Source organism: Schistocerca americana, chromosome 1 (genome assembly GCF_021461395.2).
Source record: "Schistocerca americana isolate TAMUIC-IGC-003095 chromosome 1, iqSchAmer2.1, whole genome shotgun sequence".
Taxonomy (NCBI): domain Eukaryota; kingdom Metazoa; phylum Arthropoda; class Insecta; order Orthoptera; family Acrididae; genus Schistocerca; species Schistocerca americana.
In genome coordinates, this window is record NC_060119.1 from 205,462,163 (window position 1) to 205,534,251 (window position 72,089).

The window sequence follows — 72,089 nt, forward strand, 5'->3', positions numbered from 1 at the left end:
ACAAGTGGGGGTAACTGAGCCGCTAATTACATACAGAATCTGCGGGGGTTCCTCTCAACATCACTGGCGCTATTCTTATTTCATTCATCTTTTCAGTGGTATGCGGATTAAATTCAGAAATACTCTTGGTTTTTCCTTTGTAAAGTAACGTTTGTGAATCGGGTTAAGTATTTCAGCTTTTGCTTTGCTACCCTCCATTTCAGTGCCTGTCTCATTCGCTATTGACTGGGCACTAACTTTGGTGCCACTAACGGTCTTTTACATATGACCAGAATTTCTTCGGATTTTGTGGATTATCATTTGACAATATTCTGCTACGGTAGTCGTTGAAGGCATTGTCCTATTGACAGCCAAACGCGTTTCGCTGTCTGTACTCCTACGCTTTGTTTTACACCTATCATGCAGTAATCTCTGTTTCTTTAGAAGTTTCTTTACAGTGACTGTATACCATGGAGTCAGATGAGTATTTACACGTGCTTTACACGTGCTTGCCGGAAAAACGACTGCAAACCACTTTCAGCTAGTTCCAATCTAGTCTTCCCACACATTCGTAGCTTTGTTTTGAAAACGCTATTTGGTTCACCAGAAACACTCTAGTTTTGTTCTTTTACTTCCCATCAACCACTACATTGTTATTAAGTATCATTTTCAGTATGTGGATCATACAGTTCACTCTTATTATTACCGACATTCACACTGATTTTCAAATCCTGCTCTCTTATGAAATTCCAATACGAAGATTATCTGCACTAGAGGCAAACAGTAAAAGTCATCACAAAAGGAGAGATGGTTCAGGAACCTTCGATTATGTGTATTCTATTTATATTCGAAACTGAGGAAGCACGTGCGTGCACGAGTGGCTGGCTTATCTTTCAGCATCTGAAGGAATTTCAAACCAATTACAACCACATCAGGCACTAATAGAGTGAATTTTGACTGGGTTACGCTGTATAATACTTTAATTACACTTACTGACTTCGTCGTAAACAAGTTTTGGGATAATCATGTTGCTCGAGTTAAAATCTCCTGATGAACTTATCTCCGTGTCTGCGATTTAAAATTTCGGTCTTTCCAACCTCTGCCTTATGCAAAACACTATTACTTTTTATTCACCCAGACAAATTTCCACAACTATGCCTCATCTCCTGCCGGGCAAATTTATTTCTGTTAAATGTAATACAAAGTTCATGGTTGTTTATTTATTTTAGGCCTAAAAATTACAACATGAGCATTGCTCGCAGGAAAATTACAATGCAACTGAAAATGCTGTTTTTCAGAACGGTGTTTTTGTGTCAGGTTTGTTATTTTGACAGCATGTCATCTACAAAGTAGTCATGAAGAAATTTGTTGATTTTTTAAATAGTTTTCGTGGGTAGTGGTTATGCACGCTACTGTACTTACATTTTTCATCCTGTTGTGTCTCTCTGGGAGATATCTGTTTCTGTTGCTATTACGCACACTTTCTTTCATTGCAAGCTCTTTGCTTTCCATATTTTGAACGGTGGTAGCGAGCACCAAAACTAGAGAAAAATTCCAAAAAAACATGGGCTCAGTATGAGCCGTTAGCACTGTTTCCTCTTCGCTACAGTGAAGCACACCTTTTCTACTGAACACGTACTCCTAACTCTTAAGGTATGCACTTCAGTTCCCCATATTTACTGCAAATTTTTTCTGGTTTCGGTCCATACTACCCAAAATATGGAAAGCAATGAGCCTGCACTAGGAGAGATTTGTTTCACGGTATCGAAGATGAAGAACTGCTCATAGTTGTTAGTGTAAGTATTTTAGAGCCAATGTTGACCGCACTTTTTGCTTCGAACGAGCGTTCATGTAATATCCATGAATATTGAGCATTCCTGCTGGGACACCCTGAATATGCTGTACATACTGAGGCCTGAATTTAAGTTTCCAGCACTTAAAACTTTCTTAGGATTGTAATCAGTGTTCCTGAACATCTCCACCAATGGAAAAACATCGATCAAGTGCCTCATGCCCAGTACCATAGCCACAACATAACCTATCAATTGGTTAAGGATGTTAAAAAAAGGAACAACACCAATCAGGGAAAGCGTGGTTCAATTCCAAGACACTTCGAAAGGAAAGTGAAAGAGGTGTAAATGAAATTTACGGCAGTTTCTTATCTACCAGTAACCTTGGGAGTGAAGCAGTGATTCACTCATTCATAGTGCTCGACTGATCCCATCAAGAGGGAGAACCTAAACGACAGAAGTTTAACATAAAAGTGATGATGTAATTATAAAACATGTTTGCCTACATTCTTTAAAAATTACATGTGTAATGTGTGTTGACTATTGTGTACTTCTTACTTTTATTACCTGTCATTATGTCTCTTAAATATCTAATACTTTCTTATGATGTGCATGGATGTATTCCGAGACTAATGCTCATTAGTTTCCTGCCCTCTTCCACACGTAACGTATCAGGCAGCTATAATTAAAGTGCAGCTACTCACAGGGTTACAGTGTGGGCTGTAATTATCGTTTGGTGACGAAACTTGGTAGGTATTCTAAATCGTTAATGCGGAACTGATATAAGCTGAAAAGAAAAATTAGTTCTAATTTTGGCCACCAGGTGCAAATCAGGCACTGCGACTGCAAGAAAGACGTACAGAAATGTTCCTACATGTCATGGATTAGGAACGGGACGCGTGCGGAGAAGGTCGAACAATGAGAAAGGCATAATGTTTATTTTATTATTAACCACCGCTTACACAGTTTGTTCAATACGAGTGCGGGAGATGTCAAGAGATGCTTTACAGCATCAGATTTGCACCTTCTGGCCAAAACTAGAACTGCTTTTTCCAGCGTTAATTCGTTACGCATTAACGCGTTAGCATATCTACGAAGTTTCGCTGGCATGCGATAACTACAGCCCACGCTGCATCTTCATGAGTAGCTGCACTAATTATAACCACGCAGTACTATCATCTCCCAGCAGCGCTCTGGAAACCAATGTTACTGTGGTCGCAAAACAGCTAAAACCAGCTCCGTTCATGAGGAACTTTCTTGCTTGTCCTGAATAGCAAAAGACATCATTGGTGAAGTCTTCACTTAGCCACGCTGTGCAACTCAATCAGCATACAACAATAGACATAACCTCTGTTGCAAGCAACTGAAATCAACTATATTTACAAAACGAAATTGCAAAGGCCTCATCTCAGCTTCTATATACACGTATTGAATACTATTTCAATAAAGTAAATAACTGTACGCTAAATAGCCGAAATGTAAACTTTGCTATTTCCCTCAACAAATATGTGGTTGTGCACCCCACATGAAGAAAATGATTTACATTTACAAAGTATATAGCTGAGTTCCCAGTGCGCGACTGACTGTACGACAGAATAAGAACTACTCACCTATCTTATCTTTGAAATTACGTCAACTGATTGTTCGCCATTAGCCGGGACCACAACACATGCGGTGAGGCTAGATATTTCTTTTTCAATATTTTTAATCGTTATCAAATAATGCTTGACAGCTGTCGTAATACACTTTAAGTGCGCGTTTTCTTTAACTGTATTTTAAATTATACATGTCGAGCGATTAGGTGGCCATATCATTCGCTCGAATTGTCCAGAAAGTTCTCCAAACCAGATGCGAACAACTGTGGCTCGATGACATCGCGCACTGTCATCCCTAAAATGCCCACCGTTGTTTGGGAACATGAATCCCACGGCTGGTTGCAAATGGTCTTCAAGTAGCCGATCATGACCACTTCCAGTCAACGACCGGGTTAGTTGGACCAGAGGACCCAGCCCATACCATGCAAACAGAGTCCACACCATTACAGAGCCACCACCAGCTTGCACAGTGCCGTGTTGGTACCTTGGGTCCACGGCTTCGTGAGGTCTCCTCCAAGGTGGAACCCTGCAATCAGATATTATCCACTAAAACCGGGACTCATTTGACCAGGCTGCGGTTTCCCAGTCGTGTTGGGTCCAACCGATATGGTCACGAGCCCAGAAGAGGCGCTGCAGGCGATTTCGTGATGTTAGCAAATCAAAAATGGTTCAAATGGCTCTGAGCACTATGGGACTTAACATCTGTGGTCATCAGTCCCCTAGAACTTAGAACTACTTAAACCTAACTAACCTAAGGACATCACACACATCCATGCCCGAGGCAGGATTCGAACCTGCGACCGTAGCGGTCACGCAGTTCCAGACTGAAGCGCCTAGAACCGCACGGCCACACCGGCCGGCAATGTTAGCAAAGGCACTCGCTTCCGTCGTCTGCTGCCAAGCCCATTAGCGCCAAATTTCGCCGTATTGTCATAAAGGATATGTTCATCATACGTTCCACATTGAGTTGCGCAGTTATTTCGCGAATTGTAGCTTGTCTGTTAGCACTGACAACTCTACGCAAACGCCGCTGCTCTCGGTCGTTAAGCGAAGCCCGTCGGCCACTGTCCGTGGGGAGATATAATGCCTGATATTTGTTATTCTCACCACACTCTTGACGCTTTATATCTCAGAATATTGGATTCCGAAATGAAATATCCCATTCATCTAGCTCCAACTACCATTCCGCATTCAAAGCTTATTAATCCCTGTCTTGCGGCCATAATCACGTCCGAAACTTTTTCACATTTATCAGTGAATACAAGCGATAGCTCTGCCAATGTACTGCCCTTTTATACGCTGTGTACGTGATACTACCGCCATCTGTATAACTGCACATCACTACCCCATGACTTTTGTCAGCTGAGTGTATAGTTCACTGACAAATGACGATGATGAATCAGGACCACATCCGAAACCCTCAGTCCACGTCCTCAAGCCTTTAATTGTATATGTAACTGCGGATCTTCAAATATTAGTAACCAGTTTAACTCATTCTGTACACTGGCATTCTGTCAGTAGCCTTGCAGCTGGCCTAAAATTTCGTCTATTGAAGTCGGATCTCATAATTCACATTCTGTAGACTAACGACGCAAAGTTCAATCATTATCATATTTTAATACACGTAGTCTGTCATATTCTAGGTACGTTACAATTTTTTGTTGTAATTACTGAAACAGAGTTTCGTAATTTTTCTGCAGAGTATTTCTTCAGTACTGGAAGTCAAATGAAGTCGTGTTGCAATCGTCACATCTCACATACTTTTAGATACACTCCTGGAAATGGAAAAAAGAACACATTGACACCGGTGTGTCAGACCCACCATACTTGCTCCGGACACTGCGAGAGTGCTGTACAAGCAATGATCACACGCACGGCACAGCGGACACACCAGGAACCGCGGTGTTGACCGTCGAATGGCGCTAGCTGCGCAGCATTTGTGCACCGCCTCCGTCAGTGTTAGCCAGTTTGCCGTGGCATACGGAGCTCCATCGCAGTCTTTAACACTGGTAGCATGCCGCGACAGCGTGGACGTGAACCGTATGTGCAGTTGACGGACTTTGAGCGAGGGCGTATAGTGGGCATGCGGGAGGCCGGGTGGACGTACCGCCGAATTGCTCAACACGTGGGGCGTGAGGTCTCCACAGTACATCGATGTTGTCGCCAGTGGTCGGCGGAAGGTGCACGTGCCCGTCGACCTGGGACCGGGCCGCAGCGACGCACGGATGCACGCCAAGACCGTAGGATCCTACGCAGTGCCGTAGGGGACCGCACCGCCACTTCCCAGCAAATTAGGGACACTATTGCTCCTGGGGTATCGGCGAGGACCATTCGCAACCGTCTCCATGAAGCTGGGCTACGGTCCCGCACACCGTTAGGCCGTCTTCCGCTCACGCCCCAACATCGTGCTGCCCGCCTCCAGTGGTGTCGCGACAGGCGTGAATGGAGGGACGAATGGAGACGTGTCGTCTTCAGCGATGAGAGTCGCTTCTGCCTTGGTGCCAATGATGGTCGTATGCGTGTTTGGCGCCGTGCAGGTGAGCGCCACAATCAGGACTGCATACGACCGAGGCACACAGGGCCAACACCCGGCATCATGGTGTGGGGAGCGATCTCCTACACTGGCCGTACACCACTGGTGATCGTCGAGGGGACACTGAATAGTGTACGGTACATCCAAACCGTCACCGAACCCATCGTTCTACCATTCCTAGACCGGCAAGGGAACTTGCTGTTCCAACAGGACAATGCACATCCGCATGTATCCCGTGCCAGCCAACGTGCTCTAGAAGGTGTAAGTCAACTACCCTGGCCAGCAAGATCTCCGGATCTGTCCCCCATTGAGCATGTTTGGGACTGGATGAAGCGTCGTCTCACGCGGTCTGCACGTCCAGCACGAACGCTGGTCCAACTGAGGCGCCAGGTGGAAATTGCATGGCAAGCCGTTCCACAGGACTACATCCAGCATCTCTACGATCGTCTCCATGGGAGAATAGCAGCCTGCATTGCTGCGAAAGGTGGATATACACTGTACTAGTGCCGACATTGTGCATGCTCTGTTGCCTGTGTCTATGTGCCTGTGGTTCTGTCAGTGTGATCATGTGATGTATCTGACCCCAGGAATGTGTCAATAAAGTTTCCCCTTCCTGGGACAATGAATTCACGGTGTTCTTATTTCAATTTCCAGGAGTGTATTAGTCGTGTTGCTCGTTTCTCAGATGAAGACAAGCACAGAAAAACGGGCTAACCCTGTAACGTAAAAGCTTAGAGTTAAGCGTTGCCATCTGTTGCTGGGTACGAGAGCTATCAAAATTGACACTGATCTCACTCCTAAGTGATATTTAGGAGTGAGACCAATGTCAATTTTGTTAGTTCCCATACCCAGCACCAGATGGCAACATTAATCTCTATGCGAGTAGGACTTAAGACAGCTGCTAGTATACAGGCAGCTGCTGATATGCAGAACGGAGAAAGGATGTGTGTACAATTGTGCTACTTCTAAAACGTGTATACTGTGTTGAGAAACTGATCTATTATCATGAATAGTTAGACAAAGCCCTGATTTATAAAGCTGTGCTCTGCTGTATGACTGTTCGTGGCCTAATATTCAATTTGTAAACGCTGTCTTGACTAAAAGTACGGAAAAGAATCTGTGACAGTAACACACTTTTACCTAAGTCTGAGCCAGGGGAAATGGACATGCTTAACTCATGTAATTGAACATCAAACTGCAGCAATCACTGACAAGATCCTACCAAATTTATGTGGCGTGGATATGTCCATCTTATAGTCAAACACTGTGCAATGAGATAGTTCCTCTTATCGTTAACTGCAAAATTTGTATTCGAAAATGACCTATCACTTATTTATTTAATCGTATGGCTAGGGCCCCCCAGTCGGGCAGGTCGTTCGCCGGGTGCCGGCCTTGCAATCTGACGCCACTTCGACGACCTGCATCGATGATGATGATGACAGCACAACACCCAGTCCCTGGGAGGAGAAAATTCCCCGACCCAGCCGGGAATCCAACCCGAGACCTTAGGATTGACAATCCGTCACGCTGACCATTCAGCTACCGGGGGCGGACACTTATCACTCACACCTAATCAATCAAATTGAATCATAACGTAACTGAAAGACAAAGTTCTGCATGAAACTTGAAAAAAAATAGGGATAGTATCATTGTTATTTGAATAAACACACTGAAAAGTCTGCCACAGCAATCTGCATACCGGAAACAGCATCCAAATGTACCTTTCTGGGTCTTACATTGTACAAGCAGAGGGGGGGGGGGGCGGGGGAGGGGGGGATTTCTTACTAATGACGTGCGCGAGCTGTGTACGATGTAACTGTTTGACTATGCATACTCGTATACTGATTAACCATTGACGATACGAATGGGAAAATGAGGATCTTGGCTACAGGTCACGTACAGAAATTTAATAAGTAGCTCGGGAGAGCAGAAATAACTAGCAGCAATACTAAATACATATTCTACATAAACTACACGAGGTTCTCAGCACATGTGATGTGAGTCGAAGTTGTTGTAAAGCCAAAATTTTGCAAGTTCTCTACACACGTGTTTCAATAAAGTACTGTATTATCTAAAGTGCAAGAGAAGATGACATGACTGAATGCAGTATGCACCGGATTAACTAAATACGACCCAATTCCATAATCAGCTTCCAACTTAAGAAAAACGAGCGATCTCTGAGTTCTTGTAATGTTTCACGCCTGAGTATCAAATCACATTAAAGTTCATTACAAATTATATATCCAGATTGATTTCAAAACACCTAGCATGAAAATATTTGTCACAGAACTGAAATAATCGAAACGTTCCCTGTGAACAATGATGGCGAAATAACTCATCTTACCAAAATCTCCAACACTGCAGCGACGACACCTCTGAACTGCCTCGCGTGGAATCGCAGAACACAGAGCGAACTTCAAATCCTCTCGCGGCTGCGCGGGGTAGCCGTGCGGTCTCAGGCGTCTTGTCACGGTCCGCGCGGCTCCCCCCGTCGCAGGTTCGAGCCTTCCCTCGGGCATGGATGTGTGTGTCGTCCTTAGCGTAAGTTAGATTAAATAGTGTGTAAGCTTAAGGACTGTGTTAGCGGTTTGGTCCCATAAGACCTTACCACAAATTTCCACAAAAAAAAAAAAAAAAAAAAAAAATTCCTCTCGACCACATGGCCCAGTCGACAGCGCACATTCTTGCCGGGCTAAAGAACGACCATACCTCCAACGCCACAAAGAGAGAACTGAAAGAGTCCGCACGACTGATCCATTCTCATTACAGGATGTTTTTGCTGAATACTGCAGATACCGTTTTGCGCTTTAAAGGAAAAAAACCAAAACCGTGCAGTTTAAAAGGCATTTTCACACTATCACTAAACCTATTTTTTGTTCGATTCACAGGAACAACGATTATTGGCAGGCCTCCGTGTGAGCTCGAAACTCTCTGATTCTATCTCCATGGTCTCTTCGCGAGATATATGCAGGGGGGAAAAATAAATTGATCAGATCTTTTAGGAACATATGGTGTAGGAATTTTAACAGTAAATCACACCACGCTGCACAGCGCCTCACTTGTTACGTCTACTACTGGTATTGGTCGAACATCTGTGCAACCATTTCGCACTTGCTAAATGAAACTGACGGAACGCGTTACTCTGATTTGTACCTCTTATGTTTCTTCTACCAATCCTATCTAATACGGATCCCAGAGTGACTAGCAGAATTCAAATATTGGTCGAAAGAGGGTTCCGAAAGGAACCTCCTCCGTGTGTGGATTAACTTTCTGTCGATTTTTCCAGTGGAGCTCAGTCTGCATTCTTCCTTTCCTGCTAATAATTTTGTGTACTAATTCCACTTTAAATCGCTGCCGGCCGGAGTGGCCGAGCGGTTCTAGCCGCTACAGTCTGGAACCGCGCGACTGCTACGGTCGCAGGTTCGAATCCTGCCTCGGGCATGGATGTGTGTGATGTCCTTAGGTTAGTTAGGTTTAAGTAGTTCTAAGTTCTAGGGGACTGATGACCACAGAAGTAAAGTCCCATAGAGCTCAGAGCCATTTGAATTTTTTTAAATCGCTCCGTACTCATGGTCCCAGGTATAGAATGAATGTGTTTATTTCCAGTGATTGTTCTGCAGTCGTGTAATCATCGAATAAATGTTTCTTCCTGCCTACTGTGCACAACTGTAATGATTTTAGCTATAACAGTTATTATCGATCGATTGTAATTTAAAAGTAGACGAAAATCGTAGTATCGACACTGTCCATTAAATTTTAACCACAAAGTTATTGCTGCGTGTTATCTGCAGATACATTCAGTGATGCGGTTATTCACAGTGACGCACGCTCTCATCCGGAGAGTCAATATTACTGCGAATATACATAGATATGCCCGTTAACACCAACATCTAGCAATAGCCGTGATTCATCAGTACAGACGCCCTTATCCACGCTTTTAACATTCATTGTAGGTGCCCCTGTATCGCCGGCCAGAGTGGTCGAGCGGTTCTAGGCGCTACAGTCTGGAACCGCGCGACCGCTACGGTCGCAGGTTCGAATCCTGCCTCGGGCATGGATGTGTGTGATGTCCTTAGGTTCGTTAGGTTTAAGTAGTTCTTAGTTCTAGGGGACTGATGACTTCAGATGTTAACTATTTTGTCCCTGTATCCATGCTGATCTGAGTGTCCTGCGGAGTGTAGTATACAGAGATTCGTAGAAATGTGGGGCGGCAACTTCTGTGTACCAAAGCGAGGAGGTTTTTACCTAGTAGTGCAGACTGTCCCCCCCCTCCCCCCCCGCCCCCCCCCCCCCTCCTGTTGTCCTGCATTGTGGCCCGTCTATCTGCTATTACAGTTCCCGACAGTCTACTGCGACCCCAGCCATTAACACGTTTTTGTCCATGTCAGCTGACTCAGGCGATTTGTCCACAGCAGTTTATTCTGGTTTCACCGAATTTAGATGCAGTACACATAGTCATCAACGATGATCTCGTACGAGGATCCACGTGCTACGAAGTGGCTAAAGCTTGTAGCTGGCGGAGGGCGTCTCACATTCGCTTTTGACTTTTTAAGATATGTCACAAGTAATGAGTGAATAAGGGCTGGCAGGTGCCCTTTGTATGCAACAGTCGTATACGGTCTGTGTAAGTGAATGGATGCTCTTCACAATGAATATTCTGGGAGTGAACTGAAGTCAGGTCATATTTAGAAAAACACTTTACAACAGAAGTGAACTGCCATAATCATCAACGTGATAATTCCCACGAATTTTTCGGGTAAAGCGTTAGCCTCTGTCTCATCCCCCATAAAAACCAATCTGGAATTATTCTTGAAATATGCATAGACATAATTAAAATTAATTATAAATTAATTCCGGTCTTCAATCAGGGACGTTAAACACTAATCTTCTCGTCCTCTTCATCTTCAAGTAACCCTCCCCCCTCCACTTCCCTCAATTACCAAATGGACAATTACTGATGCCTAAGGATATATCTTATCAGTTGATCTCTTCCTTTGTTCAGAAAATGGCTCTGACCACTATGGGACTTAACATTTGAGGTCATCAGTCCCCTAGAACTTAGAACTACTTAAACCTAACCAACCTAAGGACATCACACACATCCATGCCCGAGGCAGGATTCGAACCTGCGACTGTAGAGGTCACGCGGTTCCAGACTGAAGAGCTTAGAACCGCTCGGCCACACTGGCTTTTATTCAGACTGTGCCATTAATTTCTTTTTTGCCCAGTTCAATTCAATATCTGGTCATCTGTTGCACGAACTACTCATCTAATCTTTGGTATTCTTCTGTAGCACCATATTTCAAAAGCTTCTATCCTCTTCTTGTCTGAACGGCAGACCATCCACCTTTTTCTTCCATACGAGGCTGCACTCCAGACCTTCAGAAATTTCATAACACTTAAATTAATATTAAATGTTTAAAAAAACTCTTTTTCAGAAATCCTCTCTATGTCGACCATCATTAGCTATTTACTATCCAAATAGCGAAACTCATCTGTTACCTATAATCTTTCATGTCGTAATGTAATTCCTTCACCATAGCCTCTGATTTGATTCGACTACATACCATTACCCGTATTTTGCTTTTGTGATGTTCATCTCATGAGACACAATCTATTCCATTGAGCTGCTATTCCAAGTCATTTGCTGTCTCTGATAGAATTACAATAACGGTAAACTTCAAAATTTTTTATTTCTTATCCCTGAGCTTAAATTTCCTTTCCAAATTTCTCCTCGTGTTCCTTTACAGCTAACTCAGTGTACAGATTGACTAACGTGGAGATAGGCTACAACCGTACCTCACCCCCTTCTCAACAACGGCTTCCCTTTCATATCTTTCGACTCTGATAGCTGTAGTCTAGTTGTTGTACAAGTTATAAATAACATGTCTCTCGCCGTATTTGATCCCTGCTACCTTGAAAATTTAAGTAATTGCAGTCAAGTTAATAATGTTAAAAGATTTCTCCAAATCTACAAAAGCTATAAACATAGATTTGCGTTTTATCGACCTGTCTTCTACGATAAGTCGTAAGGTCAGTATTGTGTCATGTGTTCCTACATTTCCCCGGAACCTAAAATGATCATCACAGAGATCAGTTCCCACCAGATTTTACACTCTTCTGTAAACAATTCGTGATAATATTTTGCAACCGTGAATCATTAAACTGATGGTTCGGTGGCGTTCACACGTGTCAGTACCTGCCTTCTTTGAAAATGGAATTATTACTATCTTCCAGAAGTCTGAGATTATTTCTCTTGTCTCATATAACTTGCGCACCACATGAAATAATTTTGTCGTGGCTTACTCTCACGAGGTTCTCAATAATTCTGAGGTAATGTCTTTTGCTCCAGGGGCCTTGTTACAATTTACATCTTTCAGTGCTGTGTCAAATTCTTCTCGCAGAACCATATTTCCGTTCTCGTCTTCACCTACTTCGTTTTCTGTTTCTATAACATTGTCCTCAAGCTATTTTCTGTCATACAGACTCTCTCTATATTCTTTCACCTTTCAGCTTCCACTTATGTACTTAGTTCTGTGTTGCCATCAGAACCCTCGATTCTTCGATGTGAGGTCCTCCAGTAATGGAAAACACCGTTTTTTCTCAGTACCCAAACATGTTTCGGCACCACTGTGCCATCATCAGTGGGTTTTCGTTTTTATTTATTCTGTAATGTGAACATTTTAGTTAAATGATTATAAAATTATGTGGATGTTTAGTTCCAACAATAGATCGTTTCTTTTTGTATATACCTTTACTTTTGGTGTGCATGAATTTTCCGGATCACTTGTGTGTTAATTACTACAGGTAGCTTGTCATCTTGTTTTTACAAGTAACTATAACAAGTATTTTGTGGAAAATACTTGTTATAGTTACGTGTGCATCACAACATCTCACCATGATGCGGAGAATGAAAGTGCTTGCCACACGAAAACGTAAGTAAAAACGAATATAGGCGCGAAAACATCCCGACAAACTAAATTACATTCTAGAAGGTAGGTTAACTCCCAGCAAAAAACTTTCCCCTCAACATCGTTTGGTTGTAGATGACAAGCTACCTGTAGTAATTAACACACTAGTGATCCGGAAAGTTCATGCACACCAAATGTAAAGGTATTTACAAAAAGAAACGATCTATTGTTTGAACTAAACACCCACATAATTTCATAATCATTTAACAAAAACGTTCACGTTACAGAATAAATAAAAACGAAAACCCATTGATGATGGCACAGTGGTGCCGAAACATGTTTGGGTACTGAGATAAAACGGTGTTTTGCATAACTGGCGTCTGGAACCGCAAGACCGCTATGGTCGCAGGTTCGAATCCTGCCTCGGGCATGGATGTTTGTGATGTCCTTAGGTTAGTTAGGTTTAACTAGTTCTAAGTTCTAGGGGACTAATGACCTCAGCAGTTGAGTCCCATAGTACTCAGAGCCATTTTTTTTGCATAACTGGCGGACCTCACATCCAACAATTTTAACTGCAAACACGGCCAACACAAGGAGCTGCAAATCAAAATGATGAGAACTCTACACATTCATACAGTTGCTTCTCATTTCTCACTCTTTTTTCTGTAGTCGTCTTCTATCTATCTGCTAATTATACATGCTTTTTCATGTGTCCTCTAGCCATTGCTGGTTAACGATTTTTCACTTTCTATCCGTCTCTTTCACAAAGATAAATAAAACATTTGGGTCAGTCATTGAGCCCAGAACGCATGCCAGAAATGTCGACTGCTCTGCAGTGTGTGCTTCTATACTTTTCTCATGGCAGTTTGATTAAGCAGCTGTTCGCAGTACTGGATTCTAATGATGCTACAGGCAAAGAGTGGTTTTCCTTATAATTGTGAAGCATCTGTACCGGTGCACCAATAGGACCGGCACCAAGACAGGAAAAAGTCGTCTCGCCAGACAACGAGCTGCAGGAGACTCTCCAGGAATGCTAGCGAGTTTACAGGGGTGGCTGGATCCAGCAATCATCAGTATTGTGGGAACCTATGAAATTTTCCATACCTCTGATGTCGCTCAGAGATTATTTATTCATTTATTTATTGCTTATGTAGCCTGAGCCGATTACAGTTGTAAGGCCCTCTCTTACATCTGACCAGGAAGTACACATACAAAAACTATTACGTAGCAATCACAATAATAATAATTTTCAATATTAATGAAAGTAATAATTAGCAATAATAATCCCACTAATCATGATGATAAAATAATGGAGAAATTAAAAATGATATTAATTAGTTATTGCATAACAGACTCGATAATAATGATTTGCATTGTTAACAAAAAGTGATAATTTCCAATAATAATAATAATAATAGTGACACTAATAATAATAATATTAATACACTCCTGGAAATGGAAAAAAGAACACATTGACACCTGTGTGTCAGACCCACCATACTTGCTCCGGACACTGCGAGAGGGCTGTACAAGCAATGATCACACGCACGGCACAGCGGACACACCAGGAACCGCGGTGTTGGCCGTCGAATGGCGCTAGCTGCGCAGCATTTGTGCACCGCCGCCGTCAGTATCAGCCAGTTTGCCGTGGCATACGGAGCTCCATCGCAGTCTTTAACACTGGTAGCATGCCGCGACAGCGTGGACGTGAACCGTATGTTCAGTTGACGGACTTTGAGCGAGGGCGTATAGTGGGCATGCGGGAGGCCGGGTGGACGTACCGCCGAATTGCTCAACACGTGGGGCGTGAGGTCTCCACAGTACATCGATGTTGTCGCCAGTGGTCGGCGGAAGGTGCACGTGCCCGTCGACCTGGGACCGGACCGCAGCGACGCACGGATGCACGCCAAGACCGTAGGATCCTACGCAGTGCCGTAGGGGACCGCACCGCCACTTCCCAGCAAATTAGGGACACTGTTGCTCCTGGGGTATCGGCGAGGACCATTCGCAACCGTCTCCATGAAGCTGGGCTACGGTCCCGCACACCGTTAGGCCGTCTTCCGCTCACGCCCCAACATCGTGCAGCCCGCCTCCAGTGGTGTCGCGACAGGCGTGAATGGAGGGACGAATGGAGACGTGTCGTCTTCAGCGATGAGAGTCGCTTCTGCCTTGGTGCCAATGATGGTCGTATGCGTGTTTGGCGCCGTGCAGGTGAGCGCCACAATCAGGACTGCATACGACCGAGGCACACAGGGCCAACACCCGGCATCATGGTGTGGGGAGTGATCTCCTACACTGGCCGTACACCACTGGTGATCGTCGAGGGGACACTGAATAGTGCACGGTACATCCAAACCGTCATCGAACCCATCGTTCTACCATTCCTAGACCGGCAAGGGAACTTGCTGTTCCAACAGGACAATGCACGTCCGCATGTATCCCGTGCCACCCAACGTGCTCTAGAAGGTGTAAGTCAACTACCCTGGCCAGCAAGATCTCCGGATCTGTCACCCATTGAGCATGTTTGGGACTGGATGAAGCGTCGTCTCACGCGGTCTGCACGTCCAGCACGAACGCTGGTCCAACTGAGGCGCCAGGTGGAAATGGCATGGCAAGCCGTTCCACAGGACTACATCCAGCATCTCTACGATCGTCTCCATGGGAGAATAGCAGCCTGCATTGCTGCGAAAGGTGGATATACACTGTACTAGTGCCGACATTGTGCATGCTCTGTTGCCTGTGTCTATGTGCCTGTGGTTCTGTCAGTGTGATCATGTGATGTATCTGACCCCAGGAATGTGTCAATAAAGTTTCCCCTTCCTGGGACAATGAATTCACGGTGTTCTTATTTCAATTTCCAGGAGTGTAAAACAATGGAGGCATTAAGAATGATATTGATTAGTTTAACACTTTTGAAGCCTTATTTGATATTACAAGAAACTGAAGGGCTAGTGAAATAGGAGAGGACTGAAATGAAAGTGACGATAGCTGCTAGGAAAGAAGAGAATTGCAATAGAAAACCCTGTAGGCAAGGGGAGGGAAATGTCGTTGGGGAGGGAGGGCTGATGAGAGTCAGCTGCAAGAAGAGAGAGCTACTGTGATAGAAGTTGGGCCATTATTTTGAAGTTGGAAAGTATTTTAATATTTTGAGGAAAATCGTTCCAAAATCGGGCTCCTGATACAGAAAATGATTTGGAGAACATGGCAGTATTGTAATGCAACGATACAGAGAAATCTTACATGTTTAATATGAATCCTTGCCAATACTGACATGACACGCTGCCCACTGAAGTATATTGTAAAATTAAATATTCCGTAGGAGATATTGTTCAAAGTAATAAAAGTGAATTAGCGTTCAAACAAGTATCGTGTAGAGGGTTATTATTAATTCCTTACAGTTCAGAGAATATAAATAATTACCTGAAATCACGGTCATTAATGAGAGTTTCACTATAAACTCAGAAATAATATCATATAATCGAATTTGACCTTATTTGCAAAGACAGTTACAAGAGACAAGAAACTAAAGGTCATATTAATTATGGCGAATAAAGAACTTGCTGCCTTATCCATTTATTCCAAAGATTAATTTTTATTCTGATTATATTAAATAGAATTAAATTCCTAATTAGCCATATACCACCAGATAGGACAAGAGAAAGTAATATCGCTTACTTTGCAAGAAAGAAAATGATTTTTCTATCATGTAGTACAGTGATATTTACGCACGCCGGCCGAAGTGGCCGCGCGGTTCTGACGCTGCAGTCTGGAACTGCGAGACCGCTACGGTCGCAGGTTCGAATCCTGCCTCGGGCATGGATGTGTGTGATGTCCTTAGGTTAGTTAGGTTTAACTAGATCTAAGTTCTAGGGGACTAATGACCTCAGCAGTTGAGTCCCGTAGTGCTCAGAGCCATTTGAACCATTTTTATTTACGCACATGAGTCGAGCCTGAGGACAAAATACATATAATCCAGTATGATTTGCTGATTAGGCAATAGTGTTTGTCGATATTAGCAAAATATAAGTTACTTAGAAATGCTTTTATGATGGATCCTTCCTTGGCAAGGATGTGTTTATTTTAACGTGAAAAAAAGAGTGCGTACTACAAGAGTGAAGAACGTTGCTAACAAATAATTTTGTTGCGACACAGAATTCTAGTTGGCCCATCAACTCTAACGAACTGCACGGGACGTGTTTTCAGATTGCCACGAGAGAAATCCTTCTACTCTGAAACACTTTGTTGCTAGGCATACGAGGTGGGCTTCAACTACTTCTGGAAGTAGCTCCGTGTGTAGGCAGTGGTTATCAGTCAGAGTCGTTGCCAGCAGATACGCAGCCCAATTCGATTTGGCCGGCAACTTCACGCTAGTGACGCCCACATGACAGGAAATGTTGTTATCTCACACATGGCAGAAGTCCTTGTTGCCAGCACACCACCCATACACCGCCTGATAATTAAATTCAAAAACACATCGAAATCAACGCTTGCCTGCCGCTGTTCTATCTGTTCCAGCGCAATACGTAGCACTCAGAAAGCCCCCTCTGATGATGATTAATATAATGAACGTATCCGTTCGGTGAATTTCTGCAAAGCATTTTACGGGAATGTTTTTGGTAAAGTTATGAAAGGGGGGGGGAGACACTTGTAGTTAACTAATTAATATCAGTTTGAAACAGCATGGCTCTGAGGACTAGTACGTACTGTAATCAGTACTGTATTTTACATCTTGTGCTTGTATAAGAGTTTTTTTGCCTGCTGTTATCTGAAGAGTAACAATGATATTTTTTAAAAAATCATGATGTGATGACAAAACTGTTTCTAGTTAATTTAAATTGTTGTAAATGAAGTCTAAGGTACATCATCAGTCTGCATCCACAAAGGATATTGCCCACAAAGAAATAGAAGTTTCGTAGATTCGAAATTAGTTTCTCGTATACATAGTAAAGTAAAAGGAATCAGACCAGGAGAAGAAATTAGTAGAGGGAAATATATTCACAAATGTACCGTTGAAGTTGACATGCCAGGCTATTCATTTGAGTGGGTAGTTATTGTCTCTTACAAATGCGTCACATGAAAAAGAAATAAAAAAACAAGTAGAACACGCAGAAGAGGAGCTGGAAACGAAATGAAACTTCGCGGGTTGAGAGAGTCTGTGACATTGAGCGATTACAACATCGAGTCAAATTTACAAAGAACTGGGCACAACAAGCCCACTTATAACAATGACGTTGCAAAATGGCTCTGAGCATTGTGGGACTTAACTTCTGAGGTCCCCTAGAACTGAGGTCCCCTAGAACTTAGAACTACTTAAACCTAACTAACCTAAGGACATCACACACATCCATGCTCGAGGCTGGATTCGAACCTGCGACTGTAGTGGTCGCGCGGCTCCAAATGTAGCGCCTAGAACCGCTCGGCCACCGCGGCCGGCAATGACGTTGCGCCTCCTCTGGTCTGGATACAAGCACTTATTCGGTTGCAAGGGGTGTCGTAAAGTCTTTCGATCCTCTGCTGAAACAAGCTGGCCCAAAAATGTTATAACTGGCCATTGATATCTTTGAAACAGGCACTGACGGAGTTGATGTCCATACTGGTCCCAAATATGTTCTGTAGGGTACATATCAGAGGATCTTGCTGGCCACGGGTGTACCTTAACATCATGTCGACTAGTGGCAGTCAACCTGGTCCCTATCGCCCACTAGTGGGTGTTCAAGCTTTATTGGTAGGCGGTAGGGCTTTTAAATACATTTTCATTAGGTTTTCATAAAATTTTGGCAAAGTATTTTTAAGTAATTATTTTTATATGCTTTAGCTTCGTGTGGGCGGTAAGTGAAAAAGGTTGACTACTCCCGACATAGACAGTTCGTAGAGAAATGTGCCACGTGTGGCGAGCATTTTCCTTTTTAAAAATGGCTCCATTGCCGGATGATAGACAACATATGACGATACAGGATATCTGTGACTTACCGTTGTGCCGTTAGAGTTCCCTCAGTCACTACTAGCTTTAGTGTGAAGTCAGACCTGATGGTTCCCCAAACCAAGACGGCAGTGGTAACAACGCTGTGCTTAATCAAAACGATGGAGGAATGGGGTATCTTCCCAGGTCGTCACCGTGCTCACCGACGATGGCCATCCCTGGTAGTAAATGGAAATAAGCGTTTGGCGTCATTGGGTGGGAGGCCCCTTGCGGGGCACGTCCGGCGGCCTTGGTGCGGGTCTTATTACATTCGACGTCACATTGGGCGACCTGCGTGCCGGATGGGGATGAAATGATGATGAGGACAGCACCACACCCAGTCCCTGAGCGGATAAAATCCCCGACCCAGCTGGGAATCGAACCAGGGCCCGTAGGATGGCAATCCGTCATGCTGACCACTCAACCATCGGGGCGGACTTCCATGGTAGTGGAGAACCACGATTCATCACTGAATACACTGGGACCAAACCTGAGCAGTGCACACTTCCTGGTCACGGAGCCACCCCAAACACAGCCGTTTGTGTTGTGGTACTAACAGCAGCCTATGCGTCGGACTGTAATTCCCTAGTCCAGCTGCTATTAGTCTCCGAGCAATGATGTGGGATGATACTAGTAGTAGAGCAAGGTTCATATTACGCCACTCTGCATTGTTGCCAAATTTATTCAAGATGGCAGCGCTGACATCATTCAATATGGCGGCATGTAGACCTGCAACAGCGCATGACGTCATCCAAGATGGCGGCTTTTGGCGGGAAAATAGGGCAATTGTGCTATGTCCACTAACCCAACCCCCAGAAAAAATGGAGGCAAATTTGAATTTTGGCGGGAAAATAGGTCAATTGGACTACGTCCACTATCCTAACCCTCCAGAAAAAATTGGCTCCAAAACCAAATTCCAACAAGAAAATGCCTCCAAAACCTTACTTTTCTTTATTATTATTCATTATCATTCATTATAATTTATTATTATTATTATTATTCATTATCATTCATTATCATTTATTATCATATATTATTATTTATTATTATTATTATTATTATTATTATTATTATTATTTATTATTATTGGCCTACCTTCACTAGAAAATTCGTGCATAATTCAAATTCCAGCACGGTAATGGCTGCAAAACCATACTTCTCTTTATTATTATTGATTATTATTCATTATCATTCATCATTTATTACTATTTATTATTATACTTGGTCTACAACCACTAGAAGATTGTGACAAATTCAAATTCCAATGTCTCGAAAACTCTACATCTATTTATTATTATTTATTCTTATTTATTCAGTATGTCCGATTTTCGCGGCTGGAAAGAGATTTGCGTTACATCCATAACAAAAATCTATCATAAGTTCAAATCCCAACCCCATAATCCATCACACGTACGATATAGGCCACATCCTACGAAATTTCGCGCTCACTTATCTTTCTTCAATGCTAACCTATTAAAATCGCTTCCAATAATAAAATGCATTAAATGGAAATGGATATGTCTTTCTCCAACTTAAATTGCAGAGATCAGATGGGCAAAGATCTGGAAATGGGATCAGCCGAACGGTGTGTAGGGTGTGACTAAAGACAAGTTGGAATTTTACTGTAGCATGCAGGTTCGGGAAATGTGACTCGTTTCACACTGGGTGCAACCCTCTTGAATAACGGTAATTGCGTAATCAAGTGACGTGATGACAGAGCGCTCTGGTGGTTGTGATAGGAGCTAAACACGGTTGAACTTGGATGCAGTTTTGTTAGGTAAACGAGTTGTATGACGTTCCGCCAAAATTCAAACTAACCACCAAAATCAGACATCTTGAATGACGCCCTCTGCTGGTGGCGATGTGTACTAACCCAGCTGCACTCCAGACCTCGTGGCAAACACACGCGCAAGATATAATAAATGATAAATGATCATAAATGATAATGAATGTTAATAAATGATAATAGATAATAATAAATAACTGGAGCAGCTGTCTGAATGCAGACACCTGTTGGCATGTAGCGATCTGTAAGAGTTAACTTTGCTGTCCTCTAGACGACCGAATAGCGATGTAATAGTATGTGTGGGGCGGCTTTGATGATCAAGTCAGAATTGGAGAAGATGATTGATTTGGGTTGGAGTGCTATTAGATGGGATGTAGATTGTTCAGTTGACTACATCTGCACATTTGCTTCCTTTATTTAGCTGAGTGAAGATCGATTGTGGTGTGTTGGATACACAATTGTCTGTTCTCTAGACCTGGGACAGACCTTAGTGGACGTGTAAATTATAGCCAAGATCTCGAATATGTTACGTGACTGGGAACGGTATTCGAGAGTGGAAATATCATTTTTTGTATGTTTGTTTGTAGTTAGTCAGTGGTTTACAGCATGCTGCACATAGATAAAGTTCGGCATTTGTAGAAATTTAATTTGAAGTCAATATCTTGGGAATTATAATGAACTAGTGATCGGTAGGGTGTAGCCTAGTGCATGATATTGAGAAGTACAGCTAAAATTGTATAATACAGGGTGATTCAAAAAGAATACCACAACTTTAAAAATGTGTATTTAATGAAAGAAACATAATATAACCTTCTGTTATACATCATTACAAAGAGTATTTAAAAAGGTTTTTTTTTCACTCAAAAACATGTTCAGAGATGTTCAATATGGCCCCCTCCAGACACTCGAGCAATATCAACCCGATACTCCAACTCGTTCCACACTCTCTGTAGCATATCAGGCGTAACAGTTTGGATAGCTGCTGTTATTTCTCGTTTCAAATCATCAATGGTGGCTGGGAGAGGTGGCCAAAACACCATATCCTTAACATACCCCCATAAGAAAAAATCGCAGGGGGTAAGATCAGGGCTTCTTGGAGGCCAGTGATGAAGTGCTCTGTCACGGGCTGCCTGGCGGCCGATCCACCGCCTCGGGTAGTTGACGTTCAGGTAGTTACGGACAGATAAGTGCCAATGTGGACTCTCCATACAGTTGATTGTGGAATTTGCAGCTCTCTGCTAGCTCTGCGAGTCGATTTTCCTGGGCTGCGAACAAATGCTTGCTGGATGCGTGCTACATTTTCATCACTCGTTCTCGGCCGTCCAGAACTTTTCCTTTTGCACAAACACCCATTCTCTGTAAACTGTTTATACCAACGTTTAATACACCACCTATCAGGAGGTTTAACACCATACTTCGTTCGAAATGCACGCTGAACAACTGTCGTCGATTCACTAATGCCGTACTCAATAACACAAAAAGCTTTCTGTTGAGCGGTCACCATCTTAGCATCAACTGACGCTGACGCCTAGTCAACAGCGCCTCAAGCGAACAAATGTACAACTTTATAGCTCCCTTAATTCGCCGACAGATAGTGCTTAGCTCTGCCTTTTGTCGTTGCAGAGTTTTAAATTCCTATAGTTGTGTTATTCTTTTTGAATCACCCTGTATTATGGAGAAAGTACATGTGTTCTTGCAGTCTATGAGTCTGAGGATATTTGTAGAAAAGTGAACAGACAAGGAAGGAGAGACAGTAAGGTGTTTGTGATGGGGGGAGGGGGGGGGGACGACGATACCGAATTTGTAAAAAGAGTTCTGAGGGTGACTTAGGTCCGCTGATGTAAGAGGGAAGATTAGCTCTGAGTGTTGGGTCTGTAGAGAGAAAGAGCAGGTTGATGGTGCTTTCCTAGGATTGGAGAGCATTGCGGTACATAGACGCTGTAGGAGTAGGATATTTTTTTCGCATGCTGTAGAGATATACTGGATGAGTGCACTGTTTTGTGTCAAATAAGTATATAATGTATCGTAAAGTTTATGTGGTTTACAATGTGTAGCATTTGTATATATTGCATTGTAAAGTTACTATTGTTTATGTTATGTGATGAGTAGAGACGATGACTATGTGCGTCGTATCGCGAGGGAGGTATAGATTGAGGGGACTGTGGGTGAAATTTAGCGATCTCTGTAAAATAACAACAGGAAGCGCCAGAAAGAAAAGAAAAAGCTGGATAGTACTTCGATACGGGAGTGATCACTAGTTCAGCGGTTAAATTAGATAAGAGAAAATAAGAATTCTTGATTGACTGTGTGGTGGGATATAGGAGGGGTCATCTGCATATCTTGAGAGCATGAGGGCTGAAACGTTATGTGGGGCGATGGGACGAGGCGTTAAGTTAATAAAGAGGCTATGTTATGGGGTGAATTTCCATGTACGCAGAAGATGAGACATGTAGAAAGAGAGCCTTACCTATTTGTAGTAGACTACACAATTTCCAAGAGGTTGACTGTTTTTTTAGTGAGCAGGCTAGTGGTAACTGTTTTCGAGGCTGCATTAATCGTGTGTGTCAACGAGCTATGGGCTATTCTGACAATAGACGTGAATGCACGTCCACACCTGAGACGGCGGCGGTATACATGAGAAGAACAATGCACCTTTCACATGTGTCAGAGGACAGTGCCCTTTCTGATCGTCTGTCACGAGTGCGTGGAAGCTGAAATTGGCTGGAGGCTCTGGAACCCCCCTCCCGCCGACCGCACGCGCGCACGCCCTGCCTTTGAGCGTAATCTATGGCGCATAGGTGATATGAATTTCTCGGGTGTTAGGCGCGAATGCGACTGTGAGGAGGTCATGTTCGGGGGAGGCCGAGCAGAGACTTTTGGTCGGTTTGGCAGCTGGGGGCAGGGTATTGGGCGAGGGTGTTTGGGCACTTCTGTTGCACTATTTTGCGAGCATGTCTGTGCACTGTGCTGTGCGTTTTTCGAGAGTTTAAGAGTACAGAGCTCGTCTGCGGATATTGTGTACTGCATTACTTAAGAGCACCTTGCTGTTGTGTGGTGAAGTTAGGAGTTGTTTACGTGTTTGTGGGCTGTGTCACATGACCACAGGCAGATCAGTGCTGGTGTTTTGTGGCTGTGTGACAAATATACTCCATGCCTAAATAAAAGGGCTCGAAATAAATAGAGTGCAGTCCTTCCTTACTTCCCCGAGCAGCACAGCGTCGTCTGATTGGTTTTTGCGCAATTTTAAAACAGAGGATCTTGGTTTATGTCAAGAAAAGGATGAAAGAGTAGTGTGGTGGTGGGACTGAGACCTAGTGGAGAACACGCTGTCTGCCAACATCATGGACAGCTGTGTTTGGATAATGATCTGATGTCAGGGGGGTGTCATGTGTCCATGGTTCTGTGTACTAAGTGAGCTGGGCCGTGGACTGAGTGGTGAATACAGAGGGTGGTGGTGCTGTCTATCTCTAGTTGTTTAAATAAAGACAGGTGTATGATTTTGAAAAGTTGACGATCAGCGAGCTGGGTATTCTAAATGGATTATTATTTAGAGAAATTAAGAGTTTTTCGGTTCTATGGGCGTGAATGTTTTGAATTATTTAGGGGTGCTTCACATGTCTGTGGGCTGTACAGTGACTTTTTTGACGGTTTACAATTAGCAAGTGTGTGTGTAGAGCCTTATACATGAGTTATGTAGGAGTAGTTAACAGGTCTGTATGCTGGGGGGGCATGTCAGAGCGCAATTTTCTTAGGTTGGTAGCGAAAGCGCAAGTGACCTTTGTTTACTAACAGAATTCAAATTCGGCGAGGGTTCCTAGGAGGAGGTGGGGGTCTGGTCCTCAAAAAGTAGTTGAAAATAGGTAGTTGAACACCTTTGCATACGTATATGAAATTGTAAATTGAATTGTTTAATATGATTAAAATTGAAATGGAATTAAGTACTTAGATAATTCATAGGTTAGATGCGCGATGTGGGTGCTAGCGTATTTAGAGAAGACGATGTTCGTCGCGTGTCTGGAGGGGGCGATCGAGGGTGTGTGATGTAAGCGGTCGGACGTCCACGCTGCGGAGGGGCAGCGCGTGTCCGATTATAACGCACGCGCGAGAGAGAGTCAATTAACTTAGCGAGGGGTCTCGTGGTGATCAAATGTGGTCTTTTACAGTCATGGCGGATTCAACTCTCGAGCAAACTTTGGCGCCAAAAGTGTAGCACGGCGTTCCGGGTCGCACAAAGACACGTGGTGGATGGCGAACAGTCGGCGTCGGCCGGTTTGAACGTGTCCAGGAAAACAACTTTCGCGCCAAAAGTGTGGCAGGGCGTTCTTTGCCCACCGCGTGCTGAGCCGAACGGCTGACCGTTGTGTGATTCCTCTCCCAGGCAAACAATTTTGGCGGGAAAGGTGCGGAGGCGACGAATACACTGTTGTGACGTCAAACTCTGCAAGTTCCAGCATATCCAGCGAAAAAATGTTTACGACGTGGGAGCAATCGCTGGTCCAGCGGCTAGCGCGGGCCGGCCCCAGCGCGCCAACAGTCCAGCACGTGAGCAGCCATCTCACGTGACCACCATCGGCAATGGCCTGCACGCTGGCCGGCGGGGCCAGGGGGTGGCGATGATTTGAACTAATTCAGTTGGAGCACGGACGTCGTGGCGACTTCACTGGGTGTTGCTGTGATCTCGAAGATGTGTACTGATTATGTTGGAGAACAAGTAATGGCCGTACTGCTTGGAATAAAGACTTCAGTCCCTTTCCCCCTGCAAAATCAAAGGACGTGACTTAGTTTACTATAAGTGTATTTTATTATTTGACGCGATTTTAATAGGTTAGCAGTGAAAAAAGGCAAGTGAGCGCGAAAGTTCGTAGGTTGTGGACTATTTCGTACGTATGATCGATTATGGTGTTGGGATTTTAACTTGTGATAGAATTTTGTTATGGATGTAACGCAAATGACTTTCTCGCCGCGAAAATCGGACATATTGAATAAATAGTCATAAATTATAATAACTAATAAAAAATAGAAGTACAGTTTTTGAGACATTATCGTGTTGGAATTTGAATTTGACGCAAGTTTCTAGTGGATGTAGACCAATAATAATAATAAATGATGAATGTTAATGAGTAATATTCAACAATAATAAAGGGAAGTATGGTTTTGCAGCCATTATTGGCTGGAATTTGAATTTGGCACGAATTCTCTAGTGGAGGTAGGCCGATAATAATAATAAATAATAATAATAATAATAATAATACTAAATCATAATAAATGATAATAAATGATAATGAATGATGATGAATAATAATAAAGAAAAGCAAGGTTTTGCAGGCATCATCTCGTTGGAATTTGAATTTGGCGCCAATTTTTTCTGGAGAGTTAGGTTAGTGGATGTAGCCCAATCGACGTATTTTCCCGTCAAAATTCAAAATTCCCGCCAATTTTTTCTGGGGGTTAGGTTAGGGAACATAGCACAATTGGCCTATTTTCCCGCCAAAAGCCGCCATCTTGGATGACGGCACGCGCTGTTGCCAAGTCTAGATACCGCCACCTTGGATGATGTCAGCGCCGCCATCTTGAATAAATTTGGTAACAATGCAGAGTGGCGTGATACAAACCTTTCTCTACTACTGGTACTGCTAGTTGTAGTCAGCCCATTACTAGTTCTCGGATGGCACATGAGGCATTGAAGGGCTCACCATGTGATTGGTACACAAGCCTCCATTGTGGTGAGCAGACGTGGTCGATTGGGAGCCTGACGGCGAATGTGCCTGCCCTCACGTTCCCATACTAGTGCTACATCGGACCACTGTCACATCAGAATGCTCCACAGATATGGATATTGATTGATTTGAAAAGCTGGCAAACAGAGATCCACAATAACGCCCATTTCAAACACTGCTAGGTGTTAATAACGCTGCCTTACACGAGTAGCCTACATGGGTTCTCCGAGTCCTTCACAGCGATCTCTCAACTTACAACGCGACGTAGACACAGCAGCTGGACGAACTTCCTAAGCTCGGCCTGGAGCAAGCTAAGTACAACACCTGATGGGATCGGGATTGGTGACCTGACGGATTTGGAGGTGTCCTAAGATTGGAGGCGCTCCAATGGTGGCTGATGGCGGATGGTGAACCCGAAGAAATGCGAACATCGCTTCGGTCTCTGGGGAGCGAAGCGCGTCTGGAGACAGGTCGCGCGGTGGAGACTGCTGCTGACTTGACCGGGGCTCCCTTGTCAACTAGCACCTGACTGAGGCCACAAAAGTGTGTCCCCAGTCAGAGGGCGTGAAGACGGGGTGGCTGTTGATTAGCATTTGACCCTTCCTCGATATTAGAGAGCGCATACTCATATGATGCCGGACAGGATCGTAGAGCTCATGAGGAGAAGATGGTTTAGGCCTGTCGAGAGGTAAGGCCCATCACGAAGCGACGCGGCGACCATCTGTATCACAGGCAGCACGCTGCCCTCATCTGGCAGCGGCAGGCATGCTTGCTAGGTGGCCTCCGACACCGCCTCGACGAGAGAGGGCGTCTGCGCTGTCCACGTCAGTTATATACCATAATAGGTATGGTTTACAGCACTAAACACGAGCAACACTAATGTACTCTAGCGGACGTTCTATCTGTCACAGATAATTGCAACTTCAGTCATTTACATACCCGCCATTGGTGTGTATGTATGCGGAAGTTACATTTCTAACATTCTGCCTTGTAGGAATCATGTCTTGCTAATTACGTCCTTTTCTTTCTTGATACTTCTCGCGTTGCAACTTGTGGGTCGTTGCATCTCGTCCTTGCTGGAGTTTTTTACAATGGTTCTTACGAAGTGTTTTACTTATAATCCTCTAACATATGTCTAGTACCTACATTGTTTTATGCCTTCTTAAAAAGCTTTACAAATTTCGGCGCCCTTTTCATGTTACAATTCTAAGATATTTTGAGTCTTAACTTCTACAAAAATGCTCAAATTCGTTTTTTTATTTTTTGTGTAGTGTTGTGGTGTATAGCATTTTAGTATTTCATGCTGTTAGACTATCTACGTTTTATCCCTTCACCTTAATCTATGGTACTATTGGTGTTATTTTTGTTTTTGTTTTTATTGAAACTACTTTCTTTTTCCCACCTTCCTCTTTCTTCATTCTTCTTTCTCCTGACGGTCTTATCTGCAACATAATCTTGAAATATTGTGCTGATTATATACCAGTAATAAAATTAATCTTCAAACTTGTACTGAAAGTGCTTAATACTGCCAGTCTTAGGTAAAAATATCTCTGCTTTATCTCGTAAAATACCCTCTAATTCTCTTTTACTGTGTTCCGAAATACCTTGAACTTCTTGCAATTTTTCGTCGATTTCTTTATGGACTTCTAACATGAGTTGAGGCGATTCCCCCTTTTGTGCATACCATTCTAATTCTTCATCCTCTTTATCTCACGACATTCTTAATTGTTTGTTCATAACTGGTATTTCTTCTAATTTTAGCTTTTGCTCAAAGAGAAGTGTGACATTCCCGAATGTTACGCTATCTTTCCCCATATCTATTATCGCTCGTCTCTCATTTAAAAAATCTGCACCTATAATCAAATCTACAGTTAGTTTATGTATAATCACGAAGTTGACTTCGATCTTTTGACCTTGACACGAAAGAGTTAACCTTGTTTGTCTCGTAACTTCCGCAGCATTGTTTCTAATAGGACCTCTTACTTTAATCTTACGTGTTTTCAGAACTGGCAATTCCTCATTGGCATTACACTGCATGAATAAATTTACGAGATCGCAGTCAGTTCACTTCCGCTATCAATTACAATATTGACTGGGATATGCTTTACCATGGCCTTCACAATTGGTTGAATTTGAAAGGGTTGGTTCTGCTCTTCTTCTTCTTGCATCAACGAATCCTCCACTGACTCATACATGAGTCTTTTCAGGAATTTCCCTTGTGAATTCGAACTTTCTGTAGGATAAGCTTCGACTGCTACTTCTCTCTCTTTTATTTCCCCTTCTCTATTTCTTCCTTCATTTACGCTTTCTTCAACACCCTCTACTTGTTCCTCATCCTCGTCTATCTTCTCCTTCTTCGTCGCTACTTCCACATAATCGCATCTAAATGCTCTAATTATCGCTTCATAACTTCCTTCATTATATACGTTGGGTTGTGTGCCCACTCGTAACTTATTTTCAACTTCTGTCGACTGCGCATTATCCTCATTGAATTCGCTTTCCCTGGTTTCCATCTCAAATAGCTCTGCAATACTCATTACTTCGTCCTTTCCTCCTACATTCGTTGTGCATGCCTCTGGTAATTCATCTTCCTCGTCAGTATTCTCCCAATTAATTTCGTCCCAACACGATATTGTTATTTTCTTGTCTTCGTTTTCATCTGGTCCCTGCGGATTTGTTTCTTCCTTCTTCTCTTCTCGTGATAAGATTTTTACTTCTCTGTTCAAGGTGCTGCAATTGTCCTGGGTCGGTGCGTCATTGTCTTTGGCATGGGCGCTTAGGTGTCAATTCGAACGTTTATCGGGGTTTGGTGGTCTTACCTCCACCTCTTCTGTCTGTATTCTGTTTTCTTGTTCAGGTTGTTGATAGTGGTTTCTTTGTTGATAATTTGTCGGTCTATTGGTTCTCCAGTACCCGTTCCGGTTGTCGTTATTCCCTCTGTAATAGTTGTTGCCGTTCCTGGGTGAATTATAGTTGTTGCCATATTCTCTTCTAAATCCATAACCGGTTCTTTGTTGAAATCTATTGTCGTTTCTTGGTGTGAAGTTATCACATGGTTCGTAATTATTGTTTCTTCGTACTGTGTCTTGTGAATTCCACTGCTTTTTGCTTTCGTTTTCACATGCGCTTCGTCTTTTTCTTGCGTCATCTTCCGAAAATATGAACTCTAGTTCCCTTAGAATACCTTTAACTGCTTCGACGTCATTGCCTCCGCGACCTACTAATGATTGCTGGTATTTCAATGATAGCTTCATCGCGGATAATTTAACCAATTCTCCGTCACTGTATGGTACATCTAAGCATTGATTTTCCTTTGCCATTAATTCGAAAAATTTCACGGGACATTTCTCTCCTGAATTTTCAAAATATGGGTTCTGTAATAGTTCGTACTTCACTCTGTTCTGTGCTTCGCTGGACCAATATCGTGAGAGAAACTTCTCTCTGAAATCTTCGTACGATCGGCATGTCGCTGCAACATTCTGCATGGTTTCTGCGACTGTTCCTGACATGTGTGCACATATAAAGTCTAATTTGTGTGCTAGCGTCCAGTGTTCTGGTAATCCTACTCGGAATTGATCAATGAAAGTTCGTGGATGTAATGAGTTTCCTTCTCGAAAGTGCTGTAATTTTCTGACTGTGAGGAAATGATCGTTGTCGTACTTCGTCATAGTTCCATATGAAATTCGCGATTCTTCGCCACTTTTGTTTCTGATCATTTCTCCCGTCGTTCTTTCCGGTTGTGGTAGATCCATTGGATATTGTCCACTGTAACTTTCGCCTACCCTTGCGTAGTATCGTTGGAGTGGTACGCAATAATTTTCTTCCATCGGTTGTGAACGTGTAGCTGAATGCATTGCACTGTACTCTTCGCGACCTGGCTTTCCATTGTCACGTATGTTACTTTCCGCCTGTGATTGGAATCGCAAATGCATGATATCTTCGTTGATTGCTTGTTTTTACTGTGCTGTTACAGATACGGATGTGGTTGCAGACTCTGTGCTTGTTCGATCCTGTTCACTACGCTCTTCAATGGTTTGCAACAACTCTGTTCACAATTTCTGAAATTGTCACTTCGTTTGCGCTTCTATTTTGACTATGCGGTTATCATATTTCTTCAGCGCTGCTTTTGTGATACGTTTGTGTAAAACACTGTTTTCAACAATTTCACGCGCTGTACCTGCTGCTTGTCTAGTAATTACGTTTATCTGTTTCTCTAGTTTCTTGACTTCTCCCTGGGTGTTGTTACGTAATGTTTTGATCTCGTCGTGAATGTCATTACGCAATGTTTGTACGTCCTCTTGTACCTTGTCAATGTCTGTTCTCAATTGATTGTGACCTGTTATTAAGTTTCCCATCACTTCTCGAGATTCTTTGGCCTCGTCTTCAATATGACTTAGGTGTAACTGAATTTTTTTGTTTTGTTCTTTAATCTCACGCATTTGTCTCGTGGTTTCTGCATTCTGAATTTGAATTTGGTTCGCTATGTCTTTATTTTGCCTTGTCATGGTTTCCGTAATTTGTTGTAATAATTCTGCCAGATTGGTGGGTCCTATTGCGTTTTCTTCCGACGTCCTACGCTCTGTGTTTTCGCCCAAGTGTTGGTTCGCAACCGATTGCATTGAACTGTGCTGTGACACGTTTCTGGTCGCATTCCTTGTACTCTGTGGTGAGGGAACTCTGATTACTTGTACTATGGGTTCTACGTATTCAAGACGCAAGTTAGAATCCTCATCGACTGTCTCTCTACTTTCCTGCTCCTCTGTCGTATGCTGACCTAGGTTTTCTGTGCCTTGGCGTACATTATCCTCGTTATGGTGCGTTATATGTCCTATTTCTCGCGATACTGCATCGTCTGTTGTACTGTCCTCTATTCTCTGTCCATTTTCATGCTGGGTCTCTACCTCAATTCGGTCAAGGTCTCGATTTGCCATTGCTAACCTTTCCGAATCCCTTATTTTCCGTTTTAAAAGCAATTCACGCGCCCTACTTCGAGTCAACATGCGCTCATACGATCTCACGCGTTTCATAAACTTTTTTGCACACACAACTTGACAATCAATTCACTTACTTGTTGGGTCAGAGCCAAGTTGTCAACGATGTATCTGCCACCTGTGCGCTTGCATTGGAGAGAATACTTAATTCTAACAATATTAAAATTCATAACTTAATTATGCTGTTGTCTCTGCTGGAATGAATCTATTGAATACTTTATTACTATCTATCGCTGCAGCTACTGTTTTCGACTATGTATAACATTAAGAAAAAATTTTTTACTACGAAAATTTTTCAACAGGATATTTTTCTGACCTAATTAGGCATGTGGTCGCCCTTCAATCATGGTATTTTCCCATCCTGGCAGGGTCGCCATTCTCTAACATTCTGCGTGGCGTCTGTTTGTTCTATATTGTGTCTCCATACCACTTTCGCGCAACGACGCTCTGAGCGTGTTTTTTAGGGAATTGACTAGTTTGAACCTGGGACCTGTTGCTGGTAAGGAGACGTCAGACCACACATGACATGTAGAATTCAGAACAGTTCAGTGAGACTAGCGATGATATAACCAAATACTTAATGATTTCAGCGTCAGCTCCACTGCACTCCCTGTACAGGAATCTTAATACTAACTAAATTTAGTGGAAGGGGTTCAAGGTTTTCCTATTTTTAGTTAGCTGGTAAAATAACGTCGAAAAAGCAGTTAAGTTTACCATTGGAAATTTTATTCTACTCACAAAACATCGTTTATAAATTGCACTATTGATAAAAGGAAATGTTTTAATACAGGATGGTAAAAACCAACTGCGTTCAACAAAAATGTGAACGAATATTCCATGAATGGGTTTCCAAGTTCTACAATGGATCGAAGGATGACCTATGCCATATCACATCTATAATCTAGGTTTAAATTAAGTTTCACAACAGAGAAAACTATCAAAATGGTCTACAGTGACCCTCAATTATCTTTAATTACTTATCTAACTTGTCGTAAATTACAGTGGCTGATGTGGCTTCTCAATAACTATATAACAGAAAAATCATCGCGTTTCAGATTTTTAATTCAAGTGGCAAATGTGAACACCATGAGCTTTAATTGACGATCGACACTAGTATTACGCAAAAAGGGGGTGTAACAGATGAGACTTCTGCAGTTCTGAGTGAAGCTTTATGCGCTGTTATACGGCATCACGTGCGTTCATTACCTTGTCGGTGTTCGTCAGGGGGCGGCGGGCAGCACAGCTCCGCTCACCTCGCCGTCTCGGAAGCAACCCTCCCCTAACCTCTCCTTACTACAATTCACCGAAGTTGGTTTAAAAGAAAACTATCTGGCTGTGTTTCCATCTGACCAATCAGGGTCTCAATGTTAACCTTAAGCTCCGCCTACAAAAATTCTATCCATCCAATGAGAAACGTTATACTTTTCGTGGTGGGGCAATGTTCTTTAAAGTTTGCAACGTAACAGAGACACGAAAAAGTCTCACGCTAAAACTTGCAGCTGGTGTGGTCCTTTTAGCGTTATCGTAAGATCTATACTGTTCTTCTGGAGGGCTCTATCTTTTAACATGGGCTGGGGGGTGGTCCTGACGTAACAGAGACGCGAAAAAGTCTCACGCTAAAACTTGCGGCTGTGGTGGCCCTTTTTGTGTTATCGTAAGATCTATACTGTTCTTCTGGAGGGCTCTAGCTTTTAACATGGGCTGGGGGGTGGTCCTGACGTAACAGAGACGCGAAAAAGTCTCACGCTAAAACTTGCGGCTGTGGTGGCCCTTTTTGTGTTATCGTAAGATCTATACTGTTCTTCTGGAGGGCTCTAGCTTTTAACATGGGCTGGGGGGTGGTCCTGACGTAACAGAGAGGCGAAAAAGTCTCACTATAAGGCTCTAGCTTTTAACATGGGCTGCGGGGTGGTCCTAACGGTTAGCTGGCGACGTGGGTGTCCGTCCTTATCGTAGGACCTTCTAACTTAACACGGTTCTGCTCTCGACTTCTGTTCTCGTTTCTCCCCTCGGAACTGCGTCTGTCTCACGGTGGGAAGGAATGACATGCATTTAGGCATTCTTGTGTTAGTCTGTGGTATTCCATTTCCTCACTCGTTACTCGTATTACTTTGGTTAATTTAATGTCACGATTTATTCGGAGCTATGTGACATATTACTGGATTTGCTTATCATGTCAGGGTTTTCATGGAAGGTGTTGGATTTGCCTGACACCTTACACATTGACATCCGACAGGTACTGTCGTTAAAATATCGATACATCAATATATCGACAATACTGCAACAAACATCATCATTTGTCGGCGAGTTTTTTAACCAAGATATGATAAATGGCAATTTCGAGTGCAGATATTTTTATTTTATATTGTATGTTTTTCACAATTTTCGGTAAATATTAGAAGTTGTTATTTTGAAATTGTAGTAGAACATAATTTTACTTTTACTGTGTGAAGGAGTATTACTACTTTTTGAGCTTTCATCACGTCTAGTCTTCTCTTTGACTGTGTGAAGCTAGTATAGATGGCACAAAGAAGTCCGATAGCACAGTGGAGTATCGGTGTGAATGGAATAACAAGATATCCGGTGTGAAGAAAGAACGCAAGCGCTGCATTATAAAACAATTTTAACGCAACTAGTGCGCTATTTCTTCACATCGGTTCAAAATGGTTCAAATGGCTCTGAGCACTATGGGACTTAACTTCTGAGGTCATCAGTCTCCTAGAACTTAGAACTACTTAAACCTAACTAACCTAAAGACATCAGACACATCCATGCCCGAGGCAGGATTTGAACCTGAACGTGCGGTTCCAGACTGTAGCGCCTAGAACCGCTCATCCACTCCGGCCAGCCCTTCACATGGGCATTCTTCAAATATAGTAGCTGAAAAGATGAACAAAAATCTAAATGACAAGATCGGCCTTTGCGATGGGCGGGGTGGTTTGAGGGGAGTTGCTGACGTAATCGGCGCTCAGTACTACCAACAGAAACTGCAACGTTTAACTTCAACACGTAATTTTGTCACTACAGCTGCTAGGTAGCTGGCGTTTACAGAAATGAAAGAAAAAAACAGGGAGGCCGACATGAATTGTTCCAGACATGTGCGATGTGTGGCGAAATCGGACGACCAACCCATCGGACCCCTTTAATTGTGCCACTTACTTTCAGTTACCATTGTGAGCAAAGTGGTTATCGCCAAGCGTTAACGTGCGTCGTTTCCCTTTCAGTTCTTGCTCTAAGGTGGATAAGTATACTATTAGCTTGTTGATGTACAGATTATCTAATAACAAATCAATATTTAAATATACAGCTCTAAAATTGGCAGTACATTTACAATGTTCAGCCGATATTTTTGTTTTGTTTTTTCGGCCGGTACGTTGATGCGCTTTCCATCGATATATCGACAATTGTTCTTGATATATCAAGGTCTCGTAACGATATTCTTTTAAATGTCGATTATCGGATTCCCGATACTTATAAAAATATCGACAGTCCCACATCGAACCGTATCTTCTATGTGCGGCTATTTTGTTAGTAGATTACGTGTTGCGGATACCGTGGCTGCATGGTAGGATCATTAGTGAAACAGCTACCAAATAGTAAATTACTGTAACATTTAAGTCAGTTTATCATTCTGTGCAATTAATGTTTTCTATCATTTAACATCTAATGGCGGCAGTATGTTTGTGAAGGGTATTTCAGATCACATGTTGGGAGGTCGTGTGGAGTATGCGTTTATTCTGTTGTTTTACCTTCAGTTTAGCTCCTATTTTCAGTCGCAACTCCAAGTTTTGTTTTCTGTGCAGCACTATGCAACTCAAAAGAGGCTAAGGATGATCAATAAATCTTTTCTCTAAGTTTACTAGAAGAATCTGACAAACGTTTTGTTCAAAGCTGGTGATGGAAAAGCAATAAAATGACACAAATTTTTGATTAGTCCACTAATTCACTACTTATTAGAAAATGTATTGCAAATATTTACTTTAGTGTTTCTAAAATTACAAATTATGCAAGAAATCAATATACTGCTTGGTTTGTATCAACGCAGTGACATATAGAAAACAGGAAATTTAAATTTTCTGTATCGGCACAGCTGTTTTAAGCAGTGATCGTTTTAATGGCACCAGTTTGAAATAAAAGGTATTGTTTCACCATCGCTATTTCTCCTCTATTAAATGTCTGAGTGAAGCACACTCTGACTGACAATACACAATGGCAAGGTAACAGAGAACTGCGAAGAACTCTCAAAAATCGAGAAGAGTATAGGAGAGAGTACTGACAGAATAGAAACAGAAGATACCCACGTATAAAAGAAAACAAATTTACCGGCCAATTCAGGAAGAGCTTATAGAGGCATTTATGCTGCACAGAAAACTCAGTTCTTAGGTACATTGAACGATTCGCATTTTCTCAGCCACGGATTGGTATTTCACGGATATCGTCCAACATGGGAGAATATTTAGTTGTATATACAGACACCAAATGTACAATAAGAAATATAAGCATTATAACTTTCTATCTGTGGAGGTGAAGTCTTTTACTAGATTGCAAAGATAAATTTTGAAACAAAATACCTTAATCTATCTCCAACATGTACAATGTATGCAAGTATGCAACCGTATTAGTGCGGTTTAATCTCACAGTTCTTTTCAATGTCCTTCGCGTCCAATTTCCTTGTTATTATCTTGACAACGAGGTTTGAATTGGAAAGAATGAGCAAATAAAAACTAAATGTTGTGGTTAGGGAAAGTCCAACAAAAATATGCAACGAAGTTTTCCATGCTCTGGTGCCCATACCGTACTTTATCGCGTAATGTCCTCTTTTCTACTAAAAAAATTTTCTTGAACAACTAAGGATAGAATTATGCGAATAATAGAGTGCTGCTCGGAATTCAGAAAGGAAGGGAAACGATGTATTAGGCAGGTAAAAATTATGTTTTCGTCACTATCATCACTATTTCCAGGCTCAGGTAACACATCATCTTCTTGATTTTGATTATGCCACAAGATGTCGCCCTCGGAGCCGTCAATGGCACAAGGAATTCCAGTTTATTTTAAAAACTCTTCTTAACAATATCGACACTAATTTTCTCCCAAGCACGGATAATCCACTCGCACGTCGTCGGTATTCATGGCTTCCTTATCTTGCCTCGTTCAGTCAGGTGATGAGATCCTGCCGCCATCCATTCTGAATACAGACGTCGAAGATTTTTTCACCTTTTCCATCTGCAGCTCTCGTCCTTTCTTTCCGCATTTGCAGTTAAATTATAGGATGTGGGTTCCGCCTTTTTGCAAACACATTGTTTTTTTTCTTTTTACCCAAACGTGTTTGAGCACGTCTGTGCTATCATCAGTGGATTCTTGTTTGGTGAAAACAGTAGGAAGTGAAAATATTTTAGATTATAGCTCGTTTAAAAAAAGCGAGACCTAAAGAAAGTTTTTTTTCTGTTCGTTTTGCATCTTACCGTGTTTTTACACTATAGCAAAACGAACAAGAACTTTCTTTCGGCCTCACTTTGATAAATCAGTTATAACCTTCTTTGATTTTTTACAGTTTTCAGTAAACAGAAACCCACTGATGATGGCACACAGGTCCTAAAACACGTTTGGGCAAAAGGAAAAAAAACTGTGTTTGCAAAAAGGCGGAACCCATATCCTTTAACATAGTCAGAGATGTTTGAAATATTTGTTGACGCTGGCATCTAAAGATTGAACAATGGACGTTAGATCTCCAGGGATCAAGAGAGGATGAGACTTCATCCGTTTCATCTCTTCCTTTACAGCTTCCAAAAGCTAACCCCGGAAAATAGCTAGGACGAGAAGAGAGTTCTCTTGTAATAATGCCCCTAGTAGTCTTCCCCAGACTTTCTCCAACCAATCCATTATCAAATCTGCTGTCATCCAGCCGTTTTCCTGACCTCGTAACTCAATCCCATGTGGGGTAGTCTCCTTTGGTAATGTCTTCCTTTTAACGATGGCATACGGTGGAAGTTAATTACTGACTGCTGTAATGCACAATACCACTGTGCATCTTAGTTTCCCCGCTCCAGTCGCCTTCAGAAGGACACTTTTTGAGCCCTTTGGAGCAACGGTGGTGTAATGTGGCATATCAAAAAACACTGGAATCTGGTCAGCGTTACCAACCTTGGATAGCAAATACCGGTAGTCATATTGCTTGTATTACCTAACGATGCAACTCGGTTACTTTCCCAGTCTCGAGTTAAACGCTGGCACAAATATGTTCTCCTTCGTAGACTGAGGTTTTGCAGCCTTATAAAACCCATCACCCAACCAGTGCTTGCTTTAAAATTCTTTCTGTCAGTGTTGAGCGTGGCAGCTATCTCGCAAGCTATGTTCTCAATAATTTTGTAAGATACAGCACAACCATCACTCCCAAGCTCATTGGCATGAACAATTACACCATTACCAGTTTCGGGATATATCACTGTTTTAGGCCTACGGAAGTATTTGGAGCCTACCTTTGCAGCCACGAGTTCATCTTTTTGTCTCCGTCAGTACCTTATTGAATTAGAATCAACGGAGAAATGTCTTCCTGCAGCTTTCACTCCATTTGTGTTGGCGTAGGATAACACATTTAATTTAAATTTTGCCGTGCAGTTTGAATATTTCGATATTATGATGACTTGTAACAAACTGACCTAGCCATACGTCTACAACTTCACTTTTCAAGTTTACGGTATGTTGTACCAATGGGAACATTTTTATGGCAAGTACTGCTGTATCCATTGTTGTCCATTGCAAAGTCGTATGAAGGCTGCTCCAGTAAGAACGAATCAGGAGAGGGAATTACGCGCGATATCAATAACATAATTCTTTAATGATGAAAAATCGTATGGGAAGGGATTGTGCGAGGGGGAAGCCTATGCGATAAAATACGGTATGTATTTTCTTAGAAAGATGGATTAGGGTTTAACGTCCCGTCGATGACGAGCTCATTAGGGATGGAGCACATGTTCAGAATGGGGAAGGAATTCGGCCATGCATTTATTATTTGCCTTACGCGAATTAGGGAGACCTTGGAAAACCTGAATTTGAGTAGGTCATGTTAACCACAGTCCTCCGGAATTTAAGTATTATTGAGGTGTGGATAGTCCAGACCCGTTATAAGTAAAATATGGAAACTCTAGATCAGTAGTCATCAAACTTTCTTCCCCAACAGCTTATACTGACATTTTCGACTGGCACGTCGGACCGCATATGTATCGTATTATTGTTATTTGGTAATCTACATAAATAAATACCTTATGGGCTCCCAATAAACTGGATACAGTAAGAGCGCCGTAAATTATCCGTCGTCAATCCAAGTCCGCACCATTCGGAACGCTTAGTGTCGTTTGTTCATTGTTTCAGATTACTGCCAACCTCAGCAACCTCAGAGTTGTGACACTGCAATTACACAACGAAGTGTTGTGTTAGTATGTTATCATCGTGAGCGGACCATTAACTGATTCTTAACAGTAACTGTATTTATATTTAAAGGCATTGTGCAATATGAGATACGATCACAAACGTGTAGTAAGCGTTTTGAAAGTCATTGCGTTGTATTACAGTAGCCATAATTTTATTTCACATTGTTTGCTACAAATATGTACCGCATTTGAGGATGACCGTCTCCACAATGCTCATTCACGAATCCATGTTACTTCCGTTTGAAATTTTTACCAGAGCAGCTAATCGGTACGAGATATACACGTCCATTAGTTGTCAGACCTGGAAAACAAACAATTTTACATTCCATCGTCTGACATCCTCCAAAATTGAAGTGTCCGTGCTAGTTACCCTTCCGCCTCTGAGGTGAGTGGTGAACCTGATTTAGCTCATGGCTGAATTCACCGGCGTCAGTTAAAACTAAACACATCTTAAAAATATTTCTGTCTCTGTAAGAATTTTTGTTTGTTACTGAGTAGGAAAGGCAACGGCCTTGCCGCAGTGGCTACACCGGTTCCCGTGAGATCACCGATGTTAAGCGCTGTCGGGCGTGGTCGGTACTTGGACGGGTGACCATCCAGGCCGCCTTGTGCTGTTGCCATTTTTCTGGGTGCACTCAGCCTCGTGATGCCAATTGAGGAGCCACTCGACCGCACAGTAGCGGCTTCGGTCAAGAATAACATCCTAACGACCGGGAGAGCGGTGTGCTGACCCCACGCCCCTCCTATCCGCATCCTCCACTGAGGATGACACGGCGGTCGTATGGTCCCGGTAGGCCACTCGTGGCCTGAAGACGGAGTGATTATTACTGAGTAGGAAAACTACTCTCTTAAGAAGTTCTTAAAGTTAATTGACGTCTTAAGAAGTCCTGAAAGTTAGCTGACGTTTTAGGATAAGAGTGTTAGTTGTAAGATGCATTTATGATAAAATACGACTGAGAACCCGCATGAAGTCTGCTGGCCGCAGTTTGACGACCACAGATCTACATCATTATACTTCCTTATTTATTGTGTCCGTTTACTATTTATATCGTACACCACCCTCCTATGACCTACCTTTATGTAAAACGCAGCTGCTGATCCCAGTCCAGTGTTAGAAACAGGTAACATGGCATAATGGACTAGGTACTCGATTAGTATTAGGAAAAGAGCTGGATTCAAATTTGGATCCAGGCAAGAATGAGGATTTTCCTAAACGGTGTTAGGCGAATGCGTAGGTGGTTTCCTTAGCAGGAACATTCCTCATTAGTCTCAACCACCTGAGAAGGCCTGTAATGACCACGAACTCGACGAGACGTTAAAGTCTATCGTTATTTATCCTGTAGCGTATCAGAGACGTCTCTTATTTATTAAACTACACAGGTAACCGTAGTTATTTACTAACTTCTGTCACGCACTCACGTTTTTGCTAACGCATCCGCGCCTTTCTTAGTGTTTTCGTGAAAGATGATTTAGTATAAGCCAGCAGTTTCACATGCATCTTATCTCAAGGGAATGATGTGGGGAAGAAGTGAAACCGTTCTTCTCCACAATCTTCAGCTTCCTGCACTCTCGGGGCGTATTAAACGATGAAAGGAGATGCCAGCCAGAGTTTCACAGAGCCATTTAACGTCCATTAGGAAAGAGAGACAGTGAAGCTTAACTTTCTACGGATTAGCGGTGGTAAAAGGGGGCGCCAAGTTCACAAGCTCGCATTCTGGGGTGGAGCAGAATTTAACGTCTGCGTAATGGTTTATTCGGATTTTGAACTTTTTTGCACGCGGCCAAAGTTGCTAAGAAATACCACTGCCAGCGCAGATGCCGGTACATTCGTGATTATCGCAAGAATGGGAACTACTATAAATGTAGGGAAAGTTTTATTACTGTCACAAACTTTATTAATTTTTGCTTTTAACTTTAAAAATTAACTGCCGTTAACTGAGAAGAAGAAGACGGAACGCGTCAGTAAGTCTAAAAGCGAGAAACATTCGTAATAAGGAAGACTGTCCAGTCTTCAAGACCGATCAAGGAGGCACAGACTGGAGTTTTGGACGACAAGTGGGGGGGAATTATGAATTAACGTTCTACTATCACGATTTAGATTCTCAACGGCCTCCTTAAATCTACACTGCTGAACTTTAAATTTCTAAAACCAGAAGGGATATCAAATAACGAGCGTTTAATTATTGTGCGTATGTATTGTGATTAAATTAATTGTAGAAATTTGAGGGTGAGCAGAGTGCGAAATTTAGTAAACAGAGTAGCGTCGTCTGGCTCTAACATCTACATCTACATGTTTACTCTGCAATTCACACTTAAGTGGCTGGCAGAGGGTACATCGAACCATTTTCATACTACTTCTCTACCATTCCACTCTCGAATGGCGCGTGGGAAAAAGGAACACCTAAATCTTTCCGTTCGAGCTCTGATTTCTCTTATTTTGTTATAATGATCATTTCTCCCTACGTAGGTGGGTGTCAACAAAATATTTTCGCATTCGGAAGAGAAAGTTGGTGACTGAAATTTCGTAAATAGATCTCGCCGCAAAGAAAACCGCCTTTGTTTCAGTGACTGCCACCCCAACTTGCGTATCGTATCAGCGACACTCTCACCCCTGTTGCAAGATTACACGAAACGAGCTGCCTTTCTTTGCGCTTTTTTGATGTCCTCCGTCAATCCTACTTGGTAAGGATCCCACACCGCGCAGTATTATTCAAGCAGAGGACGGACAAGTGCAATGTAGGCTGTCTCTTTAGTGGGTTTGTCGCATCTTCTAAGTGTTCTGCCAACAAAGCGCAGTCTTTGTTTCGCCTTCCCCAAAATATTATCCCTGCGGTTCCCAACATTTCTAAGACCATTACCCGTGATCTAGGCCGTATAGAAACCAAATAGATTAATATCTAACTAAAATTAAGATTGGAAAAAAATTGTTTGATATTTTTAAAATTACTGGACAATACATAATATTTCACTAACATTCAGTAAATAAAACTCACATGTTTATGTAGGTCTTATGTGAAAACAAAAAATAGTGAAAGTTATTACGATGGTTGGTATTCCATATTTTTTACAGTATTTTTTATATTGAGTTTGGTTTCGGCCAATGCACATTCTAAATCGTGTTCCATCATAGTCGCAAATCCAACTTCACACCTACAAGTTATGACGAATGGAACCAGTATTCTTATGGCTTTTTGCGATGGTAATAGACACTCGTCACCAATCTTTCTCTAGAATGTTGGTACAGTAGATCCTCCCTAATCCGGTCTCCGATGGTCCGACTCTCAGTTTAGTCCGACTATCCCATTTCCGGTGTTTATTTGCCTACACGAGCGCGCAAAATTCCTTGGCCTTTAGATGCCCACTTGGCTGGGGAAGCGTAGTGAGAGCGAACGCTGTAGGGATAATAGGCAGCACTGGAGGGTAAGTGCTGTTTTAAACTGAAGCCTACGTTCACATTATTTGTAAATATTAAGTGGCGCCCCTCCACGCCCACACTTACATGGTGACCATTCAAAAATATCTACTGTCACCTCTGTTTTCGTTAGTATCTAAAAGGAATTCCGCCGAAAATGCAGCGATTTATTTCAGGGGCGGTGGCATGGGGGGGGGGGGGGGGGTCTAGCCGCCCCATCCCCCCCGCCAATGGAGTATCAAATAACACGGGATACAATGACTTCAGAAATCAGGGAATATATTACTTCAACGGATTCAATCATTTTTTTAAATAATGTAGTAATTTAGGTTGCAATATATTAAAAACACATTTTAACAAAAGAATAAGAGCGGAAAACAGCTTACTATCTAAACCAATAAATATCATTTAACCTAAAATGGGCGTCTTATTATTTATTAATATACATTGGATGTATATTAATGTACGAGTACCAGTTACAATAATCAGAAAAGCAAAATATGCCGGGTATGCCTACCAACACTTAAATTGCTGACCCCAGACAAAAACTTCGAAATCGCCAGACATCCGGGTTCAAATCGTATTATTTTCCCGGGCAAACACATTCTGTAGACACGGTTTTACCCTGAACTCCAAAACAGTTACCAAAAACTACTTTAAGCAACACCAAATTTTATCAGTTTGTCGGTGGAGGATGCCCAACTCTCCTTTTGTTAAGCGATATTCCATTCCCGCAAACATCCCACCCCCCGCCATTAACCCTCCCCTACCCCTTGACCGACTTTTATAGTCGCCACTGATTTACTTTCGCCTGGCTTCTTAACCATTTGTAATATTCAGAGAAGCGTCATGAGTGGCGAATTTTGAGTAAAACGTACACTTTTTTTCTGGTTGCCATGTTAAAATTTGCTTCTTTCGCCAAAACACAAAGAAGTTTACACTGTCTCACCTCACTAACATATTTTGCAGATCGCTTCGCGAGGATTCTGAAACAGTGGCTTATTAACTTTATTAACTGAGGAAAAGTAAAGTCAGTAGCTTACGAAAAACCACATGCTAGGTACAAAAAACGTGTAATATTTTTACATATGTTGTTCAAAAGCCCATAGCATTTCTCTTTTCACCAGCTATAGATGGCCGTTATAAATTACATTATTTCACCGAAAAAGTCTGTTGTTACCGTAATAACACGATAGATACGGAAGTTTTACATAATAGCTATATGGTAAAATACTTACTCCTTGCAATGCTATCTTTTGCCAAAATCTCATTTCGATATCTCAAACTGTTTATGAAATATGAGGAATCTTGTGGATATTTCACTCTGGCTTTATCAATGGCGCGGCGTGATCGCAAATGAGTGTGCTACATCAGATCAGTTTTCTCAAGATTGATGACAGATAGATGCCTCCACCCAAGTCTAAAGAAAACTTCAACATGTTAGCTAAATTTCATATGCAACAACATGCAATATACACCAAACGCAAGATCATAGCCTCTTCTGTTTTTGATTGCACACTTTTACTTTCACGTAAATATCACAATAAGTACGACCATTAACGAAATGATGAGCCCGCCGTAATGAACCTGACATATAAAGCTATAAGTAAAGCAAAAATGATTTGTTTTACCGAATAGTTTCTGTAAAAACGTTTGAGAAAGATTGCAGGCTGCGCGCTTCGATTCTGTCATCGCTAACCGGCCAAAAGGTGGAAAACGCTTATCGGCCGCCCCTTCTGAACAATGGAATGAACTCGCCCAGTGCTTTGGACGAAAACTGGTCACTGCGCATTGCTCACAGCATCCTGCGCGAGTTATACAGTCGGGACTAGACTTGTAGATGGGTCGTCATCTGTGACACGGACAGTAGGCAGTTGACCTTTGCTAGGTGCGTCAGTTCGATCACTTTCAGTATGAAATAACTTGTTTCTAACTCGATCAATAAGTGCTACTGTGCACATTTTTTTTAATTATTTTGTGAAAGTGTTCTTGTTATATATTAAAGTGTGTAAAACTAAATTATGGCACTCAATACACGCAAACATGTGACGGTGACTTTACCACTGGGCGTTGAGCCCAGTGACGTGTATGAGTGGTACAGCTGATGCTGAATACACAACGGAAAGAGAGTTAACTGACGAGCAAGTCACTGATACTGTTAACTCGAACAAATGGTTCAAATGGCTCTGAGCACTATGGGACTTGACTGCTAAGGTAACCAGTCCCCTAGAACTTAGAACTAATTAAACCTAACTAACCTAAGGACATCACATACATCCATGCCCGAGGCAGGATTCGAACCTGCGACCGTAGCGGTCGCGCGGTTCCAGACTGTAGCGCCTAGAACCGCTCGGCTAACTCGAACAGCCGATGAGAACGAGAAAGATGATGACAATGACGAACACAATGGACATACAGCTCGAGTACAACATACAGGTGCTCAGAATGCATTTGATAAAGCTCTTAGGAGAGCCGCGCGGCCTAGGCCGCCTTGCCACAGTTCGTGCGGCCTCCCCCGTCGGACGTTCGAGTCCTCCCTCGGGCATGTGTGTGTGTGTGTGTGTGTGTGTGTGTGTGTGTTTTGTCCTTAGAATAAACTAGTTTAAGTCATATTAAGTAGTGTGTAAGCCTAGGGACCGATCACTTCAGCAGTTTGGTCCCATAGGAACTTACCGCTACAAAAAAATAAAGCCCTTCAATACATCGAACAAAGCTCTAGGACTACCCCAAATGAAATTTTGTGGGGCAAAATCACAGTTGGTGTCTGCTAAGCGAAAAGACGTTACACACATTTTTTCGTCCTGGTTAAAAAAAAGGACTTTTTTTCAGTATGTGATATCTCATGTTTTAAACAGTTAAGTGCAAGTCACTTGCGTGTCAATGCAGTCTGTAACAAGGTATGTGCAGAAGTTAAACTTTCACTCACAATAAAAATACATTACTGTAGGATACAGACGTAATTTACTGTAAATGCGCTGCTGCTCATTACATTTTCGTGCAAGATTTTTCAGTATGTGAATGTTTTCGTTTTCTTATTTCTTTAACGTGGAACAATATTTCAGGCAGGACGTCCAGTTGAACGTTTAAGTTGTGCTGTACTGTTCTGTGACGTTACGGCGGAATAAAAGTGTTCCTCTGGTGATCTGACCTTCTTGCGTTCCAAGCATGCTTCCGGTCCCGTTGGGGACGGATTAACGAGATTCTACTGTAGTTCTGTTTTAGAGAAACTTACACTACTGGCCATTATAATTGCTACACCAAGAAGAAATGCAGATGATAACCGGATATTCATTGGACAAATATATTATACTAGAACTGACATTTGATTACATTTGCACGCAATTTGGGTGCATAGATCCTGAAAAATCAGTACCCAGAACAACCACCTCTGGCCGTAATAACGAGCTTGATACGCCTGGGCGTTGAGTCAAACAGAGCTTGGATGGCGTGTACAGGTACAGCTGCCCATGCAAGCTTCAACACAATACCACAGTTCACCAAGAGTAGTGACTGGCGTATTGTGACGAGCCAGTTGCTCGGCCACCATTGACCAGACGTTTTATATTGATGAGAGATCTGGAGAATGTGCTGGCCACGGCAGCAGTCCAACATTTTATGTATGCGGTCGTGCATTATCCTGCTGAAATGTAGGGTTTCGCAGGAATCGAATGAAGGGTAGGGCCACGGTTCGTAACACATCTGAAATGTAACGTCCACTGTTCAAAGCGCCGTCAATGCGAACAAGAGGTGATCGAGACGTGTAACCAGTGGCACCCCATACCATCACGCCGGGTGATGCGCCAGTATGGCGATGACGAATACACGCTTCCAATGTGCGTTCACCGCGATGTCGGTAAACACGGATGCGACCACCATGATTCTGTAAACAGAACCTGGATTCATCCGAAAAAATGACGTTTTCCCTTTCGTGCACCCAAGTTCGTCGTTGAGTACACCATCGCAGGCGCTCCTGTCTGTGATGCAGCGTCAAGGGTAACCGCAGCCATGGTCTCCGAGCTGATAGTCCATGCTGCTGCAAACGTCGTCGAACTGTTCGTGCAGATGGTTGTTGTCTTGCAAACGTCCCCATCTGTTCACTCAGGGGTCGAGACGTGGCTGCACGATCCGTTACAGGCATGCGGATAAGATGCCTGTCATCTCGACTGTTAGTGATACGAGGCCGTTGGGATCCAGCACGGCGTTCCGTATTACCCTCCTGAACCCACCGATTCCATATTCTGCTAACAGTCATTGGATCTGGACGAACACGAGCAGCAATGTCGCGATGCGATAAACCGGAATCGCGATAGGCTACAATCCGTCCTTTATCAGAGTCGGAAACGTGATGGTACGCATTTCTCCGTCTTACACGAGGCATCACAACAACGTTTCACCAGGCAACGCCGGTCAACCGCTGTTTGTGTGTGATAAATCGGTTGGAAACTTTCCTCATGTCATCACATTGTAGGTGTCGCCACCGGCGCCAACTTTGTGTGAATGCTCTGAAAAGCTAATCATTTGCATATCACAGCATCTTCTTCCTGTCGGTTAAATTTCGCGCCAGTAGCACGTCATCTTCGTGGTGTAGCAATTTTAATGGCCAGTAGTTCATATTCCGTGTGGTGTCTTCACATAGTGCAAAAAACTGTACTTCCGCTTGAACTTGACTATCTAAAAACTCTCTTCAGGATTTACTTGTCGGACAGCCTCTGTACCTGAATGATCAGCGTAGGTGGCTACTATGCTGATGAACCGGGGTCGATTTCCAGTATTGTCAAAGATTTTTTCCTTGGTTGCAGGACTGGTAGGGGGTGCACTCACCGTCATGATTTCAACTGAGGATCTACTTGACCTAACTGTAGCGGCTGAAAAGTCTGCAAAACGGCCGCCAGAGTGGTGTGCTGACCTCATGTCCCTCCATACCGCACCCAAATGACGTCGCAAGGCAGAGGACGACACGGCGGCCGGTAGACATCCGTTGGGTGTTCACGGCCTGGCGAGCAGCTCGTTATTTGTTTATCGATTCTCCAGTTCAGGAGACTTTATTACTAATGATAAGTGCTAATGTACGTCGATGGATAAAAAATCGCAACACAAAAAATAATTAATATAGATGATGAATGAGAATGAAAGAATATTGGGAAAGAAGAAAGACCAGAAGATACGTAGCTGAAGCGAATTAACGTGGTCCTAAGATGGCCAAAACGAAGGAAGCTGAAGAAGATGATGATGAAATTTCGAAAATACATCTTTCTAGGTAACGTATTTAAGGGATTAACATTGCAAGATCGCAAGTTTATGTAAGAGCGAGGTAAGCCAATGCAAATTTGAAATGCTGGTACATTAATAACCGGTATAATCGCCAGCATGTCGTAACAAGCATGCAAACGTGCATCCATTGTGTTGTACAATTACCAGATGTCAGTTTGTGGGATGGAATTCTATGCCTGTTGCAGTTAGTCGGTGAATAGAGAGGCAGTAAAGCTGTTTATGGATGATGCTGGAGTTGTCATTCGATGATGTCCCGTATTTGCTCTATTGGAGACAGAGCGCCGCGCGGGATTAACCGAGCGGTCTTAGGCGCTGCAGTCACGGACTGTGCGGCTGGTCCCGGCGGAGGTTCGAGTCCTCGCTCGGACATGGGTGGATGTGTTTGTCCTTTGGATAATTTAGGTTAAGTAGTGTGTAAGCTTAGGGACCGATGACCTTAGCAGTTAAGTCCCATAGGATTTCACACACATTTGAACATTTGGAGACAGAGGTGGTGACAGAGTAGGCCAATAAACATGTCGACACACTATAGAGCATGCTAGATTATAGCAGCAGTATGTGGTCGAGCATTATCCTGTTCGAAAGCACACCATGGAATGTTGTTTATGAATGGCAGCATAACAGGTCGAATCGCCAGATTGACGTACAAATTTGCAGTCAGACTGCATGACATAACCACGAGACTGCTCCTGCTGTCGTACGTAATCACAAAAATGGTTCAAATATCTCTGAGCACTATGGGACTTGACATCTGAGGTCATCAGTCCCCTAGAGTTTTTTTTTTTTTTTTTTTTTTTTTTAAAAAAAAATTCTTTATTAACAACAATATTAATTATACATATTTAGCCCACCTCCTGATATGATTAGTGGGCCGTAATTGTTACATGAATCAGAAGAATATTTTTGCAGCTAATATTACAATTTGTGTTAGTGCGCTACATTTAAGTTCCTAAGCTAATGTTGAATTTCTACAGTAACTATGGACACTATAATTTTCTACAATTTGTGTTAGTGAACTACTACTTGTTAAGTTCCAGATCTAGTATTAATTTCCTATGGTAGCAATGGGCAGTTAATTTAACCTACTTCTAAACTAAGAATGACTACTAACTGCAGCGTCACAGGTGTGCCAGTAAGTACAAACCTACTTTGAAAGGCCTGGCTCCCCGAGCTAACCCCGAGGAGCGTGCCCCTGGCACTGGGCTGGCCAAGGTTAGTAATCGCTGCAGTTTCCTATGTTAGTATTCTAATCTACGTCCTACTCTACTAACTTAACCTACGTCATAATTGGTGCATTGTCATAGTTGGTGTGATTGATCCCATCCCCCTAATCCCGTACGTGGCGGTTTCCAACTGATGCAGTCGGCCATTCCACGCACAGGCGGTATGGGATTGGGATCAGGTCTTAATCAGTTGGTTGGTTGAAAATTTGATATTTACTCTTGATCCCTGAGGTACTCTATTAGAACTTTCCGTGATACCTCTTCTGCCAGAGCATTCAAGGTCTGAAAAGTGTCTTCCTGTCTTAGAAGGTCGTATGTCACGTTGTGTGGAAGTCTATCTCTATATGTTGTCGCCACGTCGTTAAAGAGAGGGCACTCGAAAACCACATGTTCGGGAGTTCCTTCCGCTGCGCCACAGTCGCACTCGGGGGTTGCCCTTTTCCCAAACCGACATAAGTATGTCGGATAGGGTCCATGACCAGTGAGAAAGTGGATGAGTCCTCGTGTGGGTTCGAAATAATCCATGGTCCCGCGTTCTTTAACATTAGGTAGAAACTGGAATGTTCTTCTCCCCGTTTCATCTTCCTCCCAGTTCCTCTGCCACAGTTCCTCCCCTCTGTTTCTTATCTCCCTCTTATCCTCTACTCTCACACCCATAATATCTGTTATTTTTCCTCCATCTCCCTTTTTCGCCCAATACCATGCGGCTTGTTCTCTTATTTTGATATCTAACGGGCAGAGCCCCATTATAACTAACAGAGCTCCCCCTGGTGATGTCCTGTAGGCCCCTACTGATCTTAATATCATATTTCTCTGGACTCTTCTCACTATCATGGCGGGCACGACCCGCGTGAGCCTGTGCGCCCAGACTCCCGAGCCGTAACCCACTACTGATGTCAGGATGCTATTATGATAAAGTTTGATGAGGTGAGGGGGGAGATGAAATCGTTTATGACCAATGGAAATGAGATTGTTTAATAACTGTAAGGCTTTCTGTGTTACGGTTTCTATGTGTTTTCCAAAGTTCCATCTCTCGTCAATTATGACTCCCAAATATCGCGCCTCACGTCGCCGAAGAACTGGTGAGCCATCAATTCTCACTGTAGGATTTCTAATAAGCTGACCTTTTAGTAATAGATAAGTAGACTTAGTCGGAGAAACTTTCATTTTCGTTTTGAGGCACCATTGGTGCAGTCTGTCAATTGCCCTTTCAATTTTCGGTTCTATGTCCTCTCGGCTACGACCACCGACCAGCAGGAGGAGGTCATCTGCGTAGGCTATCACCTCTAGCACTTCTTCACTCTGTTGCAGTTCGTCTAGTAAGGGTTCCATATGCACGTCCCAGAACAGGGGCCCCAATACGGAACCTTGGGGACACCCCTTAGTGATTACTTTTCCGATCCTTCCGCTAGGGGATGATAGCCAAACCTCCCTATCCTTACAATAGCTCCTCAGACACCCATATAGCGGCCCTGGACACTCTTTCTCCCGTAAACAGGAGAAGAGCGAAGGCCACCACAGGTTGTCAAAGGCGCCACTGATGTCCACCATGATGCCGACGACATACTTATGCGGGGTCGAACCGCAAACCTCGGCCGCCAGAGCGATGGCATCAGATGCCGACCGCCCCGGCCTGAAGCCGAACTGCCTGCTGCTCATCCCCCACAGTATCCGGTGAGCCGTCAATCTGTCAGCCAGCAGTTTCTCCAAGAGCTTCCCAAATAGGTCTAATAGACATATTGGTCTGTAGGATTTGACTTCAGTTGGATCTTTCTCTGGTCCTTTTTTAATTATAATTACGTTAGCGGTTTTCCACTTCTTGGGAAACTTTCTTTGTTGGAGGCATTCATTGAAGAGGTGAGTTAGCGGTGCGACCAACTGGGGTGCCAGAAATTGCACCACCTCAGCCACAATGCCGTCTGGTCCTGGAGCTTTCCCTCTTTTGAGGGATTTTATTTGCGCAGCCACCTCCTCTTCCGAGAATGGGTAGACTGCCGTGTTGTTGTTGTAATCCATTAAATATGCATCACGCAGTTGCTTTTGGTCTTCAGTTTCCCCATCCGCATTGTCGTCAGGCAACAGGGACTGGAGAAGGACCTCAGCAGTTTCCTGCCAAGACTCCGTCATCCCGTCCCCTCGCCTGACAGTTGATAGCTCCAGGGGAGAGCGGATTTTTTCCCGTACCAATTTATAAGGGAGACCCCACGGATCTAAGGCTAACTGGTTCAGCACATAGCTTTCCCAGCTACGTAGTCTCACCTCGCGTAATTCCTTCTGGAAACTTTGCTTTGCCTCCCTGTATCGTAACTGCCATCTTTGTCTCTCCAGCCAGACGACACTGCGCTGGTAGTTTCTTCTTAGCCTTCTAACAGACTGACGTAACTCCTCTAATTCGGGCGACCATGGTGCTGGCGAGGCCGCCACGGCCTTCCTCCTGGTTGGTACGGCAGCCCTCACCGCTCTATGTACTGCGGCCACCAGTTCCTCGGCTCTTTTGTCTATGTCTATGTCTTCATGTCCATCACCTTCTGGTAATGCAGGAATGTCGCACTCCCTCGCTAAAAGTTCCCAGTTTGCTTTATTATAATTATACTGCACCTCCCACCCCATGGCCCAGCGGCACTCTCTTTCACTTAAGGTAAAGGTTATTAAGTTGTGGTCGCTCGTGGTGGCATTACTTATACTGTCCAATTCCTTATTAGATTGGCTGCATTGTGTGACGTAAGGGTAACGTCTATATTCGTGCCTTGTCCTCCCCCTGCTGTGTAGGTAGGAGGATTACCCGGCTTGTTTGCTACCACGAGCTGTGAGGCCATTAGAAAGTCCTCCACTTTATCACCATTCGCGTCTCTGGTGCCGCTGTACCATAGGGGGGATTTTGCGTTGATGTCAGCTGTTATTATTATTTTTCGTCCCCGCAACGCCGTGGTGACTCTTGTCAGATGTTGCAGGTGTTCTTCTATTTCATCTCCATATTGAAAATACATGTTTATGAGTATAATTACTCCCATTGGTGATTGGAGCTCCACGACGTTGCAGTGACGAGTTGCGAATTGTGCAAGCGTAGTTGTCCTCAGGAGTTTATTTGTTATTACTATCGCTGCTCTAGGATCCTCATTTCCGCTGACAATCTGCCAAGTTGTAGCAGCAAAAGCTATTTTTCCAGCTTGGGAGTACGGCTCCTGTAGACAGAGCACGTCTAGTCTCCTCTCCTCCACCTCTTTACGGAGCTCCTGCATAACAAGTCGGCTGTTATGCGTGTTCAGTTGTCCAATTGTTATTTCTGTTGTCATGGAAAATATGTGTGCATATGGTCGTCCGGCCAGGTCCTACTCCAGTCGAAAGCAATTCGTCCATTTGCCAGTACGGCCTGTACGTAAATGTCCTGAAGGTCAAACTTTTCCCCACGTCGCTCAAAAACTTTTTTCAGTAAGTCCCGCAGGGCTCCGAAATCAGTGGGGAGATTCACTGACTTGAGCTGTATTCTATCTACAGCCTCCATTACTGAGAAGGTTACCTTTCTTCCCTCTTCGTGTCCTACACGGACCACATGCCGTAAGGCAGTGGCCAGGATAATCGGCTCTTCCAATCTGGCCAGTTGCATCGTGTACTCGATATTGGGATATACCCTTACCGGGTCCACGGGTGGCAATCTGACCACAGGAGTGTCTTGCAATGTGGGCTTCGAGCTTGTGCTAGTGACAGCACTGTCTTGAACGGGTTTTTCTCTAGATTTTATGTCGGATATTTCTGTCCTAGGATGCTCTTGCCGCTTTGGATGGAATGTCGGCTTTGTTTCCCGTCGTCGAGGGGCGGGATCTATGTTCATTACTGGAGGATCTGTTTGTATATTTTTATCTATCATATAGGGCTCCGTTTGTATGGCCTTGTCTACTATTTCTATCTTAGTTGCACTTGAAAGCGCCACTAGGAAGTTCTTGAACTTAGATGCCCTCATAGCGTCCCGCCTCCTCTTACTTGGGGATTTATGTTTTGGCATCCTATTTGGTGGGCTTTGATCAGCCATAATCGATTTTCGAGATAAGTCGTTGTTCCAACATTCTGTATGTTGGGCAGCTTCGCCCCGAGGCTCCGCACGACTTCTTCCCTCGGTTTTTGCACGGGACGCAGACCGCAGCTGCTTTGCAGTCTTTGCGGTTGTGTCCACTTGTGCCACACTTAGTGCAAGCCGATTCCCTGGTGCACAGCCTTAGGATGTGATCCAGGTCACCACAGTTGTGGCATCGAGGTACCACGATATAATCTCTGACGTTGATGGAGTGGAAACCTATGTATAATCTGCCCATTGCCGTGATTTTTCTCCACATGGGTGCCGTGACCTCAGCTACGTGATGCACCACATCACGCCCCCGAGGCCCCGTCTTAAATCTCAATTTAAAACTTTTTCGGAATTCCTCCTCATTTATGTCGTCAAAATTCTGTTCTTTTATAGTGTTCGTCAGTTCGTCATCTGTCATGATAGTGGGTACATCATAGAGAATTACTAGGGGATTCCTTTTCTTAGGTGGTTCGCACTTGACTAGTGAGCTTAATTTTTGATTATTCAATATTTTATCTTTGTCCTCTTCTGATGCTACTTCTACTATTACTGAGTTTCTACTGGGTTTGATTCGTTTTATTTTGATTTTGTCTTTGGCCGGGTTTATAGTTTTAGTGAACAGCTCTTGTATTTTCTTCACACTGGTGTCTTGCCCAGGGAGTGACCTGAGAAAGACCGCAGTGTCTGTTCTTTTGGTTGCTTTGTCAATGCTTTCTTTTGTTGTGTGCGGCTTGGTTGGCGCCTGCGCCGCTACCGCCGCCCATGTCTTGGTTGGTTGGTTCCTTAATCTGCTATTTTCTTTTTCTAGTTCTTCCACTCTGCCCTCTAATTTTGCGTGGGCGATGGCCCATGCAGTAAGTTCGTTTTTAATGATTGTTAAGGCCGCTTGGCTTATTTTCCCATTTTTTACGTTCTGCTCTAAGAGCAGTGAGATTCTACCATGTCTCTGTGTGACTGATTCACCTTCTACCTGTCCCATCTCGTCCTGGGGAGAGGGATCAGGCGGAGCTGAAGCGCGTTTGGTCGCACAAGAATCACTCGCTTCTATTGTCGCCATAGTGAGTAACGAGTCCCCTAGACTTAGAACTACTTAAACCCAACTAACCTAAGGACACCGCACACATCCATGGTCGAGGCAGGATTCGAACCTGCAACCGTAGCAGCAGCGCGGTTCCGGACTGAAGCGCCTAGAACCGCTCGGGCACAGCAGCCGGCTGTGTAATCACACCCCAGGCCATAACTCCAGGTGTAGGTCCAGTGTGTCTAGCATGCAGGCAGGTTGGTTGCCGGCCATCACCTGGCCTCCTTCTGCCCAACACATGGCCATCACTGGCCTCGAGGCAGAATCAACCTTCATCAGAAAACACAACAGACTTCCATCCTGCCCTCCAATGAGCTCTCGCTTGACACCACTGAATTCGCAAATGGCTTGGGGTCAGTGGAAAGCACACTGCAGGGTGTCTGGTTCGGAGCTGTCCTTGAAGTAACCGATTTGTAGACTTTCGTTGTAGCACTTGGTGGCAACTACTGTTCAGACTGCTACTGCAGATGCAGTTAGATGCGCCGGAGCCATCCGCCGAATGTGATGTCTTCACTCTCGGTAGGGCCACGTGGTCGTCCGGTGCCTGGTCTTCTTGCGACAGTACATTCTCGTGACCACAGTTGCCAGCAATCATGTACAGTGACTAAATCTCTGCCAAGTCTTTCTGCAATATCGCAGAAGGAACATCCATCTTCTTGTAGCACTGTTGCACGACCTCGTTCAAACTCAGTGAGATGCTGATAATTCCGTCTTTGTCACCTAAAGGCATTCTTGACTAAAATCAACTCACCACTTCCAGTCTCAAAGGTAACTAACTCTCACGACCGTTACAGAGTTTATTTTAAGCAAACTAGATTTGTATCCTCATCCTAGTAGCGCCACTTTTATGCGACTGGCGAGTAAGTGAACAGACATCATCTTTCAGATTTAAAAACACGCCTACCAACTTTCTTTTATGTCGCACAACTCCTTCTTGGTGTTGCGAATTTTTCCGTCAGTGTATCTCAAGCGCGAATAAGCATTTTTGAACTGGTGACGTCGAGTTCTTCAAACATCTAGACGCCTTGAACTTCAGTCCTGCATTGGTAAAGCACCAGTCTGCGATGAAAACTGACAAGTTTTCTTGTGCTATCAAAATATTCATCATACGAGAGTTGGAACTTTAATAGTGGCAACTATTTATTTAAAGCTCGTACAAAATAGATACGTGTTTCAAAGTTTTACTGACCTTCAAAGTAGTCACCAGCATTGTGAACAACCCGTTGCCAGTGATGTGGAAGTCTTAGGATACTCTTAGCAGTGCTAGTTGTGTTGATAGTTCGAGGGGCGCCGTCTATTGGCCGACGAATTTGTAGCAGTTCTGAAGCGAATGCCGTGAAGTGTTTCCTTCAGTTTAGAAATCGAGTTGAACTCACGAGGGCTTAAGTCAGGGGAGTGCAGTAGTGGTATAGCACTTAGCACCCCCATCAGTCAAACAAATCAGTAAGAGCTTGCACTTTACGTGCTTGAGCATTGTCCTGCAAAATGATGGTCAGGTCCTGCAGAAAGTCTCATCACTTCTGTCTGTAAGCTGGTCGTAGGTTGTGTTACAAAAATGAACAGCATAGAGACAAGAATGTTGGCACTTTCTGCAGGACCTGACCATCATTCTGCAGGACAATGCTCAAGCACGTACAGTGCAAGCTGTTATTGATTTGTTTCACTGATGGAGGTGCTAAGTGCTATACCACCTACTGCACTCCCCTGACTTAAGCCCTTGTGAGCTCAACTCGATTTATAAACTGAAGGAAACACTTCATGGCATCGCTTCAGAACTGCTACAAATTTGGCGGGCAATAGACCGCGCCGTACTAACTGTCAACACAACTGGCACTGCTAAGAGTATCCTAAGACTTCCACATCACTGGCAACGGGTTGTTCACAATGCTGGTGACTACTTTGGAGGTCAGTAAAACTTTGAAACACGTATCTATTTTGCACGAGCTGCAAATAAATAGTTACCACTATTAAAGTTCCATCCCTCGTATTACAAATCGTCACAATTCCTTCCAAGACGAAGGATTTTCTACAAGGACATCCGCAAGATATCGGTATGCTGCTTTAAATGAATTGTCTGTTACTTCTGCGTTTTGGTCTCTGTCCTTTTCCGTCCTCGCCCTTTCCAAAAACAAAGCAATTTTTGTCAAAGTTCGATCAGTCGATGCGACACCTTGGTGCGTGATAACCGCAGTACTTCTGTGTGGAGAAAAATTACCTCGAATTTGAGTCCAACAGTTTCGTATAACTCTTTGAGCGCTCTCGTGTTAGTTGCACTACATCGGATGTGGTTTACAATATTTACTGTCTGAATGAATACATTCAACAGATCAGACGGAAGTGTTTTCACTGGCAGAGAATGACAATGTACACTGAGGTCACAAAAATGATGGGATACCTCGTAATATGTTATCGGACTTTCAACGCAGTGGAGCAACTCGACGTGGTCCGGATTCAAAAAATTGTTCCAAGACCCCTGCAGAAATTCTGAGCCATGTTGCCTCTATAGCCGTTCCCGATTGCAAAGGTGATGCCGGTGCAGGATTTTGTGCACGAACTGGCCTCTCGATTACGTCTCGTTAATGTTCGATAGCTTTCGTGTCATGGGCGGGCAAACCGCTCTCTCGAACTTTCCAGAATGTTCTTAAAACCAGTCACAAACAATTGTGGCCCAGTGACACGGCGCATTGTCATCCATAAAAATTTCATCGTTGTTTGGCAACATGGAGTCCCTGAATGGCTGCAAATGGTCTCCAGCTAGCTAAACAAAAAAATGGTTCAAATGGCTCTAAGCACTATGGGTTTGGGTCTAAGCACTATGGGACTTAACACCTGAGGTCATCAGTCTCCTAGACTTGGAACTACTTAAACCTAACTATCCTAAGGACATCACACACATCCATGCCCGAGGCAGGATTCGAACCTGCGATCGTAGCAGCAGCGCGGTTTCGTATTGAAGCGACTACAATCGCTCGGCCACAGCGGCCGGCGTAGCTAGCTGAACACAACCATTTACAATTAGTGCTGGTTGAGTTGGATCAGAGGACTCAGCAAGCACCAGCGTACACAGTACGTTATTGACAAGTTGGGCCCATGGGTTGGTGGGGTCCGCTCCACATTCGAACCTTACCGTCAGCTCTTGCCTACTGAAATCGGGACTCCTGACATGGCCACGGTTTTTCAGTCGTCTAGGGCCCAAGCAACAGCCCAGAAGAGGCGCTGTGGACGATGTCATGCTTTTAGCAGAGGCAGCACTCGCGTCGGTCGGCTGCTGCCGCAGCCCATGAACACCATATTACACCGCACTGTCCTGACGGATACGTTCGTCGTACATGCCACATTGATTTCTGCGTTTATTTCACGCAGTGTTGCTTGTCTGTTAGCACTGACGACTCTGCGCAAACGCCGCTGCTCTCGGTCGCCAAGCGAAGCCTGTCGGCCACTGCGTTGTCCATTGTGAGAGGTAAAGCCTGAAAATTGGTATTCTCAATACACACTTGACACTTTTGATCTCAGAGTACTGAATTCCCTAACGATTTCCATAATGGAATGTCCCACGGACCTACCTCCATCTACCACTCCGCGCTCGAAGTCTGTTACTCCCCGTCGTGCGGCCATAATCACGTCGGCAACCTTTCCACGTGAGTCACCTGAGTACACATGCAGCTCCGCCAACGCACTGCCCATTTGTACCATGCGTACGCGATACTACCGTCATCAGCATATGTGCGTATAGCTATCCCACGAATTTTTCCTCGTTATTTCGACGACTGATCCAGGCGTCTTCTTATGTATTTTGCTGTTATGTGTACTCGTCACCTGGACTCCATCCATACGGCGAACTATTGTGAGGCTCGTGCCGCTATTTGTAGCCGATTGTGAGAGTTCGACGCCCTCTATGCCCTTGCTGCTCGTTTGTTTTTCAGAGCCCGCACTGAAATTGTGTGAAACGCGCGTTGTCTCACAGTTTCCCGCGTCTGGTGGATGTGATAGCTGGTGAGATCTTAGTTGAATGGCAGACCACAAGCCTCGTTTAATTGAGACCCCTGTCTCTGTTTGTTATGTTTTCCGACATCCATATTTCGTTAGACCATTTAACGACGCTGCCCCAGAAACTTGGCATTTGCACGACAGTACTCGTCTCATCGTATTTCATTTTATGATGCTATTCGAGGCAGTGCTCGGCAACTGCTGATGTGCTTGGTTGTTTCAGTTGCTGGTATTCCTTACATCTTTCCTAGACCGTTCGGACAGACCTGCAACAATAGCAAGGAATGCAGACGGCTTTGCGAGATCTACACATGGGGCATTACAAAGATTTTCTATCTTAGCAAAATACATTGGATACCCTGTTTGCATAGGACTCTACCGATCATTTCGGCTGTTGGTCCAGCATAAGATAGATGAGTTATCCACGACTTCTCTTTCTTTATTATTGTCTTTAGCTCTTTCTCAGGTGTTTATGATTCTGACTGATATTCCTGCTCTGTTTGACGCTCTGAGTTTCCATTCCTTCGCAACAGTATTCGTGGGTGTTGTAATTTTTCGGCGAGACTCTCCTCTCCTGAAAGTGTTCGAGCTCTAGCATTGATTTCCTTGTGACGGATGGTGATGGCATGAGACGAGGAGACAGGGATAAGTCCAAGTGGTTTACCTGTGTGCCTTGTGACACAGGGATCTGTCCATTCTTCTCTTAACTAACATGTTGGAGACCCCGTATTTCAAGTTCCATCGTGAGTTTTATATGACTGTGGAGAGAGCTTAAACGTTCCTGTAACTCTTCAAGTTCCGCCGTTTGATGTGACCACACCACAAACGTGTCATCCACGTGTCGATAAAAACACACTAGTTTGAACTTGGTGGATTCTAGTGTCTTTGCTTCAGAGTGTCCCATGTATAGATTTACCGCAACAGGTGATAACGGAATAACCATCACCATGTCATCAGTTTCGTGTAATAATAAAGAGGATGACGTTAGAACGTGCCTAAAAAGTTAGGTAAAGCAAATGAGGAACCTCCTAGCAATTAATTCCAAGCATTCAAAACGTGGGACAGTAATAGAGGGGGATTATATCGAAGCTGACCATAATTGTGTATCCCAGAACCGCAGTTGGCAGAGATGATGAATAAAATGAGCGAAATTGTGAATGTGAATTTTGCACGTATTCGCTAAGCAGGACCAATTTAAGGCCCAAGCGATGTAGCTGGCCGTTTGGGTCGCCAAGCTGAGAGCAGTGCCAGAGAGCGCAAGCGCAAAACTTATGTACTAGTCGTATCATAGCGCCAAAAACAACCCATTCTCATGCTCATTAGCTTTAGATTCATTTTTAAGGCCTTACCAAGAGCACAACGAATGACAGCTAATATGTGAGGGAGGAAGGGAGGAAGGGAAGGGGGCACCAAGTGATATTCCATTTGTTTGAAAAAAAAAATTCTTGAACCGATCCTGTCACTAAGAGCACGTTTCAGATTTTCTGCAAGCGAAATGCGCCAAAATTATCAACTACGAACCTTAAAGGAATGCCTTTCTTGTGTAGACATATTCAAAAGAATCGAAAACGTTGTTATTATTGTCCACGCGCAACATTGGGACAGTAGCGTTGCCCTTATCGTCTGACAGAATTATGGTTTTTTTCTTTTTATGTTACTGTCAATACTTTAAAAAAATATATTTCATGGATTTCTATAAGGATTCTCCTCAGCACATGTTTCCTCGACTTCACAAGCTAGCAACCCCGATTACGCCGCTTCTTGAAATCATAGACCTGTGTACGAGCAACTTTTATTCTGCAGGGAAAAAGCCAGCTTGAGCCACATGTGGATTTCAGGTGTGTAGTAATTTTTAGATTTTAAGTATACGCCAACTACTGAAACAGCTAACGTCTAATAGCGCATCGGAGAACACGTGGTAGGCAGCAGGCCAAATGTACACCAACTCCGTCAAAATACAAAATTAAGCAATTAGTGGGAATTTCTACCTAGTGTAGGTATTCAACTGAATCTATGGTTTGTGGTCTATCTTTTGAACAACCTAGCTATATTATTCCAAACAACCTGTGAACATGGCACTGCCATGGAGCACAAAGACAACTCATCAGAAATATCCGACAATTACGATTCTCAAAATAATACCTGAAGTTCATGGGAAAGGCAATGTATTATTAACAGCAATACTGTGGGTACAACAACATCCTATCATGAAACAGACACATTCGGTGGAGGTGCTGCCGACGCAAAAGGTCCCATCTCAAATTTACGCCAACACGCGAAATTAAACAAATATATTGGTAAAAATGGCAAATAGTAGTAAGACTGTGGAGTATTTATTCTGACATCACAACTGAAAGAAAATATTAGTGATCAACTTAAATTGAATCAGAAACCAGCCACCCATGGTCCGAACGCCCGCGACAGAGTGCCGTTTGCCATGCAGCTTCGAACCATCTATCTTGTCATCACTGGCGGCACAGGACAGGGGGGCAGGGTGGGGGGGGGGGGGGGGGGGGGGACGGAGAAGATCCTCGTTAGCTCAGGGGTGGAGTACAGCTACTTCTTGAAAGTGTATCGGCCTAGCTCCCAATCTGTCACTGTTCGCCAAACTCTCGGGATCCTCCGACTCGCTGCTACCCAGTTAGGTTGGCAGTATAAGATTTCGATGCTGCAGACTCTGAAGATGCCGAGGCAATTTCGAAACATTCTCTCACAAGTACAGTCACTCAGAGACGTACAGGGTGTTTCCATAAGAGCGCGCAAAACTTAAACAGGAAATAAAGGATGTTCCATTAAACGATTTGAGGTACGGAACCTGGGGTTGGAGAGACCATCTTAAGGAGATAATAGGAATAAAATCACAATACTGTGTACTTTTTATTTATATTTGTTACAGTTAACTGCAAATACCATCAATGACACAATGAACGTACCATTTCTACTGTATCTTGCGAAATGTGCTGAAACTGATGGCCATCAACCTCAGTGCCATGACTTTGGCGAACAAGATTCTGACGCAACCTGACAAACATCCCTGGTGTGTTTAGAATCACATCACAGGCAGCTACTAAAATTCTGGTAACTAATTCCATTTCTGTATCCACTGGGGTCTCATACTCAAGTGACTTCTGATATCCCCATAGGAAAAATCAAGGGGATTCACGTGAGCTGACATCACAGGCCATGGAATAAGACCTCCCCTTCCAATTCGGTGACCAGCAAATACAGCATTGATATTAGAGAAAGAAAGTTACTACTCACCATATAGCGGAGATGCTGAGTTGCGATAGGCACAACAAAAAGATTCACACAATTATAGCTTTCAGTCATTAAGGCCTTTGTCAGCAATAGACACACATACGCACACAGACACTCACGCAAACGCAACTTGCACACACATCTGCAGTCCCAGATAACTGATACCACACTGTGAGCAGCAGCACTAGTGCATGATGGGAGTGGCAGCTGGGTGGGGGTAAGGAGGAGGCTGGGTCGGTGAGGGGGAGGGATAGTATGGTGGGCGTGGCGGACGGTGAAGTGCTGCAGTTTAGACGGAGGTCAGTAGAGAAGGTGGGGAAGATGGGGGTGGTAAGTAGTGGAAAGACTGGGTGTGAAATGACGGCTGTTTAGTGCTGGAATGGGAACAGGGAGGGGGCTGGATGGGTGAGTACAGTGACTAACGAAGGCTGAGGCCGGGAGGGTTATGGGATATTGCGGGGAAAGTTGCCACCTGTGCAATTCAGAAAAGCTGGTGTTGGTGGGAAGGATCCATATGTCACAGGCTGTAAAGCAGTCACTGAGATGAGGGATATTATGTTTGGCAGCGTGTTCATTAACAGGGTGGTCCACTTGTTTTTTGGCCACAGTTTGTCAGTGGCCATTCATGCAGACAGACAGCTTGTTGGTTTTCATGCCTACACAGAACACAGCACAGTGGTTGCAGCTTAGCTTGTAAATCACATGACTGGTTTCACAGGTAGCCGTACCTTTGATGGGATAGTTGGTGTTAGTGACCAGACCGGAGTAGGTGGTGGTAGGAGGATGTATGGGACAGGTCTTGCATCTAGGTCTATTACAGGGGTATGAGCCATGAGGTAAGGGATTGGGAGCAGGGGTTGTGCAAGGATGGACGAGTATATTGTGTAGGTTCGGTGGACGGCGGAATACCACTGTAGGAGGGGTGGGAAGGATAGTGGGCAGGACATTTCTCATTTCAGGGCACGACGAGAGGTAATCGAAACCTTGGCGGAGAATGTAATTCAGTTGCTCCAGTCCCAGATGGTACTGAGTTACGAGGGGAATGCTCCTCTGTGGCCGGAGTGTGGGACTTTGGGAGGTGGTGGGCGACTGGAATGATAAGGCACGGGAGATTGGCTTTTGTACAAGATTGGGACGATAATTACGGTCAGTGAAGGCTTCAGTGAGACCCTCGGTATATTTTGAGAGGGACTGCTCGTCACTGCATTGTTTGAAATACAGCATCGAGATGGATGCAGACATCCACACTACAGTGAGGCGGTGCACCGTCATGTTGTTTCCGTACCCTCTCACGGACAGCCAAGGGTATGTCATCCGACAACTCAGGTAGAGCTCTTTGTACGAAACTCAAGGACAGGTGACCTTTCAGATGGCCACGTAGAAGTATGGCACAATCAGATTGTCGCCTACACTGCCGGCCCAGCTATTCACAGCAAAACGTATTTAATAGAGTGACTCTACTACAGCGTGAGCGTTTTCCTCATCCCACACGCGGCTCTCCTGCTGTTCGAAATACCATCACGATCAAATGAGGCCTCGTCGGTAAATAGCACGATCTGGAGGAAATATGGCCGATCAAGCCATTATTGGAGCAACCACTGACACAGTGCGAATCTGATACAAAGTCAGTCACAAGCATTGCATGGACTCGTTGTGGGTGATATGGGTGTAGTCGCTGCTCTTGAAATACTAGCCACACGCTAATATGTGCAGCGCCCATTTCACGTGCACTACGAGGAGTACTCATAGTGGGGTCCGCTGCAACACGTTCCAGCACGTCCTCTTCAAAATCTGGTGTGCGAGTGGTCCTCGTGTTGCCAGGTCCCTTGTTTCTTCTTTCCAATGAACCAGTCTCCCGCACTCGTCGATCGAGAGAAATAAACACTCGTCGTGACGTATGATGCCTGTCAAGAAATCGTTCTCTGTACAGCCTTTCAGCAGCGAGAGCATTGCAACGTACTTCCCCATACACAAGGTGCGTGTCAGTGAGTTCTGCGAAACTGTGCCTGTACTGCTCCATCGTATTGTACTGTACGTCTCTGAATAGCACTGAGTAATGGGTATGTCCTTGATTCATCATACATTATGTCATTTTACAATGTAAATACGATACAACAGAGCACGTTGTGGACAAGTAAAGAAAACAAAACGTGCATCACGTCTTCCTAGTGATCAGGCTCGTCCTCCTTGCTTCCTTGCAGTAAATGAAGAATGTACATGTAAATAAACAGCCCAATACGTGTAAACTTTCAACGCATGTTAGTTTAAATAAGCTGGAAAACGGTAATGCTAGACAAAGCGGTACACAAGTTTACTTCCATATCTCCTCACGCTGGCTCCTCCGATCCCAGGATCCGTAGCTCAGATTGTTCAGTGGAGCCTTCTCTAAGCCGTGTTACATTTCTACAGGCTCTTTCGGAAACACGTCGTATGCAAGGAAAACAGGTACAAAGCGGGCTGTGTACGGATAAATATACGTAAGTAAACAGAATTGCTCTTCCCTTCTCCAGAGCCTCGAGTGTTTGCGGGAGAGCGAGAATGACAAAGTATCAGAAACAGCTCGCATGTTAAGAGGCGAAGTGCTCTTAACATTTTACTAAATGGATTCAGCCGACCTGTATCATCACCACAGGTCGTTTGTGGGCAATAATCATCAGTTTTACTCTCACTATAATGTGTAACTTAATCTGATCATCAAACTAGTGTCTTTCCTGAATCGGGACAACATTCAGGGCGTACCAGGAAAAGTGGGTATATTCTTACATTTGACAGGAATGATCATTCCTAAGCAAAAATGTCAAGTAAACAGAGCTCCCAAAATGATTGCCTTAAGAGCTGTGAGCACTTGTTTAATAGACGAAATGTGTTTCGAAGTCGCGAAGAGTAGCAACTGGTCATAGCTCTTAGGGTATGCAATTGAGAACACATGTTTAATAGGTTTTTTTGCTTAGAGTCATCTTTCCTTCTGGAACAGATGTATAACGACCGGACTGAATGTGAGAACAAAGACTAACTGGAATGGAGTTGTGGTACTGTGTGAATACTAATGTACTGTGAAAGAATTGTAGGCACCATAGGGACGTTCTCTGTGGACTTAAAGTATAATAAATGCAATGTCTAGAACAAACTAGTCTGATTTCAAGAGACCTTTCTCATAACTTTTTTTGTGTTGCTGACTTAATTAAGGCCAGTAGTGAGAGTAGGAGTTTAATGGGGCTCTTGTCACTTATGCAGATGTTTGGGAACTTTAACATTGTGGCATGCGTCTCTTGATAGTAAAGCTACTGGCCAGTGCCCCAGATTCACGATTCGGATGACAAACGAATACGACAGCAAACTGAAGAAGCCAGTAGTCAAGAACCAACACTAATCTAAAACTGGTCCTTACCGGGCAAGATGGTTCCATTACAAATGTTTCTTTTCCGTACATCTTAACATTATAACATGCATGTCTACTTCATCTTCACATAAGCACAGAGAAACATTGATGGGTCATAGTCGATTCCGGCCCTTTCTAAAAAGACTATAGAAAAATTTCATCGCTGCTTCCATTCTATATAATTCCGGTGGTATCATTTATTTGGTGTAGAATTGTTCAAATCTGTGTGAAATCTTATGTGACTTAACTGCTAAGGTCATCAGTCCCTAAGCTTACACACTACTTAACCTGAATTATCCTAAGGACAAACACACACAACTATGCCCGAGGGAGGACTCGAACCTCCGCCGGGACCAGCCGCTCAGTCGATGACTGCAGCTCCTGAGACCACTCGGCTAATCCCGCGCGGCGGTGTAGAATTGCGTAGTCGGAATCACAGTGCTCACTTTTCTAAAATGATTACCTTTGTTACTAGCTCTCCTCCTCTGTTCTTCTTACCGTCTTATTTAAATTGTTGCTTTCAGTGTTGTAAGAGGTTAGCGTGCGGTACATTGCGATAGCATGGTGCACCTGAAATCGCACCCGATTTAGCCAGCTGATCAGTCCGTTTGCTGCAGCGATTGCCTCAGTGACCGATGATTCAAATTAGTGTGAATTGTCTGAGTCAATTTTGTGAATGACTGGTGCGCAGCAGATGTTTTAAAATACGTTTTTTTCTGTTGTACTGCTGGGCATTCTAGGGTTGTTTGTGCTTCTCTCTTGTTGCGACCGGTTTCTGGAAACACAGGTTTTGGAAACCACAAATTTGGAACTCTCCAGCGAAACTGGTGACTTTTCAAGATTTATACGCCCTCCTGGACTTATCTTTTATAAATATCACTCTCTTTAGTGAGCAGTCGTCTCCTGCTGGTATTAACACGTATCTCTTCTGCTTCCAAGGAAGAAAAAAGTTGTTTTAAGTGTGTGCGTGTACAGTTTCCTCTCTTTCATGTAAATTGGAAATTTGTGGTAATGTCTTATGGGGCCAAACTGCTGAGGTCATCGGTCCCTAAGCTTACACACTACTTAATGTAACTTAAACTAATTTACGCCATGGACGACACACACACCTATGCCCGAGGGAGGACTCGAACCTCCGACGGGGGGAGCCGCACGGACCGTGGCAAGGCGGCTGAGACAGCGCGGCTTCCCCGCGCGGCGCTCTTTCATGTGCTTCTTTATAATCTTCCTGGTCGCGTGTTTGTATGCCTTAAGAAAACACGTCAGTTTATAAAGTCTTGTCATGTGGAGACGACAATTTGGATCGGAAGTAGATCGGAGAATTTGTATTCTTTTACTCAATTATTTAAAGTTGTTCTTTAGATTATCGACTTTACGACTCGTTTGATGCAGGTCTCCATTCCTGTTTCTTGCCAACTGCCCTGATGATTCAGCATAGCTGCTGCGTCATATCGTCGACCACGGTTTTCAGAAACATGTAGTAGTATGTGCCCAAGCACGTTGTCCATTGGATTCATTTTTTATTTATTCGGCATTTTTCTCTCGTTGAGTCGTTGCAGGACGTCTTAATTGCTCACTCGATCAGTTCAGCTGCTCTGCAGTTGTCTCCTGTGATTTCGGGTCGTACAGACCCCTGAGTGGAAAGCTACTCCTCATCCTTCTTATCGGCACCTTATTAGGTCGTGCGTTTGATGGATACACCTCTAGATATACTTTTGTAACCATTGACCACCATAAATTTTTTAATTGTAGGACAGCTTAGACGTGTAGCTGATGGAGGTCATCAGAGCACAAACTAGGACACGACGAATGTGGAAAACTGGTTATGAGCTACTCGAAGGAATCAGTCATGTGAAGCTATTTAGAGTAAAAACACAGAAAATCAGGTGGCCGAACAGAGATTTGAACGCCGTTTCTCCTGAAAGCGAGCTCAGAGCGTCACACCAGTCAGTGCAAGTATACTTCCTGATGAAAAAAATTGAAACGCCTAGAAGACATGATTGGATGTCAATGAAACTTCTGCATTCACACCCCACCGGCGGTTATATAAATCATTAGAACTGCAATTCTCTGTGACAGGTAGAACGGACACCATTGCATTAGTGTTGTTCGAATTTAGTGTTTTTAAAAATTCTGATGGGGTATATAAGGGATCTGAACGTCATCAGATGGTGAGTAATCATATGTTGGACACGAAGACGCGAAGTACTCGGTTGAGACAGCGTTATCAGCACGTGACACAATTGGTCGGCTTATACAGATGTGTGGTGCACTCGGATACGCCAACTGGACCAAAGTTGGTCAACATGAGGACGTGAGGGCAGTCATACTCGACGTCAAGGCTGCTAGGATCGCGTCTGACCGCCACAAACGAGGTCCTGCATCATTGCTCAGAGACTAACAGATGCAGGATTAGGGAATTGCCGTCCAATGCGTAGGACACCGTTAACACAAGTGGCTGCACGTATGATGAATGGCGTTGCATTGTGTTCAGCGAGGAATCGCAGTCTTTAATGAAATTTCATAAAAAAGAAAAAGAAAATAATCATCAAAATCAACAGTTACCTTTTCTTTAAATATTTGTTTTTTTTTTAGTTAATTTACCTTTCTTCCCTTCTGTACGTACGAACTTTGTTGTAGGACCTCTTATTTTCGTGTGGTAATAAAAATTCATTTACACAGAATTAAGTACATTTAAAATTACGTGAATTCATATTAACTGATTAAGAATATTTAGTTGAGAATTAAATCCTTTATATAATTCGGCCTTGGCACACATTTTCTAAATGCAGTGTTTTTTTTTTAAATATTTACTGAATTCTTTCCCGGCGTTAGCTATGGAACACAAGACTGTCTCTATTAGCAGAAAATGGTTAAATATTGCCAAGCCGACGTTTAATTATCACTGATAAAACACACTTCACTATACATTTAAGTTATTTGAAACAACCAAAATTGTTAAATTTCAACGTTAACTATCCGCCTATGAATGCACAAATGTGAAACTAGTAATAAATTCCGTCAGTCTCAGGATCGCTGTAAAAGAAAAACATTCTCTTAAATCACTGCTAATTTTTATCTGCTCCCGATTTACGGGTTTGGTTAATTTTTCCTTGCGGAACAATTTTTTAAATGCGCCGCCGCTGCAAATCGTTCGGTCGCGGCATAGCCCAGCAACACCGCTAAAAATGCTGAAAATTCTTTAAAGAAACATTATAGATGACATGGGCAAGCTAATTTACATTAATAGTACACACTTTTGATAAATTATAATGTATTTAGACCACAACAATAATTCAACTTACATTAGTTTGTAATTTCTCCTCTAATGGCGGCTAAATCTAGATACAGACAAAAGAAGTGTACCCATTCATAAAATGCTACGTCACAGCTTGCTCTCACTTTCAGCTCTACAGGGAGACGACAAAGAATACACACTACGTGGTGGTTTTTATACTACTGCTGACCATTAACATCTCTTTGTAATCTTACAACATTATTTTCCTCTGTGGCTGAATTTTACATTTTTGTTATCGCAGATATTGACCCATTTCGCAATTACATTATGAGTACAGAAATATTACCATTCTAAATACATCGAGAATATTACTACGGAAAATATTACAATAATAACGAATGTCCTTTACACAAAATTAAATAATAATTTTTTGTCAAATAATTAGAGTATATACAAATTGCTTCATAGCGGCGTATATGGTACAATTAAATTTTAGTTTATCAATAGTGCGAGTTTGCCAGGGAACGTTACAAGTCCTGCACTACCCCGAATGGCCATTATTAAGGAAGAGGTCGCGTCCTTGCAATGTTTTGGAGAGACGCAGCGGTGTTACTTCTCGTGCTATGGTGTGGGTATTCGTGACTTCTGGTCAGGTCTGGCAGTGATCGAGGGGGAACTCTGACGCCGCAACGGCACGTCACGGACATCCTGCATCCTCTTAAGGACAGACGTATGGTTAAAAGCATTCTTGTACTTAAACATACATATCTTCAAAAATGTTACTGCTAAAATAGTAAAACTTGTGACTATCATGTAGAACATAATGCTTGGTATTCTGTGCAATTTTTGTTTGAAAATGCGCTTCAGCATAAGTTTTATAATAATTTGAATCTTCAATTATCATTGTTTCGTAAACTAATCAAACAATAAAACTGGAATTTCACAGTTTACATCTGCACAAGAGGCTAATAAAACGTCTGGAACAGGTCATAGTTGCTTTGAAATTCATTTTTGTGTTTTGTGTCATCCGCAACTGCTCTGTTTTTTGATTTGATCCAATATAAATGGTTTTTGAAAGCCTGCAACTGTGAAAACAATAGGTCTGCTTATAAATAAATCTTCTGCTACCAGTCACGATTTTTCTTTATTTACTTTTCGCACCACGCGTTTCTGGAAATGATTCCCATTTTCAAATGCGTTTTTTGTGTATATTAAGCCATTTCTAATGATGTTGTCAATATGTGAGCGTCTGCTTCATTTCGTTGACTTTTGCTGCAATATATGAGGGTTGTAACTTAAATAGTGGCAACTATTTGTTCACAACCGATACAAAAGAGTTACATGTTTGCACCTGTTACTGTCCTTCAAACTAGTCACCAGCTTTGTGTAGAACCCGTTAACAGTGGAAGGCGTAGTATACCATTAGCAGAGCCTGTTCTGTTGATGGTGCGAATGGAGCGGTCTACTGCCTGTCGAATCTCAGGAACAGTTCTGAAGCGCATGCCACGAAATGGTTGCTTCTACTTGGGAATCAAATAAAAGTCTCAAGGACTTAAGTCCGGGGAGTATGGTGGATGGTACAGTACTTCCCAGTCCCATCGACCGAATAGAGCAGCCACAGCTTGCGCTGTATGTGCCCGCGCATTGTCGTGCAAAATGATGGGTGGGTTGCGCAGAAAGTGTCGCTGCTTCTTTCGCAAAACTGATCGCAAGTGATGCTCCAAAAACGAACAGTAATACTGTGCATTGACGGTCTGCCGTGAAGGAACGTAATGCGTTAGGACAACACCATCACAGTCGTACATGCGAATCACCGTAATTTTCACCATACTGGGTTCCGACGCACTCTCGACTTTCGCGGCGACCCGTAATGACGCCATTTGTTGGATTGGCGTTTCAGTTTTGGCTTCGTGGAATTCGCTTCAGAACTGTTCCAGAGATTCGACAGGCAATAGACCGCTCCATTCGCACCATCAACTGGTGACTACTTTGAAGGACAGTAACAGGTGCAAACATGTAACTCCTTTGTTTCGGTTGTGAATAAATAGTTGCCACTATTTAAGTTCCAACCCTCGTATAAGAAACATGCAGTTTTTTAGTTGGTTATCGATTCTTTTGGTGAAGTTAGTGGCGTAATTTAGAAGAATTTGTACTTACAGTTTTCTAAACAAACCTATAGCTCTATTTTCCCAACTTTTAAAGGAGAACTTTTTTCAGAGAAAAAAATAACGGAAAAGCGGTGGGTAGGATGATTCAGTATGTAATTCTTAAGCACTATGCCAAATTTCGGAATGTTAGCTTTTATAGTTCCTGAGAAAAGGTAAATTATAGATCAAAAAAGTCAGTTTATGGCAATTCACATTTGAAGTTTTTACTGCAACTTTTAAAGATATTGCAATACCTCTAGTGACTAAGGCTGCCCATATCTATAATATTTATTCTCTTGCTCGTCTTCCTGCAGTTATCTCTTCCTCTGCCTCCTATGCCTAGCCAATTTTTGCATTTTTTCTTCTGCTGCCTGAGCTTTGTCCAGTAGCGCTTGCTGGATGCTTCAGAGTACCTTTAGTGTGAAGGCACCGGGATGGAAGCCTACTCTCTGCGGGCACTTAATCCTAACTACATTTCCACTATTGAACACTATACAGGCATCACAAGTAACCATCTTGGTTGGCTGATTTGGGGGAGGGGACCAAACAGCGGGTCATCGGTCCCATAGGATTAGGAAGGAAGTCGGCCGTGTCCTTTTAAAGGAACCATCCCGGCATATGCCTGAATCGATTTAAGGAACTCACGGAAAACCTAAATCAGGATGGCCGAACGCGGGGCTGAACCGTTGTCCTCCCGAATGCGACTCCAGTGTGCTAACCACTGCGCCACCTCGCTGGGTAGCCATCTTCAAAAAAACGGTTCAAATGGCTCTGTGCACTATGGGACTTAACATCTGAGGTCATCAGTTCCCTAGACTTAGAACTACGTAAACCTAGCTTACCTAAGGACATCATATACATGCATGCCCGAGGCAGGATTGGAACCTGCTACCGTAGCAGCCGTCTGATCCCGTACTGAAGCGCCTAGAACCGCTCGGCCACAGCGGCCGGCTAGCCATCTCCACAATAATTGAGTACATAAATATCGTTTTCGCACAACGCATTCATCTAAGATGATTGTAGCTCTCATTGGTGTTCTGTTTTCAAATGTACACACTTTTTCAGCAGTTCAGGACTGGCTAGGTACCTGAAAGCTGGTTCTATAACATCTAAAACAGAAAGAGGCAAACCATGTTCCTGCGTGTATGGATTTCCACTGGCTTCTGCCTGAAGATATTTGCACCACGGTATCTCTCAAAGGGAATGTTGAGGATTATCGTCTCTGGGAAGTTTGTGAAAGAATATTGCCCACACGGCTTGCTCCATTGTTTCCACACAATGTAAGTTATCCCTGATAGCTTTTACACTGTTACGACCCATTTCGAGCAAAACAGATTCATATATGCAAAACTAGAACTGGTTATAAGTTTGTAGCACGTACTATTACAAAAACTGTAAACAAAGGAACAAGCAATGATAATTTTTCTCACAGCCTTCTAGACACATCTGCAGTTCATTTCGATGGGGTTCACGAAAAATTAACGCACAAAGAAGTTCTAGCGAAGAGAACATAGAAAGAGAGGGCGTGGCAGGTGCAGATGCCCAAACAAACTCCTTTAAAACGTGTTTCTACCCAGCATTATGAAATTTTGCGACGTTATTTTTGAAGAATCAATCTAATAAATTACTCAATGAAAAAAATTCTAATTTTTTCGCAGTTTTGCCGTATATCTCCCCTTAAGTTACTTCTCATGCGACAGTATCGTAGTGCAATTTTCCAACAGGATAATCCACGCCTACGTATGGACCGTGTATCTTTGAATTGTCGATATGGTGCCGAGGTACTCCTGCGGCCAACAAGACGTCCAGATCTGTCGGCGACAAAATGTATGTGGGACCAACTCTGTCCCAGTGCCAGAACCCATAACATCAGGGACCATTTGCATCAGATGTTGCCCATCTTGCATCAGGAGGGTATACAAAGGCTTTATGACACCCTTCCCAAACGAATTAGTGTTGGTACGCAAGTCAGAGAACGTGAAACGTCACACTGGTGAGTTGGCCCATACTGTAAATTCTTCGTAATTTACCTTCACATTGTAATCATTGAATTAACATCACATACTTCTAACGCGTAAAGTTTCATTCCCTTACGGGCAATTCATGTTATCTGTAAGGCAGTGTATTTGGGATGTGGAGCTACGAAAACATTTCCAAAAGTAACTGGACAAGCGAAGTACTAAATAAGCGGTACTTAAACAATAGTCGAGGAAATAATTCTACGAATAGACCTACCGGATGCGATTGCGTGCTCTGTGCTGAAGGGGCAAATAAATCTTAAGGAAGGAGTAGCAAAACCTGACCTTACAATCCTGCAATATTTCAGGAAGAAAAAATATTTTCCG

At 43.4% G+C, this 72,089-nt stretch overlaps 1 pseudogene; it reads left to right on the plus strand.

Annotated features, from left to right (window-relative positions):
• Window positions 1-39,190: 39,190 nt before the first annotated feature.
• Window positions 39,191-39,308, plus strand: LOC124552406 (annotated as a pseudogene).
• The last annotated feature ends 32,781 nt before the right edge of the window (window positions 39,309-72,089 follow it).